The sequence below is a fragment of the Nicotiana sylvestris genome, chromosome 6 (genome assembly GCF_000393655.2).
Source record: "Nicotiana sylvestris chromosome 6, ASM39365v2, whole genome shotgun sequence".
Classification (NCBI taxonomy): domain Eukaryota; kingdom Viridiplantae; phylum Streptophyta; class Magnoliopsida; order Solanales; family Solanaceae; genus Nicotiana; species Nicotiana sylvestris.
Window position 1 is genome coordinate 68,526,474 of NC_091062.1, and position 72,089 is coordinate 68,598,562.

General features: G+C 38.4%; 2 protein-coding genes and 1 long non-coding RNA gene across 5 annotated transcripts; 1 reads left to right on the forward strand and 2 right to left on the reverse strand.

Annotated features, from left to right (window-relative positions):
- Window positions 1-9,000: 9,000 nt before the first annotated feature.
- LOC104240168 (low affinity inorganic phosphate transporter 4) lies at window positions 9,001-11,138 on the forward strand. The gene has a single exon (XM_009794946.2). It carries the CDS (start codon window positions 9,366-9,368, stop codon window positions 10,953-10,955), a length of 1,590 nt encoding a protein of 529 aa, XP_009793248.1. The 5' UTR covers window positions 9,001-9,365; the 3' UTR covers window positions 10,956-11,138.
- Window positions 11,139-20,463: 9,325 nt separating this feature from the next.
- LOC104240153 (potassium transporter 26-like) lies at window positions 20,464-23,896 on the reverse strand. 2 transcript variants are annotated; one of them, XM_070149988.1, is made up of 7 exons: window positions 23,648-23,896; window positions 22,732-23,209; window positions 22,576-22,626; window positions 22,232-22,492; window positions 22,088-22,134; window positions 21,631-22,000; window positions 20,464-21,475 (listed from the first exon to the last, which is right to left on the reverse strand). In XM_070149988.1, exons 1-7 carry the CDS (start codon window positions 23,843-23,845, stop codon window positions 20,667-20,669), a joined length of 2,214 nt encoding a protein of 737 aa, XP_070006089.1. In that variant the 5' UTR covers window positions 23,846-23,896; the 3' UTR covers window positions 20,464-20,666. The 2 variants fall into 2 exon arrangements, with proteins under 2 accessions (XP_070006089.1, XP_009793235.1); XM_009794933.2 differs by having other exon boundaries at window positions 22,088-22,140.
- A 15,148-nt stretch (window positions 23,897-39,044) lies between these two features.
- On the reverse strand, window positions 39,045-40,488 carry LOC104240143 (uncharacterized). 2 transcript variants are annotated; one of them, XR_714341.2, is made up of 4 exons: window positions 40,262-40,446; window positions 40,056-40,166; window positions 39,699-39,879; window positions 39,045-39,584 (listed from the first exon to the last, which is right to left on the reverse strand). It is a non-coding gene; the product is annotated as an uncharacterized lncRNA (long non-coding RNA). The 2 variants fall into 2 exon arrangements; XR_714339.2 differs by lacking the exon at window positions 40,056-40,166 and having other exon boundaries at window positions 40,262-40,488.
- Window positions 40,489-72,089: the final 31,601 nt, after the last annotated feature.

Genomic DNA, 72,089 nt, shown 5'->3' on the forward strand with positions numbered 1-72,089 from the left:
CATGATAGGGATCCCACCGGAAATAACAATACAACGGCTAAGCATCGATCCCAAGTTCAAACCGGTGAAACAAAAGAAAAGGCCCCAGTCCGAGGTAAAGCATGCATTCATAAAGGATGAGGTAACTAAACTTCTTAAAATAGGATCCATTCAGGAGGTAAAATGCCCCGAATGGTTAGCAAATGTAGTCGCAGTCCCTAAAAAAGGGAACAAACTTAGGATGTGCGTATATTAAAAGGATTTAAATAAGGCATGCCCTAAAGACTCTTTTCCACTGCCTAACATCGATCGCATGATCGATACCATGACCGGCCACGAGATCCTTACCTTTCTCGATGCCTACTCTAGGTACAATCATATTCAGATGAACCCGGGGGACTAGGAAAAGACCTCATTTATCACAAAGTTTGGAACTTATTATTACAATGTAATGCCCTTCGGGCTAAAAATGCAGGAGCTACATACCAATGCCTAGTTAACTAAATGTTCGAGAAACATATAGGTAAATCAATGGAGGTTTATATTGACGATATGTTGGTTAAGTCCCTGCGCACAGAGGACCATCTGCAGAAACATTCAAAATCTTAAGGAAGTACAACATGAAGCTTAACCTAGAAAAATGTGACTTCAGAGTTAGCTCGGGCAAGTTCCTCTACTTCATGGTATCTAATCAGGGAATCGAGATCAACCCCAATAAGATCAAGGCCATCAAAGATATCATAATCGTGGATAGTGTGAAAGTCGTGCAAAGGCTAACAGGACGAATAGCTACCTTGGGTTGATTCATTTCGAGGTCATCAGATCGAAGTCATATGTTCTTTTACTTGCTCAAAAAGAAAAATGATTTTGCATAGACCCCATCTAGAAAGTTAAAGCCATATTTTCAATGCTATCCCATATGTGTATTAACCACTTATCCTCTCCGAATGTTTTTCATAAGCTCGAATTATCAGGCCGAATGGGTAAATGGGCAGTCGGACTTGGCGGGTACGATATCGAATATCAACTCTGAACGACTATCAAGTCTCAAATCTTAGCTGACTTCGTGGCCGATTTTACGCCGACCCTCGTACCTGAAGTGGAAAAAGAACTTACGCTAAAATTTGGTACATCATCGAGGGTATGGAGCCTTTTCACGGACGGTGCCTCGAATATGAAAGGGTCCAGGCTCGGCATTATTTTGAAGCCACCAACAGGTAGTACTATTAGACAATCTATTAAAACTTCTAGGTTGACTAATAATGAGGCCGAGTATGAGGCCATGATTACAGCCGAGTATGAGGCCATGATTACAGGTCTCGAGCTATCTAAAAGCCTGGGGGCAGAAGTCATCGAAGCCAAGTGCGATTCCTTGTTGGTCGTAAATCAAGTAAACAAAAGCTTTGAAGTTTGAGAGGATAGGATGTAAAGATATTTGGACAAATTACAAGTAACATTGCATCACTTCAAGGAGTGGACTCTCGACCATGTGCCTCGAGAACAAAACAGTGAGGCCGATGCACTCGCCAACTTGGGGTCATCAATTGAAGATGATGATAATGTCTCGGGGACCGTCATTCAGTTATCGATATCTGTTGTCGAAGAGGGTCATACTGAGATAAATTCTACAAGTTTGACTTGGGATTGGAGGAATAAGTATATCGTGTATTTAAAAAATGGAAAACTCCCATAGGACCACAAAGAATCAAGGGCCCTACGAACTAAGGCTGCTAGGTTCCCATTAAATGAAGATGGAACATTGTACAGGAGGACGTTTGATGGACCACTAGCGGTATGTTTAGGGCTAGGGGACACCGATTATGTTCTATGAGAAATGCACAAAGTACTTGTAGGAATCACTCCGGCGCTGAGTCTTTGATTCGCAAAATAATCAAAGCAGGATACTACTAGGATAGCATGGAAAAAGATACTAAGGAGTTTGTTAAAAAATGTGATAAGTGCCAATGGTTTGCACCGATGATTCACCAGCTCGGAGAGCAACTCCACTCAGTCCTATCCCCATGACCTTTCATGAAATGGGAAATAGATATCGTCGGCCCTGTACCAACAACCTCTGGTAAAGCTAAGTTCATTTTTTTATGACTGACTACTTTTGTAAATGGGTGGAAGCACATGCCTTCGAGAAGGTCAGACAAAAGGAAGTTATTGACTTCATTTGGGACCATATCGTGTGTCGATTTGGGATACCCGCCGAAATCGTATGCGACAATGGCAAGCAATTCATCGGCAGCAAGGTAACAGAGTTCCTCAAAGCACACAAAATAAAGAGGATCTTATCAACACTATACCACCCAACCGGGAACGGACAGGCCGAGTAGACAAACAAAACTATCATTAAAAACCTAAAGAAAAGGTTGGACGATGCAAAAGGAAAATGGAGAGAAGTTCTACCCGAGGTCCTTTGGGCATATCGAACGACATTGAAGTCCATCACGGGGGCTACTCCATTCTCTTTAGTATATGGCTCCGAGGCCTTCATCCCGATCGAAGTCGGAGAACCCAACGTCAGGTTTTGACATGCATCAGAGGAGTCAAATCACGAGGCTATGAATACTAGCCTCGAGCTATTAGATGAAAAACGAGAAGCAGCACTTGTTCGGATGGAGGCACAGAAAAAGAATTGAGAGATATTATAATAGGACTAACCTTTGACACTTCGAAATCGGGGACTTAGTTCTACAGAAGGTCACCCTCAATACTCGAGACGTGAATGAAGGGAAACTGGCCCAAATTGGGTGGGACCATACCGAGTCATCGGAGTTGTTGGCAAAGGATATTACAAACTTGGAACGATGGGAGGCGAACAACTGCCAAACAATTGGAATGTATCATTACTCAAATGATACTATTGCTAAGGTATGATTTTCTCCTTTTGTCCATTTAAATTTAAAACTAACTCATTGCGGGTGTTCGATGACCATAGGTTTTAAAGCACGTGTTGCACTCTTTCTCCCTTAGTCCGGATTTTATCCCAAATGGGTTTTACCGGTGAGGTTTTTAACGAGACAACAACTATGTGCTACCTAAGGAGAACTCAACAGTATCCAAGGCTTCTTTTCAATCAACCTCGAATACTGGGGGCATCACCTTCGAAGATTATATTTTTGAGGAAAATACTTCACGTCAAAGAGGGTATCGATAGGAAAACTTTGTAATGGACCAAACGATCAGATGAACCGTGTCCATATAGGATAGTTGAGCCCCAACGGCAAAACATGTACGCATGTACCAATTATTCAAAAAAGCATTCTTTCTATTTCAAAACACTATGTGTCTCAAATAAATTTGCTACTATATGAACATCATACTTGTGATTTTGCAAGAAATGGCTCAAGGGACAAAATACGAATGCACCTCGAATACTCGGGGACTGTCATCCATAGTCAACGCATTCGAGTCATCTAAACTCGAATTCATAAGACCTCAAAGAGGCATCCCCTCGACATCAAGGCCAAGGCCATCATACTCAGGGACTAACCTTTTGAACAAGTTCAAAGGGTTATCGGGAAACAAGTCCAAGAGACACACCCGAAGGCTACGGCCATATTAAAGGCTACGGCCACATTAAAGACTACGGTCATATAAAAAAGGCTACGGACGAAATAATGCAGCTCGGAGATGTCCGACTTCCACCATAAGTTAAAGGCCTTCAAATACTTTAAAAACCGGTTAAACTAGGCTACCCTTGGAAAAAGCAAATAAGAAAGGGCTTCGATAAAATCAGCCCCTCGAATAATTTAAATGTTTCGATAGTATCAGCCTTCGAAAAAGCCTCAAGAGGTGTTAAATTATCGTAAAACAAACAGACTACAAATGGGGTTCCGATCGATCGAACCCTCGAAAAACCCAATGGGTACAAAAATACAATAGGTACAAAAATACATGCTAAGGCATAAAGAAATTTTCATTAAGTCTTTTAGCCGAAAAAAGGGAAATATTATAGCCACCTTAGAGGCCGAATTGGCCCAACCTAAAGAGCCTAAGGGCCGACCTAAAAGATCCTAAGGGCCAAAACATGTAGAGTTCGAGACCGTACTCTCACTCAAATCGGACTCAAGAGTCCCATCATCCCGAGCTCGCATCAAATCGACTTATGCTTAGCTCGGGGGTTAACAAAAACTTTAAGAGGTATTCTGTTATAAGTTCAAAGATTTCCCATTGATAATTAAAAAACCTAAGCATTTGTTCTATTCAGAATCCAAGCCAATGAAGTTATCAAAAAATTTCAAAAAACGAGGACAAAGCAGAATTCAATACACATCGAAAATAAATCAAGAAGAAAGGGAATTCCTTATATTCACATAGAGTATTTACAACCCCTACAAAGAGCCTTACACAAAACCAAAATAAAGGAACCTAATCTGCTTTGGGGCCACATCCCCGGGAACCACATCCTCGGGAGCTGCATCATCGGGAGCCTCATCTTCAAGAATCTCCTCCTCGGGGACTTCGTCCTCATCTCCTCCGCTCTCGGAACCACTAACAGAATCCTAGTCATCGGAGAGCAAAGCAGCAGCCTCTTCCTCTAAAGTCTTTGCTTTCTCAATATCAACTGAGAGGTCAAAGCCATGAGCGTGCACCTCCTCGAGAGTTTCTCTCCGGGACTATCGCATGGCATGGTCGAGAGCACATGATAACTTCAGCCGCAATGGAGATCTCCTGTGCCCAGGTGTTAGCAGCTTCAGCATCATCCCGGTACAAGGACACAAATGCCTCTGCCTCAGATTTGGCCTTCGCAAGCTCAGCGGTTGATTTAGCTTCGAGCTCCTCGATCTTGCAGCTTCGGGCCAAGCTTTCCTCCTTTTCATTTTAAAGTTGTCATTCGATTGAAGCCAGTTGTTCCCGAAGTGTATCTTTCTTTGAGGTGAGACGGTCCATGTGTTGCTTCCGCCCTAGGGTCTCGGCCTCTTTCATCTTGAGCTCTTCTCAAAGCTGCTCCACCATCTTGCCCTTCTGCTGGGCCGCAAAGTTGAAGTGTTAGTTGCCAAATCAAATAAATGCACAACAGACCCTCAAAGGTTGTATCACCTTTTCAATAAGCTCGGTCTGTTCTTGACGAGCCTTCGCCAACTCGACTCGAAGATCCCTGACCTCCTCCTCTTTTTGTACATAAAGGTGCTTAAGGCCATCCCTCTCTTCCGCCAGCTTCTTGAGTTCGGCTTCACATCGGGCAAGCTCGGCCGGAGATTTGGAAAATTCTTGTTGGTGAAGTGACACGGCCTTCACGCAAAGAAAAAGAGTCAAAAAGATGAGAATTAAACTCGAGCGTAATTATGAAGACAAAAACTTACTTGTTTGAGAAGCCTTTTGGCCTCATAAAAAATAAACGAGGCGTTAGGATCTGGACCATCTTCGATCGCTGCAAGACACTCCCAAAAAATGTCATTCCCTTCATGGGTCATTCCCAAATCAGGAGTCCTCATGGCCCGGGCATCTCGGAATTGCCCTTCGGAGAACACTGGACCCGGTGATGAGTCATTTGTATTGATTATCCCAATTGATTCACTTAGGATATTAGACTCTATTTGAAGGGCCTCGGAATTAGGCTCTTCGAGCTCCCCCACCAAATGTCCCCCGGGACGAGACACATTTTTTCCACCTGATGGCTCGGGGACTTTGCTCGAGATCCCCTCCGAAATTTCTTCGGTTCGAGATTTAACCACATCTGCCACCATTGGTTCAGTGGCCTTTGAAGAGTCAGTGCTTCCTCTTTTCCGAGCTACCAACAGACAGTCGTCGTCTTCTCCCTCCTCTTCCTCATCCTGAAGGTGTTGGGCCGCTTCTGAAGATAGTGCCGCAGAATCGGCCTTAGGCTTTCGAGCCTTGCTTTTCTTTGGCTTCGAGGAATTTGTAGGCAACCCCCTTTTCCTCTTTATTTCCATGGTGGGCTTTGGGATTTCTTCTTCACCTAGCGGGGGCGACCGCATAGCAACGGCGTCTCCGTGGCATGCATAATGATAAAGTAAGTATTTCACTAAGAGACATAAATATGTGAACAAGAGAACTCATCATGGTTTTTAGCTTCCCATCAACCCTTTTCCAAGTCACTCCAACTGCGTTCCACGTATGAAGAAGTGGAGGCCAGTTGCCGGACCAAACCTGTGAGGTTCGGGGCCGCACCAGGAAACCAAGAAACAGTTGTATCATCAGAAAGGGATTAGATCGACAAAAGAATGAGATCAAGAAAGAGTAGGGAAAACAGAATATGAAGTCACCATCGATAAATCCGTATTTACGTTTCATGTTCCACTCATCGGAGAATGGTATCCTCTCAGCAGGAATCAGATCGGAGGTCCTGATTCGAACAAACCTGCTCATCCATCCTTGGTCCTTGTCCTTATCAATGCTGGAGAAAAGAGATTTTAAGGATCGGCGCTGCACCTTTATCTGACCAGCTCGATAAAGGAAGGGGTTGTATAGCCTGATCAGGTGGTCTAGGGTAAAAGGCATCCCCTCGACCAGGCCCGAGAAATATCTGATCATATTGACGATGTGCCAGAATGAAGGGTAGATCTGGCGAAGCGTCACCTCGTATGGTTGGTAAAAATCAAGAATCACTGGGTCTATGGAACCCAAAGCTGGATCTATGGGATCCAACGTGAATGAGTAGGTATACACGCTTAAGTACCCTGCCTTATGGGTAGTGATGTCCTCTTCAGGGGAAGGGATCACAACATCTTTGTTCTCCCAGTTGCAATCTTTTTTCACCCACTCAAGCCCATCTTCAGTTATCAAGAAGATGTATCGAGACATGGGCTCACATCGGCCTGGTGTCAAAACAGGTTTATCGATTTTAAAACCGGCAGTTAGTTCGCACGGCCCGGGAATACACTCCTCGATACGAGGTGGCACCACTATTCTACCTCTGGCCGGTCGCGGTGATGAAGAAGCTTTTTCTTTATGAGGCACAGCTTTAGATGTTTTACCAATTGTGGTTTAGAAATTCAAGAGAAGAGAAGGAGTGGATGCTATAGTAAGAGAAAATTTAGAAAAGGTGAACTCAGAGAAGTTGAAGGAGCTAAAGAGATTTTGAGGAAAGAGATTTTGAAAAGTAAAGTTTGCAGACATTTTGAAATTGGCCTATTTATAGAGGCTGCTTAAACGGGTTGGGAAAGCCAAATAGTCGATCATCAGCCGCCTCCCATTAATGACCTTGGGAACTATGCGGAAGCGACTTTTCAATCTCTTCAGCCGCTGGCATCACGAGATTGACATCATGATCGAGGCGTCGTAGCATCGAAGATCAAATCGTTTCTTATCATCTTACTCTAAGAAACGCGGGGACTATCTGTATACGGTCGAAATCAGGCATGCCCGATTTTTCGGGCTCGAGGGGTTACTTTAAGCCCGAGTTCAGGATGGATCGAGTTCGATCTCAATGGACCAGGCTCGAGCTCAACGACAGAGTACAAGGCTCGAAGAATCAAGTGCTCGAGGAATGTCGAAGCCTTATATGACCAGCCTCGAGATAATGCCGTTATGGATTTGTAACAGAATGAGCAAGATTCCTGCCACGTCCCCAAAATCGTGGCGTAAATCTCAGAATAGATTTGTGCGAATCTGTACTAGGCGGTTAGACAACTGTACTAATAAGATTCTTTACTGTAAATAGAAATATACCATATTTAGGGTTCCCCTATTATATTAAGAGGACCCCAATCATTTGTAAACATCATCAATCATTAGCAAAGAATATACTCTCTTACTTTCTGGTTCATATTTCATCATAATCGTCCTTTTACTTTATTGTTCTTCTTTTACTGTTCTTAATCAACCTCGAGGTCACCTAGCTCGAGGTCAAAACTACCTTACACACTGGTTTGATTTACTTATTTCTTTCATTTATACGTTATACTTCTTGGTTATTAATTAGTATTGAGCTAAATCACATATCTTTAAAACCATAAATCAAGTTTAATTCGTATTTTCGAGGTAAACAGGGACTTTATCAAGTTATAAGGTGGTGACAGATTAGAACATTGCACCAGTCCCTGGACTCCGACTGGATTAAATATAATGGGCCATTTAAGGTAGTTGGAATTATGCTAAAATTCAGCTAACTTTTGATAACTGTCTAAAATGTACCGAAACAATACAAGCCACGAAACCAGCAGGACCATAATTAACTAAGCAACAGAATAAGCTTATGTGACAAGATAAATTATTTACTATAGTAAAACAATTAAGGCCAGAAAGGACAAATAAACGAGCAAGACCAAGTACAGTATTTATTCATAATGACCTGCAAGAACAAAGTTGGTATTTGTATGCTCAAAATTGGAATTTACTATTCTTCCCCGTTTTGTTTGGATCAAAGCCTTGTAGGCAAGTTTCTTCCTTTAATGTTAACCATTAATGGATTGATACCGACGCCGATAAGCATATATATGAGTGGTTAATACTAGTGTTCTATGTTTCTTTCTCAATTAAGTTCACAATCGCCAGTTAAAACAAAACAACTCTAAGTCTTCTGGAATACTAGCAACAAGGAGCATTGGAGAAAATGATAAACCAAACGGCATAATGTTAATTAAAAGGTATAAAACGATATATCTTAAACAACCAGATATATAGGCAAAAAAAACGTGAAAGCTAAACATTCAAGTTCCGTGCATTAATGGTTCAAGTTTTCTATATCATTAAGTTTAAGTTGACGTACAAGTCAGTGGCGGAGGTAGAATCTCCACAAAGGGGGTTCAAAAAAGTTTTTTTTTTTAGCTAGTGGGAATTGAACCTATGATCTTATGTAGATTTTGAACCCCCTTGACCACTAAACTACACTTTTGGATTGTGTTAAGAGGGTTCAAAACTTAATATATAGAGGTAAAAAACAGATTTTGCCTTATATATACAGTGTAATTTTTCGGCGAAGGGGATTCGGGTGAACCTCCTTGCGCCCCCCTAAATCAGCCCCTGCATACAACAATAGATAACTCTCTAGCAAGCCTGATATAATAACTTGAAAAATAGAGTAAACCTCCTATCTGTTATAGCATAAAAGTTAGCTATTGTATATAAGTTTGAAGCTCGTGTATATAGCGGTCGTTAATCAAGATGATCAATAAGCATGTTTAGCGCGTCCTGACTGTCTCAAAGTGATTGCCGAAAGAAGATTAATCTATAATGTAAAGCATAAGAATCGTTGCCACCTTGTTGTTTCAATTTCTTGTGGTGGCGTTGAGTTGGAGGCATATTTATTGATTTCAGCAAAGAAGAAGGATATTCTCCAATAGTGATCAACCAATTTCTTGTTCTAGCTACAGAACCTAGGTGTAAACGACAATTAATTAATCGCATAACTGTATATATATGTATAGCAAGTTAGAGACACAAACCAATCTCATCAAACAAGAGAAAAAATCAGCATGGCCTCTGACAATCTTGTAGTGCTCAATGCTCTTGACACAGCACGTACCCAATGGTACCATGTCACTGCCGTTATCATTGCTGGAATGGGATTTTTCACCGATGCGTACGATCTCTTCTGTATCTCCACTGTCTCTAAACTCTTAGGCCGCCTCTATTACTATGATCCTGCCACGAAAGCCCCTGGCAAATTGCCTCACATGGCTAACAATTGGGTGATTGGAGTTGCTTTAGTTGGTACTCTATCTGGCCAACTCGTATTCGGCTGGTTAGGAGACAAACTTGGTAGGAAAAAAGTCTATGGACTCACTTTAATTCTCATGGTGGTTTGTGCACTTTGTTCTGGCTTGTCCTTTGGGTACAGTGCAAAATCTGTAATAGGGACGCTCTGTTTCTTCAGATTCTGGCTTGGATTTGGTATTGGAGGAGATTATCCTCTTTCTGCTACAATCATGTCTGAATATGCTAACAAGTCAACTCGTGGGGCGTTTATTGCTGCGGTGTTTGCTATGCAAGGAGTTGGGATCATCTTCGCGGGGCTCGTTTCAATGATTATCTCCAATGTGTTTTTAATCATGTACGGAGGTAAACCATTTGATCAGGATGAAATTTTGTCCACGGAGCCTGAGGCCGATTATGTTTGGCGGATCGTGTTGATGGTGGGGGCTCTTCCTGCACTTGTTACCTATTATTGGAGAATGAAGATGCCTGAAACAGGGCGTTACACTGCTATTATTGAGGGAAATGCTAAACAAGCAGCGATTAACATGGGGAAGGTACTTGATATAGAAATCCAAGCAGAAGGTGACAAATTGGCCCAATTCAAGGCAGCTAATGAATATCCTTTGCTCTCCAGTGAGTTCTTCCAGCGCCACGGGCTTCACTTAATAGGTACAATGACAACTTGGTTCTTGTTGGACATAGCTTTCTATAGCCAAAACCTCACTCAAAAGGACATATTTCCAGTCATGGGACTCGCTAGCAAAGCCCAACACATTTCCGCTTTGAGGGAGATGTTTGAGACATCGCGTGCCATGTTCGTGATTGCCTTGCTTGGTACTTTCCCTGGTTACTGGTTCACAGTGTTCTTCATCGAAAAAATTGGCAGGTTTAGGATACAATTGATGGGGTTCTTCATGATGACAGTTTTCATGGCGATCATTGGAGTCAAATATGATTACCTAAAGACTAAGGAGCACAAATGGGCATTCGCAACTCTTTATGGCTTAACTTTCTTCTTTGCCAACTTTGGACCCAATTCGACAACATTTGTGCTCCCCGCGGAGCTCTTCCCGACAAGAGTGAGATCCACTTGCCACGCACTGAGCGCCGCATCTGGAAAGGCTGGGGCGATGATTAGTGCATTTGGGATACAACAATACACGCAAGATGGAAATGTTCATAAAATCAAGAAAGCCATGATGCTGTTGGCTGTCACAAATATGCTTGGATTCGCTTTCACTTTCTTGGTGACTGAGACAAAAGGCAGGTCACTGGAAGAAATTTCAGGGGAGGATGGCAGGCAGCATGAGACACAAATGAAGACTAGTAAGCCTGTTTCTGGCCACCAGGATGATGGATGGGAATGATCATATATGGTTTATCACTTTGAGCATTGCATCTATAGGAAAAATGGATCAATAAACGGGCAAAGAACCGATTAATTGGTTTGTTGCTCAATGCCGCGTTGAGCTTGGTAGCTTTTCAATCACTTCTATGAATAATAAGAGCTTTAACATGATAAATCACCTATTACCGCAAGTAAAATGACACTGCTAGCATACATTTTTTTACTCTGTCAATATATATATTATTTAAACTCAGCTTTAATAAGATGGCCATTGGCGAGTAATTGGCCAGGAGCTTTTGCATTTTCTTTCTCCTTTCTGACCCTTCCCCGGGGGTTTAGTTTCCTTATTGTTAGGATAAGTGATAAATGTGTTTATTATATATTCAATCTTTTTCTGAGGACATGGATGCTTTTTATTGTATCTTCTCACTTTGCATAAAAAAATCAAATGTGTCTCACTACTATAGGTTTTAGTTCATGCACTTGGTAATGGAAAGGAATTAGTATACCATTTACCAATAACTTCTCCAGAACCATGAATCCTTCTGTTAGATTAATCCATTAGAAAGTTGGAATTCTTGGAACTTCAAAATTAACTTGAATAGGAGTAGAACACGACTACAACTATAGGATATTGTAGTCAATTCAAATACCTTCTTAAAACCCTTTTGGTGATGATCATACTACAAAAGTCCAAACATTAAAGATTTTGTCCACCTTATCAGCGCCTTATTTTTTTCTCCTCATCCACTTCCCTTCTAACCCGCACCGAGTGTTTACGCCCAATCAATAAATAAGTGGCACATCTCAATTTATTTAGCTATAATTTTTAGTAATTAACCATAGTTAACGATATGTATTTTTGTACTTGATCTTAAATGATAATATAAAAGATAGTTAATAAAACCTTGCCATATTCCGTTGTGTTCCTAAGTTAATGTCAATAGATCACCGAAGAATCACAAGAAGGTACAGAAAACCCAGAAAGCAATTGGGAAAAACTCTAGCCTTTCAGCTACCTGTAGGCATTATTATTCATGTCAAAAAAAAAAAAAAAAACTTCCACAGATTATACAACAAAACAAAAATGCAGTTTAATAGGAATTATCGATAAAGAAAAAAAGAAGGAAACAAAAATAGAAGAGACAGACTACTTTTCTTTCCTAATACTTTCGTTTCATATACTCAATAAAAAACATAAAGAAAATTCTACATTTATAGTAGGTATATTTGCAATTTATTTTTGCTTACTCCTTAATAGCAAGTAAATCCTATGCTTGCTGCAAAACTTGTCTCCCACAGTATGCCGTCGATCGAGTGTTTAGCATTACACTAACTTTCGAGTTGCATTTTTGCAAAAGTAAACCCGCAACGAAAACAAAATGTTAAAAGAAGAACTGCGAGAAACAAAAGGACAAATTGAGGGCACCCCTAAAGCTTTCTAACTTAGTTACTACGACTTTACTCCCTTTTAATTTTTTATTTATTAGAACTAGGGCTCCTAATAGATCTTAATTTTCTATGGTTAACTAAATTGGATGTGAACACCCCCTTCTAACCTTATTTCTTCTATAATTATGTAATTTTTATTTTATCCGTCCTAAAATGAACTCGTTACGATTTTGCAAAAAGAAAATGAATAGATGAAGTGGTATATTGTAAATAAAAGAATAATTGAGGAGCAAATTAAGTATGCAAATACAAAGAGTTCAATTATTGTATGGGGCAAAGCTGGTTGACAGCAGGTGGTCGAATGGTAAAATGACATGTGGAACTGAAGATAGGCAAATGACGAGTCGGGAAACAACTAACACCGGATGCAACGTGTGTGACGAATTCTGGATGAATTCTGAAGGGAACGTAATCGACGATAGAAGTTTAAAGGTATTCCATCGGATAACATTCAATGAGTGAATTTAAATGAGCAGCTGTTACAAAGAATATTTACATTCAAAGCCTGTTATTATAAATTCATCAATGACACTTTTATTCTCATTAAGAGGAGCTTGATCCTAGGATCTTGTTTCCATAGGTAGAGTTATAAATAGCGGGGTAAACATCCATTGTAAGGGCATGAAACATTCTGCACACAAAAGCTATACTTTACTATTTTGCTCTGAATGACCAATATCTTTGTTTACCCTAAAAAACGGATGGATAAAAATTAAATTGTAAGTGGTTTTAAGGATACGCGAATTAATTCGATATAAAGGGTAAACTGCGTTAGTATAAACAAAGATATAATAAATTCAAACGATGTGAGGAGGATGATTCCAGACTTAATGAATTATCTACCCTTGATCCGGGCTCACGATGGCCAGTACTAATGAACAAGAAGATGAGCTTTCAATAACACTGAAAAATAGTAGTATATTGCTTTGGAATGCGTGTTACAATGTCCTCAGTGAATTATCAGACCCCTCTTTATATAGTAGGGGAATCATATTCTAGGTATAAATTTGAAAAAGGTAAAAAAAAAATCTTTTATTTAACTGATATTCGGTTCTTCATTGATACGTGTCGAGTTCTACACCGTGATATCCGGCCGATCACGGCTATTTCGGCCTTCTGTTGGTCGTGTTTGATTGCCTGACAATGTTCTTTAGAGTCTTTCGGGGTTTGGACCGATCCCGGATCATGACCTCGATGTTCTCGAGGGAAAGTGTCATGCTCCCGGATTCTGACTCGATGAGACCCTTATCAGAGACCGGGGTGTACCATGAGCCCGGTTTTACCTGTATACAGATAGTCCCCTCATTTCCCGTAGAGTAAGTTGACGAGAAACGACATGAGCTCCTCGATTCCTTCCTCAATACGCCGTGACAAAAACGATAATAAATCTGAAACGTCTCGTCAGTCATGTTATTATGAGCTTAAATGCGTGCTAGCTGCCAGTTTGCTGTCCCTGGACGTGAAACATCGCGGAACCCCTATAAATATCCCCTCCTTTGTTCATTTATCACTTTACATCCAAACTTCTACCTTCGATCTTTTAAAAGATTATAGTCTTCTTTCATCCCCCAATATTCTTAAGTCAGTGTGCTTGGTTTCATTAGCAAGTTCTCATCCTTCATCCCGTCATTCTCCTTCATAGTTAAAAAAACCCTTTTAAAATAATAGCAAAGACTTCCAAGATCGTTTCCCAAAAAGAAGCTCCTTTTTCCTCGCAGCCGACCACTAAGGTGGAGGAGGCCGCCTCCGATGTGGTTGTCCTCGAAAGGTCTGCTGCTGACATGGCTACCGGCGAACCGGCCATCAAACCCCCTTGAAGATGTTCATTCTTAGGGGTTGTTTGGTCCACAACGACTTCAAGGTCGAGAAACCTTCTTCGGTACAGGGTTGGCGCGGGGAAGCCTCGATATATATTTGCTCGATTACCGAAGATGACCTCCCCAGGGTCCGCAAGGACTGCAACTGGCCAACAAGGACATAGTGGTCTGCGACTCTGATGAGGCCATTACTAGCCATGCTAAGGGATACCTAAGTGTCTCCACTTATCCCTTCACATTGGACCGGTGGACCCGGTCATTATAGATTTCTGTAAGAGATACAAGGTATGCCTTGGTCAGATCCACCCTTTGTTGTGCAGGATCGTGATCCTCCTTCAATTTTTTATGAACAAGATCTGGTTCTGCCGGTTTACAACAGATCATCTAGTCCATCTGTACAGTCCCCGAATTTTCCAAAGGAGACTGATAAAGCTCGTGCGCCTGTCCAGTAAAGCCCCATTCTCAAGTATCGATAAGGACCAGTATCGAGGCTAGTAGGGTAGCTTTGTCCGAGTGAGGACCTCAGACTTGATTTCGGCCGAATGTAGGCTATTTCCTGAGAAGTGGAATGCATTACGTAAGTAAAACTTTCCTTTGAATATTGATTTCATGTTCATCTATCTTTTCCGCATTTATATTCGTAGTGGTGCAGCTGTCGCTCGAGTCCCAAATGATATCCCTCGGCTCAAGGAGTGGGTCAAAGGTAATGTCTCATAATGCCCTACTTTGGTCGTTGGGAGGCCCGTTCCCGTGGTAAGATTTCTTTCCTGAGTAAGTTGCGTTAGGCTTCTTCTTTTAGCACCACGTTCTTATTTCTTTTACTTCTTCTTTGCAGGTTTGCCTAAGACCGTGGAGCTTAGGACCCCGGTCAGGAACGAGGATTTTGCTATTGAGTCTCCTGCTCCGTGGCAGGCCAGATAGAAAAAAAGGAGAAGGGCCCCGAGTTCTCCGAGCTCAAAAAGGAAGAAACCAAGGCGAAGGTTGGCTCATAAGCCAAAGGAAAACTCCAGCTCCCGAGCACCAGATGAGGACTTGCTCTACCAGCTTAGGGAGGGGTCTGAGGAAAAAGATCTTTTTGTGCATGTGAACTATCGCCCCCCGAAGAGAAAGGGGCCGTTGAACAAGAGATCCATGAGGTCAATCTTCCTTAGTTTAGGGAGATTGATAAGGAGGCCGGGGCTGAAACTTCTCGGAATGTCGGTAGTGCCCCAAAAGATGCCCTCGGTGTGATATATTTTACTGGGTCTCCCTCCTTTATGGAGTCCATGATCAATGAGGCCTGAACAGTGAAAGAGCAGCCCAACTAAGGGGATAATGGAGTGGACAATCCCCTCTAGAAGACATCACCAGGTTGGGCGCTTTAGAGGTACCGAGGAAAAGTTCATCTACGGAGGCAGGTTTGCCTAACTCAAGCTCGAGGTTAATTAATCGGTTCCCCACTCCGAGTATGGATCCTGGTCAGAAGCGATCAATTATTATCTCCATTTCGAAGGATGCTCGAGTTCTCTTCGCCCCTGTCGGGATAGCTAGTTACCTCTGGTGCCTTGTAACCGAAGAAGACCAGGCAAAAATGAACGAGGTGGATGTGCCATGCTTGTTCAATGAAGCGCAACAGGCTCTGAACGGGGTAAGGTGTTGTCATCCTCTATTATCTTCAGAATCAGTTTTTAAGGATTCTAATGCTTATTCCTTTCTTCATTTTGTAGGCCTCGGTGCTTCACCACGAGACCTTTCTCCGGTACCGGGATGAGCTTAGCCAAATCGAGGCTGAAGTCAAAGAGCTTGTTCAGAAGATGGATACTTATAAGCTTCTCAGCAAGCAACCCGAAGGAGAGGTCAAGAAGCTTCGAGCCGAGTTGGATGCGGCTTAAAAGGAAGATGTCAACCTGGTAGAACAGGTAAAAGTCTTTGAAGTTAGTGATGACGATCTAGACATGGCGACTAACGGTCAAAACCTGCAAGTCCAATAGAAGCTTGATCGAATCGACCAACTCCGAGCCGATATGGATGCGATCAAAACCGATGCTGAAAAGTGGAAAGGCAAGATGGATCGTTTGGCTTTGGAAAAGGAGACTACCCGAGAGCTGCTGGCCACAGCGGAGACCCAACTTGGAGCGGCGAGGGAGAAAGATGAGGCTCGATCCCAAAGAATTGAAGCCATCCAGTCCCAGCTGAGCTCGGCTGTTTCCAAACGGGATACCTTTGCAAAAGAGCTCAAAGCAGCCAAGTCAGTGGAAGAAATAACTAGGGTCGATGCTGCGGAGATGGTGGCCTAGTAAGAAGCTGATGCTGAGGTAGCCCAGGATTGCTTGAAAGACATCGTCGAACATGTGAAGTGACAGTCCCCCAGGGACGCTCTCGAGGAAGTTCATGCCCAGGGTTTCGACCTATCGGTTGAGATTGAAAATGCTAAGAGGCTCAAGGCCGAGGCCAAGAAGTTGGCATACCCCGAGGATGAGGAACGCTTTGAGGGTTTCGGCTGATCTGAGGGCGCAGAAGACCCCGATGGTCTTGGTGATGAGGCAGGCTCCGGTGAAGACCAGGCTGCTTAGGTGCCTTGTAGGTTTTTTATTTTTTTTGTATTTTTGTAAGGCCGTTTGGCCTTTGTAAAGAACATTATATATATATATATATATATATATATATATATATATATATATATGCACACACACACATACATTTACATATATACAAGGCTCTTCTTCCCTTCGGCAATTTTCAAGCTTGTTTCTTTTAGCTTTTTTCTTTACAATTGCAAATATTTTGAATGCCTTAGCACGTAATAATTAGGTCTTGTTCGGAGGTTCAAACAATGCTTGTTCTCGGTATAATTTTTCTTAAGACTCAGGGGCTTGGTGTGACCGAAAGCTTTCCCCGAAGTTCTTAGAATTTTTTAGATTACAATTTTTCCGAGGGTAGTCTTTGAACCGGTTTAGAAATTATGAAGGCCTTATATTTTGGTTATGGGTCTAGACGTCTCCGAGCCGTTCTAGGACGGTCGTAGCCTTTTACGTTCGGGTGCTGCCGAATGGGATTATTATCATAGGCTTCGATACCCGAGCCATTCGAGCTTGCCCAGGACAGCAGTCCTCGAGCAGGGATGGTCGTAGCCTTTAAAGTTCAGGAATACCTAATAGGTTTTGTGCCCCCAGAATTCGATAGCCCGAGCCGTCCAAGCTTGCCTTGGACAACAGTCCCCGCGTGAGGGTGTTCTCTTGGATCCGGATAGGGGTGGCCCTTGGGCTCAATGTCTTTATGGAACAAAATGTAGTAGTTTTTAAACCAGGATACGAATTGAGTTCTTTGGGTGAAGGCTTGAACGGCCCAATTGCCCGCGACCGGAGGCAAGTCCATTCTTTCCATTTGAAACCAGGACAAGAATTCGCTGAGCATCTCATTATCTCTCTATTTCACTTTGAAAAGGTATGATATCCTAGTCTTGACCTTGATATCCCCGATGTGTTCTTTCACGAATGAGTCTGCAAGTATATCAAATGAGTCAATACAATTAGAGGGTAGGTTGTGATACCATATCATAACTCCCTTCGACAAAGTTTCCCCAAACTTTTTCAGCAGGACGGACTCGATCTCATCATCCTCCAAGCCATTCCCTTTGATGGCACATGTGTAGAAGGTTACATGCTCATTTAGGTCAGTTGTTCCGTTGTACTTAGGAATCTCAAGTATGCGGAACTTCTTCGGGATCGGCTTCGGAGTTGCGCTCGGAGGAAAAAGGTTTTTGAAAAAATATCTTGGAATCCTAGCCCTTCAATATCGGTGGTGCTCCTGGGATTTGGTCGATCCTAGAATTATAGGTTTCCACCTTTTCTTCATTGGCTTCAATTTTCTTTTCTCCCGACTCTACCCGTTTTGTATGCTCCTCGAGCATTTTTATGATCTCGGGGTTAATCCCAAGTTCAGCATCATTTGGCCTTTCCGTGACCGGTTCATTTCTACAGGTGACTTCCTGGGACGGCTCGATCTTAATTCTGCTGGGGGCGCATCTTTGGTTATGCAGCTAGGCTATCAGTGCCTATTGATCCTATAGCATTTCAAAGATCACTCGCAAGTTGATCCCATCACCTTCATCGTTGAACATATTTTGGGTAGTCGATTGGACTCCTCCGTGGACAGTGTTCTCAAAATTGATACGCAAATTCGCATTGATGGACACATGTGAGCTAGCATCGATCGGTTCCGTGGATGGAACTCCGTTAGGATCGATAGGGGGCACCTCGTTTCTAGGGTGCTATATTGTTGCTCTCGCCATGGTGACTGGACTCAGCACCCACATTTAAAGAGCATATTGGGAGTTTGACATTTTAGATTTTGACCTGAAATTAAAGACACTTCAAACAACAAGTGTAAAATAGGGTGTGTTATGGAAGCTTGTATCGAATGCCCACTATTATCCCAAAGTTTACCCTAAAAAATGAATAACAATTAAATTTGCAAGTGATTTTAAGGATACACGAATTAATTCGATACAAAGGATAAACTGCATTAGAATAAATAAATAAAGATATAATAAATTCAAACCATGTGAGGAGGATGAATCCTGACCTAATGAATTATCTACCCTCGATCCTGGCTCATGATGGCCAGTACTGATGAAAAAGAAAATAAGCTTTCAATAACACTGAAAAATAGTAGTATATTGCTTTGGAATACGTGTTACAATATCTTTAATGAATTATCAGACCCCTCTTTATATAGTAGATGAATCCTATTCTAGATACAATTCTGAAAAAGGTAAAAATATCTTCTGTTTAACTGATAGCCGGTTCTTCATTGCTACGTGCCGAGATCCATGCTGTGATATATGGCCGATCGTGGATATTTTTGGCCTTTTATTGGTCGTGTTTGATTGCCTGACAATGTTCTTCGAAGGCTTTCGGGGTTCGGACCCATCCCATATCAGAACCTCGATATTCTCGAGGGCGGGCGTCATGCTCCCGAATTCTGACTCGATGAGACCCTTGCGTCGATTCCGATCCCTCGTCTTCATGTCTCAAGCTCGGTTTATCCTATCGGAGACCGGGGTGTACCATGAGCCCGATTTTACCCGTATACAATCTCTGAATGACTTAAGTTGAAAAATATGGAAAACACAAGGAAAAATAACGGGCACAAAAATACTGACATCCCCGGCGATAGTGTATTTGCTGATGAGATGGATGGAACATTTTCTTAGCAATTAATAACAGTTATAAATCAAGCAATGATTTGATTTTTGATTCGGGTTGCTCTTATCATATGTGTCCCAAGGATTTACTTACCACATATGAATATGCTGAAGGTGGAGTTGTCTTGATGGTTAATAATGTTGCCTACAAAGTCATTGGTAAAAATACATTCTGAACCAGAATGCATGATGGTGTGGTGGGAACTCTCGTCGATATTAGATATGTTTCCAACTTGAAGAAAAATCTCATTTCTTTAAAGGTGTGGTGAGAACTCTCGTCGATATTAGATATGTTTCCAACTTGAAGAAAAATCTCATTTCTTTGAACATTATAGAATCTCTTGGGTGCAAATGCATATGTAAAGGTGGAGTTCTGAATATTTCTAGAGGTGCTCATGTGATCATGAAAGTACGCAAATCTAGTACGTTGTACACTTTATGAAATCCACCATTACAAGTGTTGCTGCTGTTTCAACAATAAATAAGTCTGATTAACATCAACAAGCTCTTTTTCTGGCAGCTAAATAGATTTTTTTCAGAATTAGGATCTACTTGAACAGGTAAGGTTACGGAGATAGGTCTAGAAACCATAAACAAATGCTCTTCTACAGGGATGGTCTAGGATTGAAACTTTATGTGTTCAATCATTAACGTTTTAGAATTGAACTTACTGTATTTTGTAAATTACGGGTTCGGATCTAGTATTTCTTGAAATTTAGTTGGTTTTCACACACATACATACATACATACATACATATATATACACACACTGCCTCGAAAATAGTAGGTTCGGGTGAACCGTGGCCTAAGAGCTGCATTGGCAACTGTACTTCTGTTTTGCAGGCTGTTAGATCCTGGAGTTGATAGATCCCATATCCGAAATCATTAACATTGGACCATGGTTTGCAGAATCAAAGATGTAGAAACCTTTGAAATTGTATATGACTACAGTACATTGGAGGATTACATATACAGCCCTTAAAGTGAAGTTTACTTACACATCACTGTGCTGATAATAAGAATTTTTCCTGAAATTACACATGCTAGGCTTTCATGCTACAGGAGCCACAACCTATTGAACTGTATTTATTTCATTAGTACATTACATGTTTTTTCTGTTATCTTGAAAAAGATTGAGTAGCCATAATAAGTTGCAGAAAAAACACTCTTTTGGCTTTTGGGATGCGCTACAGGAATACTACAGAGGAAAGGGTGTGAATTACCATCTGAATTATATATGTAATATATTGTGTTTCCCACCCAGATGATTCATTTTTTAAATTTCATAAAGCATACCAACTTGAATTGTTTTATCGGGTGGAATTTGAAGCATCGAAATGGCTGGCCTGCTATTATTCTGAAGAAACCTGTACAAGTAGTCTATTGTAAAGCGGGCAAACCAACCTTTATTTGATTTGAGAATGGTTCTTCCTAACACAAAAACTGTTCCTCTGTCAGCAGCTGTATCTATCTTTTGTTTTTCGGTAGTAGACTCAGCTTGCTCTTGGAGTTTTGTGATCATCAAAGTAACAAAGTCATCTCCTTCCATGCTCTGAGAATCTTTATATCCGAACTGAATCAAACACCTATAGACCCCTTCAACTGATCCCAGCTTCCCCACGTTGAAACGTTCCTGTAGCAAGACAGTTTTAATGGGAAGAGTTGTAACAGTGACAATTACCATGATATCTCGAACAGAATTTGTGTGTTGAATATAATGCCGGATAATGGGTGGAATGCCATTGACGAGATCGGTGAAAAAGAAGCAGATTCCTGGTGCTCTATAGCTTGATAACATTTGGTTCAGCTCAGGTAAACTCATCTTTCTATCTGCTTCGTACTCATTTTTCTTACTCCTTCCATATGTCCAAGATAACATGATGGTCAAGAAGAAAGCAGAAATAGCAAATGGTACCCATCCTCCTTGTGGTATTTTATTGAGTAACGATGTCATGAAACAACCTTCAATTATTGTATAGGGAAAGAAAAATCCCAATATGAGAATCATATTTGCTTTCCATATGAGTAGCATCACCAATGTTGTCAAGAATGTAGTTATGATCATGACCCAAATTACCACCACCCCTGTATTTGAAGTAGGAAAAGTTAGTAGCATATTATTCGGACTTGCAGCTTTGAATTAACTTATATACACTGATAGCATAAAAGATTTTTATACTAATAATCTAGTTTTAACATGATGATAGTATTGAAAATTCTAGCAGACAATGCATGCTTACCATAGGCATTTGCTAGTTCGACACCGCCTTTAAATCCAAGAACGAGAGTAACACAAAGAATCATGAGGATGTAGTTTATTTCTGGGGAATAGATTTGTCCTTCATGCTTGGATGAAGTATGTATAATGTTTACTCGAGGGAAGCATCCGAGAGCAACTGATTGCTTTACAATGGAAAAGCTTGCTGATATCATGGACTGGCTAGCAACTATGGCAGCTAGGGTCGAGATAACAAACATCGGCCAGTATACAGATTTTGGTAGGGAACTGTAATAGGCGTTGTTGATGTTTTCCGGATACCTCACCAGATAAGCTGTTTCACCAGCATAGCTGAGAACTAGGGATGGATAAACCACAAAAGAAAACGCCAACTGCAAGACTCGATCATTGCCATCAATCAGATTAACATTTCTAATGATAAGATTTTAGAGTTCTTAATTAATTCGTTCCTTAATTACCTGAATTGCTCTTTTATTGAAATGACCTAAATCAGCAAACATGGCTTCTGCTCCTGCATAACAGTTTAAACAATGAACTTCTCCTTTCTTTTATTTCAAATGCTTTTATTTTTGTTTTTCCTCAAAGGAGTTACAAAGTTAAACCTGTAATGCTTAGAAATACTGCACCGAGAAGATTCCAAGCTGTCTTTCCATTTCTTGAAACAAATTTCACAATGTAGTGTGGAGAAAGAGCTTTAAGAACGGACGGATAGTACTTGGAAATATTGTAGATACCGACAGAAACATTGGTAGCAAACCACAATAACATTATTGGAGTGAAGCAGAAGCTAACTTTGCTTGTTCCACAGCGTTGAAAAGTGAAAAGGGCAATTAGCATAATCAGCGACATGAAAACCACATGATCTGCAGCCAATAGAACCTTGTGATTAGGTGAGTAAATGGAAGGAAATATTATGAACTTGCGATAGAACTGTCTTTGATTTTACCTTGTGTTATCTTGGGAGAGAGAGATTGAATTCCTTGGAGGGCTGAGAGAACTGATATATACAGAAGTAGAAAGGAACATTGATATAGCAAGTGTATGCACATGAGGCAGAGAAAGGAAATATAACTTGGAGACAGAAAGAAAGGCAGAATGTTACCACAAGTAGCAGGAGTGAGAGCTCCATCACCAATGACCATACAAGTTCCAAGTAAAACAACAAAGGTCAGAAAATTTTGAGCTGCACAACTTCTCTCCAGGAACTTCTTAGTTTTTGAACGCAGAGGACTTCCACTCTCGGCCTGGCTGTAATAAGCCATACCCTCAACAGACTCCATCCGAACATTGTGGATAGTAAGTTTGCTTCGAAAATTGATATGGCGACAAAGATATGAATAGAGAGCAAAAGTACCGCCTTCTCCATGATCATTAGCATGGAGGACGATGAAGACATATTTGACTAACACGAGCAACGTTAAAGTCCAAAAGATTAGGCTGAATGTTCCAAGTAGATCATCTTCAGTTAGATTTGCCAAGCGAGTAGAGGAAAAGACGTTGACCGGAGAAGTTCCTAGGTCTCCGTATACAACCCCAAGAGATTGGTAAGCCAACAACAATGTCTGCACAGCTGGATATTTCTGAGAAAAATAATCAAAATCTCAGTTTGCTCATGAATGAGTTACAAGTCTTCAGTAGATTTCTGCCTAACTTTGCATAACATATATATATAGAGAATAGTCGTGTCTGGGGCAGCTTGTGCACTCGTTGATTATTCCACTAGATACCAGCTGGTACCTCCTACCAACATTAGCTATGTTGCGCGGACTCTTCAAATGTTATCTCACCCGTGTCGGATCCTCCAAAGATACACTACTTTTGGAGGATCCGACATGCACCGAGAGAAATTTTCGGAGAGTCCAAGCAAACATAGAACATAGGTATTGTACAATGCATCCTAGCGTTTATTATCTTTACTAGGATTGCAGCCTTAGTAACACATGGTTTTTACTTACTTCATTGACCAGATTCTTTGGTGTGATTTGTTGGAATATTGAAGATGAAACATTAAAGATTACCTTAGCTTTGGTTAAGGGAAGCTGGTAAGTCTGTATAATATTCATGTTTGTTTCCATGGAAGGTGCTACTACTGGTTCTGGTACAATTCTCCTGCTGCTGCTGTTACAAATTTCAACACGATTGCTATCTCCAATAATGCTTCCATTTTCAACATCATACTTCTTTCCGCTGGAATTGTTGCTTTTTGCATCCTCCATGATTTAAATGCAGATAGTATAGTTAATTATGAAGTTGCTTCATTCTTATATATTAAAAACCTCAAGCACTGTCCTGTTTGGTTGATCCTCAAAATAAAATAAAGAGCTTATCTACTGCTGCTAAATTTAAAACCACAAGTTGCAGGAGATGGAGCAGGTAAATAAAGACATCATCATATATATATGCTTTAGCAGTAGCTCCACTTAGTTGCATACAAATTCATTTCGTCATCCCCCTTATAATTTGCAAACTGGGATATGAACCGTAATTTTTGCTACATTATCTTGTTGACATAATCCATTTCATTTTCCTCTATATAAATTAAAGGAATGACTGTTGATACACACTTACATATAACCAGAAACTTCTACAGATCCTATCTCTGTTGTTGCTTTGCTGGGATGAACCTTAGCTTATCTAATTAAGTAAATCAAGCTTAATTTTTTTTTAATGATGGTGGTGTCAAGTCCAACGATTGCATGCACCTTGACTAATTCCACTAGTACCAGCTACCTTCTATGAGCATTGATGCCGGTAACTTTGTCCACCAAGGCTTAGACATATGAGAAGAAATCACCTACTGTTTTTTGTCTCCCATAAGATTTGAACATGAGACCTCATGGCTCTCGACTTCATTGCCGATCACACCCTTGGGTATAACTCAAGCTAAAATTTTTAGAGAGTTAAAGTATGAGCATGGATAAAATATATAACTCAAATTTTTAGCCAAAATATATGAAACTATATTACCCTCAATGTTTAAAGTTTGATATAATTACATTTAGTATACCTAATTACAAATTATATACCATTAGTGGTTTTTAAGGGTATTAATTACACTCCTAATTTAATGGTACCGTATATTTCTTCTAATACCACCCCCCCCCCCACGTTTCTCTCTCCAATTCCTACACCTTCACCCAAGTTTCCCTCCCACACCCACGATTTCTATATCAAAATCCCATTATTTCTTCCATAGCCAAGGCTTTGAATTCGAATTTGGGTTTTCAAAAGACATTGTTTGTTTGGATTGGATGTTGTTGCAAAGAATTGAGAATTCTCTCTACGTCTCTCTCTATCTCGCAATCCCAAATTTCAGTAATATAAGAGGAAAGGAAAAGAGAGCAGCAATTCCACCATTGACAGCCATTAAAAAGCTTTGAAGCTTTGAATTCTCATTTAGGTTTTCAAAAATCATTATTTGTTTGGATTGGGTGTTGTTATAAATAATTGGGAATATGGTTTGGAGTTTATATCTCAATTTTGAGGGGTTTTGGTGAAGATTAGACTAGGTTTTGGCTAAATTTCACATTGAAACTCGAAAAAGAAGAAGAAGAAGACATGCATACATTATATTGCAGAAATTGTAGATAAATTATAGAAAAATTGTAGACTGTTGTTTATTTATTTTTGAGCTTTGTGTTTTTGTGTTAAAAAGTTTTGATGGGAGCTTGTTATTCCACTTCGTCTGTTTTGGAGCTAACTTGTGCAGAAGAGAAGATGTTTTTTAAGTTATATATATATTGCTATACCTTTAAATTCAAGAAAGTATGGTTGTATTATATTTAAAGAGGCGTGAATTTGTAGAATAGGTTGAATGTGAGGAATGAGTCAAATAAGACTTACAATGGCTTGTTTTCTGTATTTAATCTACAACAAAACTACATATCATTTGAAAAATTAATATGAAAATACAGAATTTCATTGTTTCTACAAATTATCTACAAAATTTCTTAGGAAGATCTATCCCTTCATCATGTTTTTTTGGATTCCATATTTAGCATAACAGTTTCTTAAGGAGTAACAAGAGCATATAGGAGAATCACAGAATTGTAGCATAATCGGGATTTTTGACATAATTGGGTTTTTTGCAGAAGATTTGTAGAAGTTTTAGTCGTTTTTGATTTGTGAAAACAGAAAACAAAGCATCTACAATCAGAATACAAATAATCTACAATTTATCGATAAAATATCTACAAACTGGGTACATTGAATTTTAGTATCCCAATTCCCATTCAATTGTAGCATAATTGGGATTTTCGACATAATTGCATTTTTTGCAGAAGATTTGTAGAAGTTTTAGTCGTTTTTGATTTGTGAAAACAGAAAACAAAGTATCTACAATCAGAATACAAATAATCTACAATTTATCTATAAAATATCTATAAACTGGGTACATTGAATTTTAATATCCCAATTCCCTTTCAATTGTAGCATAATTGGGATTTTTGACATAATTGCGTTTTTTCAAAAGATTTGTAGAAGTTTTAGTCGTTTTTTATTTGTGAAAACAGAAAATAAAGCATCTACAATCAAAATACAAATAATCTACAATTTATCTACAAAATATCTACAAACTGTGTACATATTTGGACTCGACATGCTTCCCCTGAAATGTATGTTTCACATTTTTGATACATATTTTTGTCCAAAACAGTACTAAATCATCCACTTAAATACAATATTTATACAATGTTGTTCAACTTTCATACAATAGATAAATGAATAAAAGAAAAATAAATAAACAACAGTCTACAATTTTTCTACAATTTCTGCAATATAATGTATGCCATGTCTTCTTCTTCTTCTTCTTCTTCTTCTTCTTCTTCTTCTTCTTCTTCTTCTTCGAGTTTCAATCTAAAATTCAGCCAAAACCAAGTCTAATCTTTACCAAAATCCCTTAAAATTGAGATATAAACTCCAAACTATATTCTCAATTATTTACAACAACACCCAATCCAAACAAATAATGATTTTTGAAAACCCAAATTTGAATTCAAAGCTTTCAAGCTTTTTAATGGCTGTCAATGGTAGAATTGCTGCTCTCTTTTCCTTTGCTTTGTATTACTGAAATTTGAGATTGAGAGATAGAGAGAGATGTAGAGAGAATTCTGGAAACGGAGTGTATCGCAAAAACAGAGTATGAAAAATCTTGATCTGCGTTGTGGAAGATCAGAGTGAAACCGACGATAATTATGGAATGTGCGTAATCTGCGTTGTGGAAGATCTTGAAGAATATTTAATTCCCCAATTTTAGCGCGCCTAATTAAGGAATCCTACAGCTACAATGATTCCTTATTTAATGCATTGTTTATATTTTGTAGGAATACTTTAGCATGAAGGGTAATATGCAAATTATGAACATATTTAGTAATATAGTTTCCTATATGGTATAGGAACGAAAATTATACGGCTTTTTGTGTTGCTTATTCCGAACCGTCGTAGTTGCATAACAACTTGTAATTGACTACTTTAAGCCCTAATATGTTATAATTGCAGTATTGCAATTTCATAATGATCAAAAGCATGGATGTCACCTTCAAAATACATGCTACGAAAGAGCACACCAAAAAAGTGAGAAATATCACCATATAATTCAACATTTTCCTAAGTCAAACTAACATGTCAAACACCACTAAAATCTTCTGCTTGCACGACGCCGCATAACATCCAATAATGAAGATTTCTCTCAAATTAAAGCCTGGAATTTTTATTTTATAACTATTTTAAATGCTTAAAAAGGAATAAACTAATTAGATTCAATTTCTAACAGCATGTTAAAAATTAAAATCAGGAGGAACCACTTTATGTCAAAAAAGAACCATAAGAAAAGCAAAATAACTAAAATTTTAATGCGGCAAGAGAACTTATACCTGTGGAGGAATGGAAAACGAATGAGCAAACTCCACAGAGATATTCCCTATGTTCCTTTCATATAAGCTAAGTAGTGCATTTAATTTTGATTTCATATTTGTCATCTCTTGCTGCCACTCTGGAGTTGGAGCGATAGTGTTAGATGAACTGATAACGTCCAACTATGCATTTTAAAGGACAAAGTGGTCGCTGTAAATATAATCCGGTTTTTAAGTCCGGAATCGAATCCTCAGGGAACTAACCTATCTATTACCCTCTTCGGTAATGTTATTATCAACTCAATCAATCTCTAGATGCAAGATTTTTGATCAATAACAATTGGATTTTTGTTTAACTACTTCGACTACAATTAATAACAATGGTAAGCTAAAACAAAGATAATTCAATGGTAAAAAGGTCTAGGGCAGTGATTTCTCCAATTGCTAGTTTAGGTCCTGACTCTTCCGCTATAATCTCGCCATAATACTCTATGAGGATTAAGAGTTATAGGTTATCGTAATTATCTCTGGATCAACTACAATAATTTACTAGAGCATTCTCTCGAACTACTCTAGCTGACAATAGTTATGCAACTCTAAAGTATCCCACCAAAGTTTTGTTATCTTTAAACCCACTTTTAAGTTCAAGTAATGAATCTCTTCAATTACCCTAAAGTGGTGTTGTTCAACCGCTGTCTAACCTAATACTCTTTTTCAAGCAATATAAGATAATTAGACACGATTAATCAAAGGTCCATTCAATTAATCACCATACAAAACGTAGTTGAACAATCATATCATAAATCCGGCTTGATTATAACAACTTGAGTCAAAACTTCAACCAACAATTGGTTGCATCAACCCTAGATAAGTATTTAGCTACTCATAACAAAATAAGAGAAAACTACTAAATTGTTTATAATGTAAAATTGTAAGAATTAAAAGGAGATAGAAAAACTCTAATGTTTTGTTGATCTTCTCACACTTGTTCTTCCTCCAAAAGTAGTCTAAAATTAGTTTACCCTTTCAATTGGGCGAGTTTCTAAAGCTTATAAGGGTTTTATAAAAGTTTCCCCGAAATTATACTTTGGTCCTCAAACTTCAAGGTGCGTGAACAGTGCACCGCGGTTACGGCCAACCGCGGTCGACCGCGGTGAAAGCTGACCTTTATGCCTCACATCAGTAACCTGTCACGGTTCACCGCGGTGCCACCGCGGTCGTATGCTTCTTTGTGTTCGGGTACTTCTCGAGTGAGTGTTTTTCTTCACATTATCGCCTCCAAAACACTCCATATTGCTTCCTCTCATATAATATTCCCTGCTAAACAAAAGAACACTATTTAGAGCATTTTGTTGGCAATTTATCTATAAAACAACAACAAAGTATGATCATATTAAGGTGTAAATATCAACTATATCGCCTACTATCAACACCCCACACTTAAATCATTGATATTCCTCGAGCAATCCACCACACTCCATCAAAATTTCTTCCCTAAGCTTTTCCTTTAATGACTAACACCATGAACATTTTACAAAAATTTGCACCTAGTAGTGAACAACCTTTACCTCAAGAGTCAAACTTTTTGTACCATGCAACATTTGTACTTACTCAAACTACTCTATACAAGAGTCAAGGCTTACCTTTCCTTTGTGGATCACATGCCCTCACATCACACAAGAGAGTAGTTCCACATATAACGATAATTAGAACAAGTAGGAACTAATATAGACAAAATTCGCTCACTCTCAGAAAGAACGTTCACATGCCACAAAGATGCACCATAGGCTTGCCCGTAGTGTAATACTTTACTAATTGAGCCCATTAAGTCTAAGATCAATAGGACTTTACTTGGTTGTAATGTAAGCTAAGGGACGGGTAGGATATATTTAGATATAGTGACTAACCTCCCTAAGCACTTTTAATACAATTACATTAAACTTAAAGATCATAGTTGTGACAACCAAACACTCCACCTCATTTATTTTAAACATCCCCATCCATTAGGTGTAATTTGTACAAGCCACCACTTATCAACCATTATAATTGTTTATGACCCATATTTTTTTTTCTTTTTGTGGTGCTTTTTCTTTTATGCTTCAAATTCCACATCTTTTCACTATCTCAATGGTTCCACTCAAAAACCAAACCACCACCCCACACTTTTACTTTTGCATATTTCCATTACCGTTCAAGTACTTATTGGGAGGTAAAAGGGTTCAAACGGCATGCTATTCAAACAATTGGGTAATGTTCGCAATGTGGTTGCCAAAGAAATGGGGTTATAGGCTCAATAGGGTTAACTACGATGTATTGCATTCAGGTGGGTTTACTTTATATATCTGGCTCAACAAAGAAATGCCTATATCACTTCTAAAACTGAAAGAAACTACTATTTCGCTTTGCAAACACACAGGGCAAGTTCTAGGCATCAAATATGAAACATGAAAACAGTAAAACTCTCACATACATGGCATGTGACTCACTCCAGATTGGTTTATCAAGACATTCTCTTTTGAGTGTTCAAGTTAGATACAAACGTACAATTTTAAGGCACTCTAACAGGATTTAACCAATGAAGCTAGGCGTTAGACTCTAGTGTCTATTGTGTTCAGGTGTAAAAAATCGATTTTCGGTCGTAGCCCATTAATCCTAACCTAAAACTAAAAAGAACAAAAACAAAAATTACCTATACCCGGTTCAAGCTAAACCCTTGGAAAAGAACTGTGACCCAAAGAAAAACCAAGGGGGAGTTACTACACTACCTAAAAATAAAATAAAAAATCTTTTTGGTCTTTTCTCTAGACTACTTCCCTCAAGAAAATTGTCTAAAGGATCCGTTATCAGGAAGAGTCTCCATATTCCAATTTTTTTTTCTCGACTTAGTCCCTCAAGAACCCCGCCGAAAGAGATCTGTCGTCGGGACAAGTCACTTACTATTTTAGCTTTCCTAATGAACTATTACTCTACATCAAAACAATCAAGGCAAGACAAAACAAGCAAAATTAAACAGTCAATTATTACAATTACAAACATACAATGAAGTATCCCCACCCCACACTTAAAATGAAGGCATATCCCCATGGCTTAAAATTTAAAGAACAGTGAGGTTAAGGATCTTCCCTGAAGGCTCACTCCTGATCGGAGACCGTGTCTGGGTTCACGTTGCACGCACGTCCCAGTGCTCTCAACCAACCCAAGAATTTCTTCTCTGATTTCACTTGCCTCTCAGCCACCGCATCAACACGGACACCCAAATCAGTGACTAGGGTACGCAACCCAGCCATATCTTGCTCCAAAGCTGTCATACGGGTGCTCTGGCGTGGCTGTGATGGGCCTGCCACATCAGCTCTCGGAGGAGGGGGAACCTCAGCTACCTCAGCATCATCATCATCATTATCAGCTGAATCATCATCAGAGTCATCAACATTCACCACCAGCTCTTGTCCAATTCCAATTTTTCTCGCCCGTAACGGGGCTTTTAGTGGCAATCTCCCATCAACCCGAGGGTCTTCAGGGACTCGAGCAATACGGCACAACCGGGTGATCAGCGAAGGGAAGTAGTGGCCCTTGGTTAGCTCAGGTGATCTAATGAACATCTCTTCATGGATGAGTCGGGCCACATCAAAATCACTGTGGGACATGAAATATTGGATTGCGGATGCCCGTGGTAGATTAACATCTGTCGTGTTGCTGGATGGCAACAATCGACTATTGACAATGGTGAGCCAACACTTAGCCTCCCAATTCAGACAGTGGGAGTTGAGAGTAATCTTGTGCTTGATCCATAGGTGTTCTCCGTCCAGCACACAGATAGTATCAAGAAGAGTGCCCTACAAGTCCCGTGTTCCGCTAAAAGTAAGATAAAGATCAAATTCACCCCGAAACACAGGCAGCCTGTATACCCTGTAGATGGTGTCAAGGGATGCATTTATCGGGGTATTGCGCACCATCACAACCCCATTCTCATCTTCTGGCAAGTTCACATAGAACTCCCTTACTAGTTGAACATTAGCCTCCTCCGGTACCTCGAAGAAGATGTCCAGCTGATACCGCCTTAGCTCTTTAAACATATTGGGGCATTCCACCTCCAAAGTCGTGTGATCAATGTGCACCTCAGGTTATACCTTCTTAGCTGCTTTCTGGTTGTACCTATCCTACGCTGCTCTGGATACAAACCGAGTGCTATCGAACTGAGGTGCACTGGCTTGGCTCCTAGCTCGTGAGGAGCCTCCCGGTCCACTAATGGAGGGTCCAGTGTTTCATCGCTTCCTGGAAGAACTCATTGTACCTATCATACAACGAAACCCCTATTAGTGAGTGCGCAAAATATGTGACTATGGATGGTTACTCAGACTTCACCATAACCATGTCACAATAGCTCCTTATATCTCCATTGGGCAATTTCCCAAACACCTTGTGAGCAGGGCACTATCCAGACACATATAGCCCTCATGGGCACATCAAAGCTCTTCCCCAATCAAGTATACTACCATACCAACACACCCCACACTGACTTCATTCAATCACCCACCAATAACACCGTTCAAACATGCAATGCATAACCCCTTCACCAATCAAACTCAAAAATGAAATTTAAAAGCAAAAACAAGAAGAAAAAAAGTATACCAACAATTACATCCCAACACAATATAAAATTGCATAAACTACAACACAATACAACACAATACTAAAGAAAAGAGAAAGAAGAGGTGAGGAACATACAATAGTTGAAGAATGGGGAGAGGAATGGAGGTGGGGGATGTTAGTATGAGGGAAGAAGAAGAAGAAGAGAGTATTTAAGGGGTTAGGGTTTAGAGAGAGAGAGAGAAATTGGAAATATGAGGGAGGGAAACGGGTGTGTTGGGTTTAAGAGGGGGGAGTTTGGGTTGTAAAATTAAAAGAGGAGGAAAAGAAATAAGAAAAATGGAACAAATAAAAAATTAAAATTACCTGGGACCCACCGCGGTCCACCGCGACCGCGGTGGGTTTAAAAATTCGATGCAGAAAGTTCACGCAACCGCGATCCACCGCGGTCGCGGTGAGGTGAAAAATCTGAGGCAGAATGTTAGCCTTCCACCGTAGTTTACCGCGGTCGCGGTGCTAGTGCTGTTTTTCTATTTTTTTATATATATGAAGTTACATGAACACACTAACAACACACTCGTGGGTTGCCTCCCACGCAGCGCCTAATTTAACGTCGCGGTACGACACAAGCATTTGATCATCATTCCTCATCCGCGTACTGGGCTCTTCCAAAGTGATTACCACTCTATCCTTTTTTTCTTCAGCCATTCCCAAGTAATGTTTCAACCTTTGCCCATTTACTGTGAACTTGTTTATCCCATCTTCTGATTCAATCTCTACATCTCCATTTAAGAACAATTGCACCACTCTGAAGGGTCCTGACCATCGGGACTTTAACTTACCTGGGAACAATCTCAATCTCGAGTTGTATAACAATACTAGATCTCCAGGTTTGAAGTTTCGATCCAAGATGTGTTTATCATGCATTAATTTCATCCTTTCTTTGTATAATCTAGCACTCTCAAAGGCCTGGAACATGAATTCCTCTAGCTCATGTAACCCAGTGATTCTGTTAGTACCTGCTGTCTCCATGTCTAAGTTTAACTGCCGCAATGCCCAAAGTGCTTTATGCTCTAGCTCAACTAGGAGGTGGCATGCCTTGACAAACACCAACTTGTACGGTAACATACCAATTGGGGTTTTGAAGGCTGTGTGGTACGCCCACAAAGCATCATCCAATTTCTTTGCCTAGTCAGTCCTTGTTGCATTCACTATTTTTGTGAGGACACTTTTAATCTCCCTGTTGGACACTTCAACTTGCCTGCTCGATTGTGGATGGTACGGGGTGGTTACTTTATGACGAACTCCATATTTTTTCAACAGCCGTGTGAATGCTCTATTGCAGAAATGGGTTCCGCCATCACTGAGTATAGCTCTTGGGGTACCAAAACGTGTGAAAATGTTGTTCTTCAGAAAACCTAGTACCCCTTTAGCGTCATTGGTCGGGAGAGCCACCGCCTCGACCCACTTGGAGACATAGTCAACTGCTACCAATATGTATTTGTTACCATACGAGCTAACGAATGGCCCCATGAAGTCAATCCCCCACTTGTCAAAAATCTCCACCTCTTGAATTGTGGTCATTGGCATCTCGTGTCTACGAGATATGTTGCCAGTCCTTTGGCAATCATCGCAGCTTTTAACCCAAACATGGGCATCCTTGAATAGAGTAGGCCAGTACAAGCCTGACTCCAACACCTTAGCTGCTGTCCGAATTCCTCCAAAGTGTCCACCATATGGTGAAGCATGGCAAGCCTGCAAAACAGAATGTTGATCTTTCTCGAGGATACACCGCCGGATCATGTTATCTACACATATTTTAAACAATAGAGGTTCATCCCAATAATAATATCGACAATCACGAAAGAACTTTTTCTTTTGAATTGAGGAGAGTTCATAAGGTACAATACCACTTGCTAAATAATTAGCAATATCAGCATACCATGGTGCCTCCTCCATTGTCATTGCCAGTAACTGTTCATCTGGGAATGTCTCTGTTATACCCTCAACCTCTACCTTCTTTTCAGCTCCTTCCAACCTTGAGAGGTGGTCAGCTACTTGGTTCTCTGTCCCTTTTCGGTCACGTATTTCCAGATTGAATTCTTGTGACAGAAGAACCCAGCGAGTCAAGCGTGGCTTTGACTCCTTCTTTTCTAGCAGGTACCTAATTGCTGCATGGTTAGTGTAAACAATAACTTTCGAGCCAATCAAGTATGACCTAAATTTGTCGAATGCAAAAACAACAGCCAACATCTCTTTTTCTGTCACAGTGTAATTGAGTTGTGCACGCTTAACGTTCTGCTTGTATAATAAATCGGGTGCATCAGTTTACCCTTTCGCTGCCCCAAGACTGCTCCTATGGCATAGTCACTTGCGTCGCACATGAGCTCAAATGGTTACTCCCAGTTGGGTGCAACAATGATGGGTGCAGTCATCAATCTCTTCTTCAGCTCCTCAAATGCCAACCTGCAATCATTAGAAAACACAAAGGGTGATCTTTTTCAAGGAGTTTTCATAATGGGTTAGCAATTTTGGAGAAATCTTTTATGAATCGCATGTAGAACCCGGCGTGCCCAAGGAAACTTCTCACCGCCTTGACTGAAGTGGGCGGTGGTAGTTTTTCAATCATGTCAACCTTAGCATGGTCGGCCTTAATTCCTTTACTGGACACTCGATGTCCCAGGACTATCCCTTCCTGTACCATAAAATGGCACTTCTCCCAGTTCAACACTAAATTTGTCTCCACACATCTTTTGAGCACTCTTCTTAAGTTGTGAATACAGTCCTCGAATGAATCTCCCACCACGGATAAATCATCCATAAAGACCTCCATAATATCCTCCACCATGTTTGTGAAAATGGCTAACATGCACCGTTGAAATGTCGCCGGTGCATTGCAAAGCCCAAACACCATTCTCCGAAAGGCGAAGATGTCATAAGGACAAGTGAAGGATGTTTTCTCTCTATCTTCGGGGGCTATTGATATCTGATTGTACCCCGAATATCCATCTAAGAAACAGAAGTGTGATCGCGCGACCAGCCTGTCCAACATTTGGTCAATAAAAGGCAAGGGGAAGTGGTCCTTCCAGGTGGCTGTATTCAATTTTCGGTAATCCATGCAAATCCGCCATCCCGTGACTGTGCGAGTTGAGATCAACTCATTGTTCTCATTTTGCACAACAGTCATTCCCCCCTTTTTCGGCACACATTGGACAGGGCTGACCCAATTGCTATCAAAGATGGGAAGATGATTCCCGCATCTAACCATTTGATCACTTCCTTCTTTACTACCTCTTTCATGTTCGGGTTTAGCTTTCATTGATGTTCTTTGGAAGGTTTGTGCCCTTCTTCCAAGAGAATCTTGTGCATACAGAAGGCTGGGCTGATACCCTTTATGTCTTCCATGGTCTAGCCAATGGTAGTCTTACTTTCCTACAGTACCTGTAAAAGCTGTTCTACTTGCACATCTAGCAAACCAGATGATATAATAACAGGAAAAGTAGAATCAGGGCCTAAGAAAATGTACCTGAGGTGAGCTGGGAGCGGCTTCAGCTCCAGCTTAGGTGGTTCCTCTACTGATGGCTTTGCTGGAGGTGTAGCCCTTTTTTCTAACTCAAGGGACTCAAACTGAGGGTTTCTTTTCCAGAATCCTTGGCCTTTAAGTTCCATGACCCACTCAGCTAACCCTTCACCATCCATCTCTTCTAAATTTGTCAGACATGCCTCTAATGGATCTTTAGCAGCCAGGGTCACATCATCTTCTTGCAAAATTACATCCACTGCCTCCACTAGAGAGCAATTAGCATATTCACTGGGTCTCCTCATAGATTGCTGAACATTGAATATGACTTATTTATCGTTCAATCTCATTTTTAATTCCTCAGTCTCACAATCGATCAGTACTCTCCCAGTGGCCAAATATGGCCTACCTAAAATGATAGGTATCTCTTCATCTACCTGACAATCAAGAATAACAAAGTTTGTAGGGAACACGAACTTCCCCACTTGCACCAATACATCATCAAGAATCCCAGTAGGCCTTTTTACCGTGCGGTCAGCCAGCTGCAGCAGCATCGAAGTCAGTCTGGCTCTGCCAATGCCTAGTTTGGTGTATACAGCCAGAGGCATCAAATTTATGCTGGCTCCCAAATCACATAATGCCTTTGCAAAGGCATAACTCCCAATCGTGCATGGAATAGTGAAACTACCTGGGTCTGGCATCTTTTGAGCCATCGGTTTGGTCACTATTGCGCTGCAGGTCTGCGTCAGAGTCACTGTGGATAGGTCCTGAAAATCAAACTTCCGTGAGATTAGGTCTTTCATCATCTTTGCATAACCTGGCATCTCCCTCAAGGCATCCATCAAAGGAATATTCAACTGAATTTGACGCAGCATCTCCATAAATTTCTTGTATTGATCTTCCTTCTTTTGTTTTACCAGTCTCTGAGGGAATGGTGCCGGTATCACCCTTTGTGCACTGTTTGCTGGCTTCTCTTTGTTGGGGTTCTGTGGTACAAGAGGCACCACCTACTCTGTAGCTTGTTCATTTACCTTAGCCTTACCTTTTTCCTCTTGACCCTGTTCAACCACCACTTTAGTCAGATTTGATGGTTCATCTACCTCTAGTGGAATTGGAGTGGCTGGCGTAGTCTCTTTGCTGGCTTGTGCAAACTCTTGCTCTTTGTCTAAATCTCTCCCATTCCGGAGACTTACTGCCATCAGCTGATTCGGGTTTGGCTCCTTGGGGTTAATATTTGTGTTTGCTGGCAATGTTCCCTGGGGGTGGTTGTTTAAAGCCATAGACAACTGCCCCAACTGAGTTTCAATGTTCTTTATTGCTGAATCATGTACTGCCAACTTTTATTGCATCTTACCATTTGTCCCAATGAGTTGCTGGAGCATCCCCCTGATCTCTACCATGTTGTTATCTTGCTACTGAGGAGGTTGCTGATATGTCAACTGTTGTTGGTTCTACTATGGGTAGCCCTGTTGTCTCTGGTGGTATGGCACCATTTGGCCTTGAACTTGCATGCCCCCAGGTTGAGGCATGTTAGGTTTGTATTGCTGATTTGGTGTCGGTCTCCACTGTTGTCCTCCTTGTCTCTGACCCCCAAAGTTGTTAACATAATTCATATATTCCCTTGCCCCTTGATTTTCACCTTCTCCGCTCCATGAGCGCACATAAGACTGATTAACACAGGGCGTACACAGTCTTCCATTTGTCGTGTCAACAATGTGCATCTGTTTGGTACCCATCTCATCTATCTTCTTTGTCAAAATACTCATCTGAGTGTGGCCATGTTCTCTGCATGCGAATTATTTAGGCCAAGAGGAACTGAATGCACTATGGGTGCCAGTATTGTACCTCTAGTCATCCACCCCGAATTCTGGGACATCTTGTCAAGAAGGACTTTGCACTCGGTGAATGTCTTACTCAAAAATGCACCTCCAACTGAAGCATCCACATTGGCCTTTAGATTGTCAGCTAACCCCATGTAGAATCTCTGGCCAAACATCTGGTCTGGAATGTCATGGTGAGAACACTTCACCAACATCCCTTTAAATCTTTCCCAAGTTTTTTGCATGGTCTCAGTCGGCTGCTGCTTGTACTGCAATATTTCATCAATTTGCCTTGCAGTCTTGTTGGGCGGGTAGAACTTATTCAGGAACTGCTTTACTAATTCCTTCTAGGTGACAATGGAATTGATTGGGAGTGAATTCAGCCAAGTCTGAGCTTCCCCAGTCATAGAGAATGGGAACAATAATAGCTTGATAGCTTCTGGGGTCATATTTGGCTGCCTTTGAGTCACACAAATTGACAGAAAATTTTTCAAATGCTGCTGAGGGTCTTCAATGTGTGACCCGGAGAACAATCCCTTATTCTGCAGTAGATGCAACATGTTGTTAGCGATCTGGAATGTCTCCGCTTGAATTGTGGGCACAGCTATGGCAGTTTCCAGGTTGTTAGATATGGGTTGAGACCAATCATAAAGTGCAGCTTCTGGCACAAGAGGTTCCACCACTCTGACGTTTGGGTCAGCTGGCTCATCCCTGATGTTTCCGTTGACGTTCTCTACGACACCCATGTCAACTTCAAGCTGGTGTGGTTGTTGTGTTTGTTGGATTCTCCTGTTGGCACGGTTCAATGCCCTGAATGTTTTCTCGGGGTCTGAAAGTCCTTCAAGCAGTTCTCCAGTCCTCGAAGAATTTCTAGGCATACACCTAAATTCCACAAGAGTTCAAACGTTAGAATTTCAATGAAAATTGTTTAACACCTTTGAAATTTGATTTAAACTAATAAATTTTAACACTACTTTTAAGTAGTAATAAATAACACCGTTAGTTTCCCCGACAACGGCACCAAAATTTGATAACGCCCAACTATGCCTTTTAAAGGACAAAGCGGTCGCTACAAATATAATTCGATTTTTAAGTCCGGAATTGAATTCTCAGGGAACTAACCTATCTATTACCCTCTTCAGCAATGTTATTATCAACTCAATCAATCTCTAGATGCAAGATTTTTGATCAATAATGATTGGGTTTTTGTTTAACTACTTCAACTACTATTAAAAACAATGGTAAGCTAAAACAAAGATAATTCAACGGTAAAAAAGTCTAGGGCAGTGATTTCCCCAATTGCTAGTTTAGGTCCTGACTCTTTCGCTATAATCTCGCCATAATACTCTATGAGGATTAAGAGATATGGGTTATCGTAATTATCTCTCGATCAACTACAATAATTTACTACAGCATTCTCTTGAACTACTCTAGCTGATAATAGTTATGCAACTCTAAAGTATCCCACCAAAGTTTTGTTATCTCTAAACCCACTTTTAAGTTCAAGTAATGAATCTCTTTAATTATCCAAAAGTGGTGTTGTTCAACCGCTGTCTAACCTAATACTCTTTCTCAAGCAATATAAGGTAATTAGACACGATTAATCAAGGGCCCATTCAATTAATCACCATACAAAACGTAGTTAAACAATCATATCATAAATCCAGCTCGATTATAACAACTTGAGTCAAAACTTTAACCAACAATTGGTTCCATCAACCCTAGATAAGTATTTAGCTACTCATAACAAAACAAGAGAAAACTACTAAATTGTTCATAATGTAAAATTGCAAGAATTAAAAGGAGATAAAAAAACTCTAATGTTTTGTTGATCTTCTCACACTTGTTCTTCCTCCAAAAGTAGTCTAAAATTAGCTTCCCCTTTCAATTGGGCGAGTTTTTAAAGCTTATAAGGGTTTTACAAAAAATTTCCCAAAATTACACTTTGGTCCTCAAACTTCCAGCTGCGTGAACAGTGCACCGCGCTCGCGGTCGACCACGGTGAAAGCTGACCTTTCTGCCTCACTTCAGTAACCTGTCGCGGTTCACCGTGGTCGCGGTAGCCTTCTTGCCTATGTCATTTATGCTTCTTTGTGTTCTGGTACTTCTCGAGTGAGTGTTTTTCTTCACATTATCGCCTCCAAAATACTCCATGTTGCTTCCTCTCATATAATATTCCCTGCTAAACAAAAGAACGCTATTTAGAGCATTTTGTTGGCAATTTATCTATAAAACAACAAAGTATGGTCATATTAAGGTGTAAATATCAACTATATCGCCTACTATCACGAACCCACATAACCACGACGGAATGTCATAGATGTCTGTTTGAATGCTATAGTTGGAACTACATCCAAGCCTAAACCTCGATCACGGCCGGGGTGCTCGGGACCAAATACTATGCCAAGTGCATCATTAGGTGAAGGTTCGTCAAGACTTTCTGATCTTTGATTTCGGATTTCTTCAACTCTTTCCTACAAAAATTGAAGAAGCATAAACTAAGCAATAGATCAAATGACTGGTACATTTGAAAAACAGGTACTGAAAACATGTTATGGTCTTAGCTTCTCAAGTTTCATAACATTCATGCAGTAAACTTGTGGCTTGATAATTTCATCAATTCAAAGAAGTCAAATTAGCAATTACTTACTAAATGCATTAATAAAATCACCATTTGGAGAGTTTATCTTTTCAATTACAGATCCATCTTGTCAACATTATCGCTGCTATTCCATACATAATAGTAACTAAATTATTGGAACTGCAGAGGTAACAACAAACCATCAAAGAAGATTTGGAGCATAATCCCTGCTTGAATGGAAGGAAAGAAATGCGAAATGCTTTAAAGGGAAGCACCTTAAATACAAATGTATATGGCATTCGGCTTTTTGGCGTAATCTACTGGATGAAGACAGTATTATGTAGATTTCATAGAATCTTTACAAGAATAAGACCTTTTTGCAGGTATCCTTCTTTTTTGTTTTGTAGGGAAGGAATACTGAGGATAAAATTTTAAGAGTAGCCTAAAAAATGTCCATTTTTGCAAACGCCCAAATACTAGCTCTCACCAGTACGTATCGACCAAAACTTAGCTACTTAACTTAATGCTAATAAGTACTTTTTAGGTGAAGGTATTAGGTGGCTAATAAGTGTCTTTAAATATCAGTATTATGAGTGGCTAGTAAGTGCCTTTAATCCTTGCTTTCAAACAAGAAAGAAAAATGGACTTTGGTGCCATAACATGCATGTACGAAGAGTTGTCAGATTTTAAAAATGACCATACTATTTTGAAAGCGAAATTAAGGAATATCCACCAACTCTTGCCACCACTGTTATGTTGGGGTGTGTTTATGCATAACCATATAATTGATGCGCTATGCAATCAATTATTATGACCGCAAATACTGAGTATAACGTATATATTATATGCGCTATAGCTTAACGGGGTAATTGGACGTTAAGGTATAACGCATTTTTTAGATGCGTTATATATAATATGATCCTCAATATATTTTTCACCTGTTTTGATCTCTTAAGTCAAAATTTACTATGTTTTAATTCTGGACTCACAAGTTTCTACCCTACTTTAAATTCAACAACGTATCAAAACATTACAAGAAATATGCCTGAAATAAAGGTTCAAGTCAATTCTCTACCATATCAGTCATATTTGCTTCTTAATCAATAAAGAGACCTATCATTACTCATTACATTAATACTTTTTAAACTAATTCAGCAGTTTAGATTAACTCAAAAAAGCAGCCCATATTGTTAGTGAATAATGAAAATAAAGGTCCAAGTCAAATCTCTACCATTTCAGTCATATTTGCATCTTGATCAATAAAGAGACCTATTACTTACTCATTAATCTTTTCACATCAGTATTCACCTATTCAAGAAGCTACCAATTTTGCTACTCATTCTACAAAGTAGGAGTCTATTTGATTTTTCAAATTCATTTGCATTATATTCATTGCAGATCTCATGTAAGCTTTGAGAATATACATGGGATTAAGGGGGATAAGTTAATCTTTAGTTCCTAGTATCTGTTTCCCATTTATTCTTGTTTTCTAAATTTGAGATCAATGGGTTCACTACAGTATAGAACAAGATAACCAATATGAACATTAAGCCAATAACCTTTCCCCAAGTCAAGCTAGGTATTAATACCTAACACATTTGACAATGTTATTTCAACAGCAGATAAAGAGCAGTATTAATCATAATTCCGTTGGATCTTGGGGTTGTAAAGTATCTTCTTCTATGAAATGGGCGCTATGACAAGTCTTTTGCATGGTCACATTTGATTTTTTACCATGCCAATATACTAAAATTTATATTTTTTGGGAAAAGGGTTTAAGAATCAGGTGCTCTTCTACATCTCGTCTTTGTCACTTGTTAAAATCACATTTTGGACACGGGCACTTTATTACGCGCCCATCAACTGACCCGTGCTCAAAAGCAAAATCCAAAAATTGGCTTAGACCATTTGCATATTCAAGTGTGTTTTATGATTTGCTAATCCAAGATTTATCAATTGACATGCTAGAAAGGAAGACATAAGATCACATTACAGTTGCTTAACAAAAAAGATAGTTCAAAGCTTATATGTGGAAAACATAACCTATGAAATAACAACATTTCATAAGATAATAAAAATTAGTGTTTTTCTAAAGACTTCCACTATAATATTTTCCTCAGTTTTCTTTACCCCTTTTTTTTTTCTTCGGGTAATAACCCAACCTCCAAAATTGAGTGAAGAGAGCATAAACTTACTTTAAAAGAGTAAAATGTGAACAGTTTTACTTTTATCGATATCTTTAATAAAATTGCATTTCTTATACTAAAAACTGAAGGGAGAATAAGCAAATTCTACCCAAAATTAGCATGTGATTTCATAATAGCTTCATTAATAAAGGCTGTTGGAAAACTAATTCAAAGTTGTAATAGAAATTTAAAATTGTTTAGAATTTGGTATTTGCTAGTTTATTTAATTCATGTCTAAATAGGATTAGATTTAATATAAGAATATGCTTTGTTATTTCTAATTGAAATAGGTTTTGTATTATTATAAATATGGGTATTACTAGCTTATTTTAATGTGTGGAGATTTATGAGAATTGTAGAGAGCTTTCAGAGATTAATAATAAAATATTTTCCTTCAAATTGGTATCAGAGCTTCTACGATCTTGGGAGAGAATCAAGTAGTTTCCGCTACCGTCGGGCGGCGCTAGGCAACGTGTGCCGCCCGACTGGCCAAAAATATGTTGGTAAAGTTATAGATAGTTGTCAACAGAATTAGACTATTCGATCAAAAGTTTCAAGACAAATTCAAGAAAAAAAAAGGGCAAGTTTAAAGAGGTGCAAACAAATATGGCACAGGATGAAGAAACTCTTCTCTAAAAGTTGGAGAGAGGTTTAAAAAGTTGGAAGTTTATTATGTGTTTGTAATGACCCGACCGGTCGTTTTGAGAGTTGTAGCTCTATTCCCCCATTTTCTGCTTCTTTTGTGTTCTACAGTTGTATTATGACGTACCGGGTTAGTTCGTTCGGGTCCGGAGTGATTTCGGAGTGAATTGAGATACTTAGTCTCTTAATTGGGAGCTTAAGTTGGAAAAGTCGACCGAATGTCGACTTATGCGTAAACGAACTCGGATTTGAATTTTAATGATTTTGTTAGCTCTGTTTAGGTGATTTTGGACTTAGGAGCGCCTCCGAATCGTGATTTGGAGGTCCGTGGTAGAATTAGGCTTGAATTGGCGAAAGTTAAAATTTTGAAAAGTTTGACCGGGAAGGGACTTTTTGATATCGGGGTCAGATTGAATTTTCAAAAATTGAAGTCACTTGGTAGTATCATTTATGACGTGTGTGCAAAATTTGAGGTCAATCAAACGTGGTTTGATAGATTTCGATGTCGTTTGTAGAATTTGGAAATTTAAAAGTTCATTAGGCTTGAATTCGGGTATAATTCGTGCTTTTGATGTTGTTTGAGGTGATTTGAGGATTCGACTAAATTCGTATGATATTTTGGGACTTGTTGGTATATTTGGTTGAGTTCCCGAGGGACTGGGGTGAGTTTCGAGTGGTTAACAAATCATTTTTTACCTTTAAGAGATAGTTGATGCGTGTTGCTGCATTTTTTCTGGTTTCCTTATACGCAATCGCATGAGTGGGTCCGCGATTGCGTAGGTCTAATTAGGGAAGCTGGGAAATTTGTTCTATGTGATTGCCAGTTGAGGCCCGCGATCGCGAAGGATGGTGAGTCTAGCTATCGCGGACGCGAGGTGAGGTCCGCGTACGCGTAAAGGAAGTGAAGCAACTGTAGGGCGCACACTTTGCTCTTTGCGCTCGCGTAAGGTAGAACACGATTGCGTAGGTTAGAAATAGAAAAGGTACGCATTCGCCTGGGAGCAACCACGTTCGCGTAAGTCAAACTTGAGGGGTAGGTTGGCTTGTGCTATGCGAACGTGGGAGGATGGCCGCGTTCGCGATGAAGGATAACTAGGCAGCAGATTTAAATGTTCAAGACGAGGGTTTGAGTTCATAACATAAAAATTGATTTGGGAGCTTTGTGGGAGATATTTTTGAAGAGAATTTCACGTGGGTGTTTGGGATAAGTGATTCTTACTTGGTTTTGACTAAATTCTGTGATTTTATCCTTAATTTCATCATCTAATTTGTGATTTGGGGTAAAAAATTGGGAAAAATGAGGAAGAACTCTTGAGTTAGATTTTTGAATGGGATTTTTTATCGGATTTGAGTAAATTTAGTATGCTTAGACTCGTGAGTGAATGGGCTTTTGGATTTTGTGATTTTTTCGGATTTTGAGACGTGGGCCCGAGGGCCAAGTTCGGGCCAATTTCGGAATTTTTCTATAATTTAGTACTTTTCTTGTGGAATTGATCCCTTTAGCCTATATTGATTGTATTGTTCTACTTGTGGCTAGATTCGGAACGTTTGGAGACCGATTTGAGAGGCAAAGGCATTTCGAAGTAGAGATTTGCTCGGATTGGGGTAAGTAACAGTTATAAATCTGGTCCTAAGGGTATGAAACCTCCGATTTTGTATCGTGTGATCATTTTGGAGGTGACGGACATGCTGGTGACAGGCGTGTGGGCGTGCACCGAATGAATTGTGACTTGGTCCGTTCCGTGAGATTGTAATATGGAATAACTTAATGTAAACTACGTGTTTCCACTGTTTTATGGAGACTTGATTGAAATTCATGTTAGAAATCATGCTTAGACCATATGATATCACTATTGGGACCTGTTGGGGTCGTGTACTTGTTGAATTAGCTATTATTTGTTGTCTTGTACTTAGTCATGATTTTTACTTGCGTACTGTACCTTCATCTCTTCTTATTCCTTGTTGATATATATTATTATCTCTATTTGGGTTGATTTATATGATTTCTGAGAGCCCAAGAGACTAGGAAGGTTGATGACTGAGTGAGGCCTCGGTCCTAATGGTGAGATATTAATACCATTGTCGCGCCCCTTTTTCTAGCGAAATCGGGCTTCGACACGTGACATCTCTTTTAAGAAAGGTGTTAAAAGAGAGAGTCGCCACCTAACGAGTTTGAGGTGCGTTAGGGCACCTATTTGCAAATAACTCAGCTTTAACCAGTTTGCGCCACCAAAGGTCGGGTAAGGGATCAAAGTTACCTCGAAGAGAAGGTGTTAGACACTCTTCGAGGTCCACAACTGTGGGTCCCGGCCGAACTCGAACTATATGAATTAGTCTATATGATCAAATAAACGAAGAGAGAGCATTAAATTTAAGAAGTTTATTATAAACATGTTTTAAACAGAAGGTACAACTATTTTTTATTCTAGTAGGAAAAGAAAGAAAGCGGGGGGCGGGGGGGAGGTCCAAAGTTTTTTAGCCTGAAGGATCACCCCGTGCAACATAAATAATACTTCGTAACTCCCTCCAGATAGGGTGTTACTTGTATTATTCAGCGGGCACAGACTATCATCTCCTGCTACCCGATTACTATCTTTAAGTCGTTACTTGAAGCGTACTAGTTCAATTATAACGCGTATCCTATGTGTGCACTACCTGTCCCATGCCTACGGTCCAGGAGGCTTTGGACCTCTATTTGGGTAGTTCTAGACTTTACTTAGGATGCTCAAAAATGATAAAACTAGGCGACATACAAAAAAATAAATTGGACTTCATGTAAAGGCAATTAAAGGGCTCAAGTTAGCTTCCACACATAAATAAACAAGTGCACGCAGGCAGGTTAAGCAATACATAGTTTTAAAATTTGAGACTTAAAGTCACATATGCATGGATTCTAGGTGATGATGAATTCAATATCGTATACGTGGATCGTATATGTGGTGTTGTTGTCCCAAGGTAACTGATTTGTAGATTATGGGGGAGGTTATGAAACCTATAGACATGATCTCTAGGTGATTTACGCGGTAGGGACAATAAAACTTATTGAAAATGTTTATGCTTCCTAATAACAGCGTTTGGAGAGCGAGTAGTGATGTCCTATAGGCATGATTTCTAGAGACTAGCGATTGGGACTGATTCTTATATATTTAGCTCCTATAGGCATGCTTTCTAGATGGATAGTATAATGCAATAGCGAATTTGAGTAATTAAAATCCTATAGGCATGATATCATGATTTTCATGTGCGAGAAAGTTCCTCTTATGAAGGACTTCCACGAAGGCTCTAAATTAGATAAATAGAAAGTGTTCGACATATCTAACTGTGCTTTAGATACTAGAGTAGAGATTCTAACTCTTGGGATCATTTTAGTTGATAATAACCTTCCAGAAGGGCTACTGGATACTTTTATTAGGCTTGGTGTTTCACACTAGGCACACTTAATAGTTCATGAAACAGAAAGAACCTTTTATACATATGTATATATGTTACCTATATATTCTTAGGGTGTTCCCATGAGGAATATGATCTTATTGATCCTGAATTTATGTATTCATATGTTTATGTTGACTCATTTAAGTTATATTGGTAATTGATTATTTATTTGCAATTTGGTGCATGATGGTACAAGGCCACCTAATATCCTATTCGTATGTGATTGATGGTACGGAGTCTCCTAGGACTCCTTGGTATATGATGGATTATATATTATGCTATTAGACATTGTTATTAGTTAATTTGAGACACCTATAAATTGGCATTAGTTTTAGTTACAAACGAGATGATGCTGAACTTTAGGAGATTTAAGAGACTTTTCAAGATGAGCACGGTCTTCATATGGGATAACGTCACGACCTAAATTCCCAACCATAACGGCCCGACCGATTGTTTCGAGCATTTGTACTTTGCTCCGTAGTTTGAGGTCATGAGTAACTTCGTATAATGTATTATGACATGTGTGTATCATCAGTATCAATTTTCGGGTGATTCAGAATTAGTTTGGAAGAATGAATTTCATGTTTGAAGCTTTAAGTTGGAAGAGGTGACCAAGTTTGACTCTTGTGTATTTGACTCTGAAATGGAATTTTGATGGTCTCGTTAGGTCTGGATGGTGATTTTTGGACTTGGGCATATGCCTGGATTTGCATTTGGGTATTTCTAGAAGGTTTCAGCGCTATTTGGCAAAAGTTGGAAATTTAATGGTTTGGAATGTTCATAAATTTGATCGAGAGTTGACTTCGAGATGTTATCAGGTTTGAGTTGTTATTCCGGGAGTTGGAATAGGTTCGATATGTTATTCGGAACTTGTATTCAAAATTTGGATTCTTTTCGAATTGGTTAGGCTTGAATCAGACGCTGGGTTCTAAGTTTGAAGCTTATGAACTTAAGAGATTGATCTTGATTGACGATTTGTAATTTTGATGTTATTATGTGTGATTTGAGGCCTCGGATAGGTCCGTAATATGTTTGGGACTTGTTGGTATATTTGGACAGGTTCCCGAGGGGCTCGGGTGAGTTTCGGAATGGTTTTGGACCATTTATAGGCCAATTTTAGTTCCTGATTTTTGGCCAAAGGGGTGTGCATCACGATCGCGGACTTTGGGTCGCGTTCACGAAGAGTAAATTGTTGTTTTGGGCATTGTGAATCGCAATCGCGGAAGCCTTTTCGCGATCGTGTTGAAGAACATCCTGTTGTCACTGACCCGACTTTGGAAGCTTATATATTGCAATCTATAAGGAATTTGGAGATGATCCCGAAATGAAAGTTGTAGCCCTTTTGTATCTAGTTTTCAGAAAATTGAACCATTTGTCATTTGGAGTTTTTACAAAGCATTATGGCTAATAAAGTACAGGTTATTTGAGAAGAGTTTGAAAAGGGTAATGGAAATTTTTTCATCGCAATCGCGGGAAAATAGCCGCGATCACCAAGGGTAAAATGTATGCTGGAATTTTTTTAATTGCAATCGCAAGGTTGGTGACCGCAATTGCGAAGGGCACCTCTAAAGCAGTGTTTAAAGTACTCTATTTCAAGGGTCTTGGTCATTTTATCATATTTTGAGCAAGGGAACTCGAATTTGGGCAATTTTGGAGGCGATTTTCAGCAAATGGATTGGGATAAGAATTTTATACTCGGTTTTGATTATATTTCATGAATCTATCTTTAATTTTGGCATTTGGATTATGAATTTTAAAGAGAAATTGTGCGCTTTGTCTAAACTTTTCTAAAGTGAATTTTCGAGTTTTGAACATCGATTCGGAGTCGGAATTGAGTAAAATTTGTATAGTTGGACTCGTAATTAAATGGGTTGTCAGATTTTGTATGTTTTATCAGGTTTCGAGGTGCGAGTCCAGGTTTGAATTTTTGGTTAACTTTGAGTAAACGAATAAAGATTCGACCTTTATCATTTTGGATTATTTCCTTGGGCATTATTTGATGTTTTTGAATTGTTTTTGGCTAGTTTTGAGTCGTTCGAAGGTTGATACATGCGGGGTAGCATTTCTAGAGTGTCATTTGGCTTGCTCGGTATTTGTCTTGGCTTGTTTGAGGTAAGTATCTTATCTAAACTTGGTTGAGACACAGGCTGCCTGAATTATTTGTTATAGCTACACACTATGGATGTGCATATGTGTGGGGTTGAGCCCATATGAGAGCACCGGAGTATTTATTCATGCTCGGGGTAGTGCTTAGGCTCTGATATGCCTAGAGTTGACTGTTAAGCTTTAAGCTATAATGTTTCTAATATTTGTATCACTGTTGTGAACTATTTGAGCCATATTTGAGATTATGAAGAGGCTAATTCCCTGAATAAACTTGATAATTGTTATTTCTGTGATAAAATTTTTGATTTGAGCTATGATAGCACACTTTGCACATGCCTATACTTTAGCATGTTATTTTACCTATCCAGAAGCATGAAATATGATAATTAATCATCATATACATGTGTTCTTGTATACTTGCTTCTGTGTGATATGATTTGGACTGTATTCCTGTGACCATGCCAGGCGGATTGTGTTGTTATGCCTGTGACCACGCTGGAAGAATTGTGTTGTTATGCCTGTGACCATGCCGGGCAGATTGTGTTGTTATGCTTGTGACCACGCCAGGTGGATTGTGTTGTTATTTATGTGACCACATTAGGAAGATTGTGTTGTTATGCCTGTGACCATGCCAGGCGAATTGTGATATAGCATTTGACCATGCTGGGCAGATCTATCACATTGGGCATGTGACCATGCGAGGAGGATTATGATATTGATCCAGTGACCATTAGGTTGGTAGCATGTTGAAGTAGTCGTGCTTTCCTCTGGATAAAGATCCATCCCTTTAGGGTCACCCTCTCATCTTTCTCTCTTGATGGTGTGCACATGGATTGTGAGAAACCGACGGGTTTCTGGTTCATATGAGCTTTAGGAGAGCTGGTTACTGTTATTAGATCAGGTTGTGCACCGCAACAGACTGTTATTTGGTTATTATATTTCACCGTTATTGCAATTTCCTTAACTGTTGCATGTTGTACTTGCATATCTTCTTTATATGCAGGATTGTAGACTGAGTAAAACACTTTAAAACAAAGAATTTTGAGTATCAAAGCGGTTATACCTAAGATTTTCTTGATTTGACCATATAGTTGTTCTATACTTGTTGAAATTATGAACTGTACAGGCGTTGTGAGTATCATTTATAGTTTTTGCTTCTTTTACCTCGTCGAGGTTAGTTAGGATACTTATTGAGTACATGGGGTCGGTTGTACTCATACTGCACTTCTGCACTTTGCGTGCAGATCTTGGTATTGATTCTATTGTATATGGTGAGGGCCGGTATTGAAGATGTACCTGCGTTCTAGTTATGGCTATCACTTGTCTTTGTTAGCTTTAGATTCTAGTTTTGTTCATGTACGTTTCAAACATATGTTGTATTTATTTCATTTCACTTTTGTAAATCTAAATCTTAGTGGCTCATGACTTGTATTATCTATCTCTGAGAGTTATATAAAAAATTTGTTATTTCATTTTTGACGCTTATCATTATCTTTATATTGTGTTTTATTGTTATTTGGCTTATCTAGCTGGTTGGATTTGGTGCCATCACGACAAGTTGGATTTTGGATCATGACACCAACCAAGGGATTGTGATGGTGCATAACATTGCTTGCTAGACAAGCCAACACATAATGAAAATGAAGGAACAAACCTAGAAATAAAACAATATGATATCATAATTAAGGATAAATCTCCATAATTCATAACGAATCAAACCAATCATTCATCAAATAACTTTCCAAAATTGGTGTCACCGAGCAAATGAGCTTCTAGGGATTGACAAAATACAATGTCTGAAATATTAATTAACATTGTTTGATACAAATAAAAATTAGAATACTAATAGAAAGGTGACTTCAAGGTATACAAACGAGAGTGCAACACTACCTTGAGTTTCCTCAAATCATTAGCTAGTCAGTCCTTTGAGCACCACTAGGTGCGATGACAGAATCTGCATAAGAAAAATGTAGTATGAGTACAACTGACCCAATGCACTCAGTATGTGTTGAGCCTAATTTAGACAAGGTAGTGACGAGGTTAAGACAAGACACCTATTATACAAACCTGTGTAGTGAAATAATGAGTGATATAGAAATTAAGATAACGAGAGAAAATAACAAGTAAGATAGCAAGATAGATAACAAGTGAGATAACAGGAGTAATAGCAAGTAGAAATAGTACGAGGAATAATGAAAGAAAAAAAATAAGGAAAATAATGACTATACATTCACAAATAACACCAAACAAGCCTTTCACAACAACACAAGTCCAAGAAAAAGATAAGGCAACCATGAAATGTAACGACCTAGGCGGCCGTTTTGTGTATTTGAACCCCATTCCCTTATTTGATGCTTATGGTTAGTTGGGTTCCGAGAAGATTTTGGAGTGAATTAGAACACATAGTTCCATGGTCGAAATCTTAAATTATAATAATTGACCAAGGTTTGGATTTTGTGTAAATAAACTCGATTCCGGGTTTGGATTTGGAGGTTCCTAGGTTTATTTTGCTCTAATTGGCGAAAGTTAAAAATTTGAAGGTTTGGAAGATTCATAGCCTTGAAGGGGAGTTGACTTTGAGGCTATCGGGATTGGATTTTTATTCCAAAACTTAGAATAGGTTCGTTATATTACTTGGGACTTGTGCAAAAAGTTTGAGTTCATTTTGGATTGTTTAGGCTTAAATCAGATGCTTGGTTTGAAGTTGGAAGTTTATGAACTTAAGAGATTGATCTTGAGTGACGATTCGTGATTTTAATGTTAATTTTAGTTTTTGGATCCTTTGGTTAGGTTTGGGCAGGGTATTAGGATTTGTTGGTGTAATTGGATGATCTAAGGAACCTCGAGTGTATTTCAGAACATTTTGAAGTTGGAAGGCAGTCTGGTTCTGGTGTCTTTGCACCTGCGAGGTTTGAACTGTAGGTGTGAGTCTGCAGAAGAGGGCCAGAGGTCGCAAAAGCATGATTGGTGTTAGATCCTTTATTTTAATGATGAAAAATAACATTATCTTTATTATAGGCAACCAAAATTAAAGGATTCAACATAGGAGAGCAAGGGTGGAAAGGAAGAAAATGAAAGTAACAATCATATGAAGAAGGAAAAGAAAAGCAACAATCGCGTGAAGGGAGATGAATATCATGCACATTTTACGGGATAAGAGGATCTTCAATCAATAGTAAATTAGCAAGTTCATCTCCAGAAAAAAGGAAACAAGAATCTATTAGGGAGTCAATCAACCAAAAGATCCGCGCGCGCGCGCGCACACACACACATAAATAAATATATTACTTTCTTGATTGGAAAGTAATTAATCTTCAGGCATGATTAAAGAAACTGTTGGTATCAAGCTCCATCCTTATTCTTGGAAGGAATCATTCAAGATTCACTCCAAGGATCAATTCCTTTTGGTTGCCAGTCTCTCATCATTCAAGTCCATAAATTGAGTTACACTACCTCTATATAAAGTCGAAGATCCAGAAGAAGAAGACATACTTTCGTCTGACTCTATCTTTTTGTTCTACTCTAAACAAATATTGTAATTTCCGTTCGATTTACTGTGTAACTAGTGGAGAGAAGAAAGATATAAAAATATTGGTGAGGCATTGTATCAAAAGATTTGAAAGTTTACTTAGTTTAAGAAAAGCAGTTGGTGTGTTTTCAACGTATCATTGCAAGTGTAAGAAGAATTTCAAGGAGCTTTAAAGAGAGAACCCTCTTGCAACCCAGGGGACTGGACCGAGATTCACATTAAATCCAAACCACTATAAAAATATTGGGTGTCATTTAGCTTTCTGCATTTTATATTCTTCTCCTACTATTTACTTTTGTTAGAATTTTAGCCAACTAAGTGATAAACTAGTCGACTATCTTACTGTAAAAAAAAGGACAACAAGTCACCCCCCTCTTGTACTTCCAATTGGTATCAGAGTAGCTCTCACATTTTCATCTTGTAAACAACCCGTGAGAAAATATCATGTCAACTCAAGTAATTGTTGGAGCTCTATTCAAAGAAGAGACATCACAGGCAAGGACTCCATATTTCAATGGACAACACTTTTCATATTGGAAAGTTCGCCATGAAAATTTAGGCAAAATTCTATGTTGTCAAAGTATGGCACGTAATCAAGAAAGAAGATTACTCATTCCCAGCAGCAAAGTTTGTCAAGAAAATAGATGGATAGACATCTACTGATTTTGTAGATATAAATTATTATTCTGATGAGCAAATGACAGTAATACAGGTAAATATCAAGGCAAGAAATATTTTATACAATGCTATAAGCGGAGAAGAATATGAAATGATTTCCAGCTGTGATACGACCAAAAAAAAAATGGGATAAGCTAGAAATCACTTATGAAGGAACAAGCAAAGTCAAAGAAACTAGAATAAATATGTTGTTCCATGAATATGAACCCTTTCAAATGAAAGAAGGTGAATCCATTAAAGAAATGCTTGCTCGGTTCAACAAAATTATTAGAGATCTGGAAACTTTTGAAAGACACTATTCAAGTGGCGAACAAGTTCAAAAAATTCTAAGGAGATTGCCCACTGCATAGATCCTCGGTGGTCGAACATGCCATGTCCGTCTCCGTCGAGGCTTTTCGATCCAATTTCGCCACAAGTTTGGTAACCTCTTACCTATTTCTCTTTCATTCTTTCTTTCTTTTTGTTATTTAGGTCTAGTTAGTTCTTAGTTCTTATGTTTGAGAATTAATTGTATGCATGACTTTCTAATTAAGCATATTTTGTTATTTAGATTATATTAACTGTTAATTTTTTGTTAGTAATTAGTCATTTTATTTAAGTTGTTGATTGTTTAGTTTAAGTGTTGTAACTTTTGGGTTATAATGAACGGAAAAAGGTTCAAAATGCCTCTAAACTATTGGAAAATGTTTTAAAATACCCTTCATTCACCTACTGGGCTAAAAATACCTCTCCATCTACCTTTTTGGTTTACTTTGTGAGAAACTCCCTTGGAATCTAGAAAAGTTCAAAACAAAATGAAAGAAGCCAGTTGTTTATTTTACTAATTTTGGCCTGTTTTTTATGGGATTTTTGGTGTCAAACTTCTGATTCTCCTTGGATTTGAAGTTATGGGCTAATTCTATTGTTGTTTAAGAGTTGTATTTGAGCTCCATAAAGAAAGTAGGCATGTTTTCTTGCATGCTTTGATAGATTTTTGTTTGTTATTTGTGGTTTTATTTATATGCAAATGCTTGGATCCACATACATATGTTTATGTAGTACTATTTCGTGAATAAACTAGTGTTAAGAATGAAATAATTTTGGGTTGAATATGCTACTGGCGAGAAGAAAGTACAGAAAATATATTATTTGTTGGTGTTGACTTTAGTATCTGATCACTATTTGATCAGATCTGGTAGTTTAGGAATTCAAAATTGGTCATTTTTGTAATAATTTGATTCTTGAACAAATATGGTTAGTTCTATAAATCTTGCTTTAAGTTAAAGTGTTAGTTCTACAATTCATTGGTATGACAAATTGTGTCTTTAATTTTAAGTATTAGCTCTTATAACTGTATCTTCCTTGGGTAAAAATAGCACTAGGGCCAGTTATTTACTTAAAATCAAAATATTTTTTATTGAAATACAAACTCCATGAAAGGAAAAAATTTTGTAAGCAATTTGGCTAATATTCTTGCGGCTTTGATTGTAAATCTATTAAGAGAAAACTTCATTTATAGCCCATCGGGCAAATAAATAGCATTCGGTAGCCCAAAATTTCAATATGCATTTTATAGCCCAAAAATAATTCTAGTGGCTAGCCACCTAACTATATATCTGCACCACATGCCTTCAAAGCTCTTCATCAATGACCCTAGGTTTGTCCCTAGCCTACAACTCCAATGGGAAACCTTTTTCTCCAACAAATTCCAGCTCCAGTTTGTCAGCTTATAGGAAGCAACAATCAAATCTTTTCTTTCCTTTGAGAAAACTAGCTTCCTTTTCACAACTCCAATTCTTACTTTCTCAATTTTCAATTAATCATAATGTAGATTTTCCTCTCTTTTCTTGTAGAAATGTAGGCGGCAGAGTCGGACCCTATTTATCGTTAGTGGGTTGGATTCCGGCAAAAGTAATATTCAAGGTATCCCATAATCTCCAGCATAACAAGTTCATAGTAACAACTATACACAAACAAACACAGGTTCACTGGAGAAATATATTTTCGGCCCGAAATGGTTTAGCCGGAAAACTTCACGGTCGTTGGAAAAGCTATATACTGGCCTGATCTGCCGAAATTCAAATTAGTAAGCAAACCATCTTTCAGATCTATATTTTTATAATATCAAAATCCCCAAAATAGTAACTAAAACGAGAAGAAAGAGTCGCCAGATTTAATGGAGGGTCACCGGTGTTTGAGTTTCTGTCCAAATCTAAAGCCAACGAGATCGAGCACAATGGGTTAGACTGACTGGGTTATGATTTCAATTTCACGATAAAGTTCGGTTCTTCCATCCAAGTAAATCATCCTTTTTTATGTTTTTACAAAGGTGGAAGTCGTTAGGTTTCTACTTGGTTCAATCTGATGGCTTTCCTTCTCTCCTTCTTCCTATTTATTTACCTTTTTATGTTTTTGAATCCACTAATAGAAAAGCATTCTCAATTGTGTTATTTTGTCCAATATAGAGATAGACCATGTATTACATTCTTAGACTGTATTAGACTAGAGAGCAAATTTTTTTTTTGAATATTGAAAAGAAAATCTGTCACTATACAAAATACATACAAAATTTGTCACTATACAAAATTCATACAAAATCTGTCACTATACAAAATACAAAAAATATACAAATAGACTGTCACTATACAAAAAAATATACAAAATAGACTGTCACTATACAAATAAACTGTCACTATACAAAAAATATACAAAATAAACTGTCACTATACAAAAAATATACAAATAGACTGTCACTATAGAAAAAATATATAAAATAAACTGTCACTATACAAAAATTATACAAAATAAATGTAACTATACAAAATATATACAAAATAGATGAAACTATACAAAATATATACAAAAAAGACTGTCACTATACAAAAATACATGATACACTCCAAATACACAGTGTGCACACATTACACATACAAAATTGTATATAATTTATATACACTATGTTTACATATTAGAAAATACACATTATATACAATTTTGAATCATTGTTCAGACAGATTATACATTGACGACACAAAATACATTTGGGGTACACAAATATATACACTTTAGATACAAGCACACTTGAGATAGGCTCAATATACACCAAGGATACACTGTCGTACTAGGATACAATATTTATACATTGCAAAAAAATATTTATATATTGCGCCAGGCAGGGGTCGAACCTACGACCTTCAGCTTAGGAAACATGCGCTCTATCCACTAAGCTACGGGTGCTTATGTTGTCATATATTCATTCCTTTCGGCTACTATATGCAATACTTTTGGGCCGAAGGACCATTTTTTATAAGTAGGACAAAACATGGGCTATTAAAATTTTGAGGGGCTATAGAGGGTAGTTTTCCCATCTATTAAAGCATTGACTAAATGGTAAAAGGGCCAGAACGGCAGCCCCGCCAGAAGAAGTCATGTGTGTAGGTCTGAAGCTTATTGCCAATTGGGCTTTGAAACTTGGGCCCTAATTTTAGCTAACTGGCTCCAAAAATCCACCAACAGGGTTGGTTAAAATAGTATGGTCTAACCAGTTTTTGGACTGGTTATTTAAAAATAGTCAGTGTTTGCCAAGTCATTAAAAAATATTCATTATTTTGTTGCAATAGAGACCGGTCCAACATAATATACTGGAGTTCGGTGTACCTGTGTATGAACTTCCAGCATATTATGCTGGACCGGTATACTTTGCTGGCTCCAGTATAATATACTGGAGACTGGAGCACCAGTGCTCCAAACTCCAGTATATTATGTTGGATTAGTATATTATACTGGAACTCCAGTATATTACACTTATACTGGAACTCCAGTATATTATGCTAGAGTATTTTTTCGGATTTTGAATAGTGTTTTTGTTCAGATTTATCTTTACATGAAAAGTGGCTAAATTTCGATTACTTTTGAAATTGTGGCTATTTTTAAATGACCACTTGTAAATATGACTATTTTTGAATTTCTCCCACGGGGTTGTTATTTCTATTCTAGAAGTTTAGCCCACTATAATGCAGTGTTCAAATAGGGAAATTTATGCGATATATGTATGAGAATCAAACTAATTACCCGTATTGTCCCCATTTGAAAATTATTTCAATTTCTACCCATTTTGTTCAAAATAATTATCCGGCCTACACTCGCTAAGTCGCTATAAACGACAGCTATAGACGTTTTTTCATCAATTCGAATGACTTTTCCTTCCTAATTTTAAATTTTAAACACCCCAATCCTAATGTGCTTCTTTTTGGACTCCCACCTAGTAATCAGGTGCACACGTTTTCGACAACCATACTTATATGAATTCTTTCTTTGGAGGTCCTTGATGTCACCAGCCTTGCTCTTTTCACGTTTGATATACGAAAGACTAATTGTTATATTAGTGATAAATAATGAAAAAAAGCATATTTTTGAGTATGTTTGCATATTATTTTTTATGTGAATTGCGGAAAGTTACATAGTTTTTGAAGTGAAATATGCTCACTACGACAATATCTTGAAATACTTTCTTATATTAATATGTGGTACACTATTTTTTAATTTTTCTCTTTATGCATGTATATTATGTAATAGTAATATAGTCATATATAGTTGCCTGAAATTATTTAGTAGAACTGTATACCCTATTGGTATAATTATATGCCATATTGATATCATATGGTAGTTAAAATACTTTTTGGTTAATTTAGCTACATTTTTTAGTGAATTCTATAATGAAATTACTTATATGATCATGTTTTGCTGTGTTGAATTTTTTTGTACCTATGGATATAGATTTTGTATATTATGTAATAGTTTTTATAGTTATATGCAGTTGTTGGAACGAACCCGTACAACTATATACCCTATTAGTATAGTTATATACTATATTGGTATCATATGCTAGTTGAATCATTTTTTGGTTGTATTAGCTGTATTTAATTGGTACACTATTTAATTTTCTTTTAATAATAGTATATAATACAATATCTTGAAAACTTTATTATATTAATATGTGGTACATTTTTTTTTATTTTTCTCTTTATGCATGTGTATTATGTAATAGTAGTGTAGTCATATAGTTGCCGAAAATTAACCAGTAAAGTTGTACACCATGTTGGTATAGTTATATGCCATATTTATATCATATGGTAGTTTAAACATTTTTTTGGTTGTTTTAGCTGCATTTTTAAGTGATTACTATTCTGAAATTATTTATATGAACATGATTTGTAGTGTTGGATTTTTTTTTGTGCCGATGGATATAGATTATGTGTATTATGTAATAGTTTCTATAGTTATAGGCAATTGTTGGAACGACCTCATACAACTATATACACTGTTAGTATACAGAATGAGCAAGTTGCTTTGTGAATATTTAGCTTGCAATGCCAGCATGTAATTTTCTCATACTTTTATTGCATCCTTTAATGTTTTGGTATAGTAGTATAGTCGCAGATAATTCTAGCAATATTCTATAGCAATCATATACTCTGTTGGTATACATGTATACCATATTAGTATCATATGGTACTAGAAGTCTTTTTTGCTACTTATACTTTTATTGCATTTTTCAATATTTTATTATCATTTTTACTGATATTAAGTGAATTAGATCAAGTGACATCTTATATTATTTCAGTTTAATAATTGAATAACTAAAAAAGAAAAAAAAGACAAAAGGTATATTATACTAGTTATATTTAAAAAAAAAGGTGAACAAATATTTACTATATTAGTTATTTTTTCTTATTATATAAAAAATAAAAAATAGTGAAAACAATAAATGAAATTAGATTATGAAGAGAAAAAGAATATACAAAAAGAAATTAAATGAAATTAGAGAAGGAAAAAGAAAAAAAAAAAAGGAAAGAAGAAAACGAGAAAAAAGAAAAGGAGAAAAGAAAGAAAAAGGGGAAAAAAAAAGAAAAGAAGCATAGAATAAAAAAGAATTGAAGAAAAAAGAGAAAATTCCCCACAAAAACTACTATGGGTAGGAAATGTAATTAGTTTGATGGGTAGAAAAACAAATGGGTAGACAAGGATAAATTGTTTTGTTTTTGTGGGTAACTGTGTCATTCTCCCGTCCAAATAATCGGACTACTTCCCTCAAGCCCAATAACTAAAAAAGTCAACTATTTATGTTGACTAGCCTACCCTCTTCTATAATCAGTTTTTATTAGAATCAATCTTTTTTATCTTAATTAATCATTTCAAATTAAGAATGAAGGAAGCACCTAAGTACACTAGTAATGCTTTAGGCGCGATTTAAGTTAATGCATTTGTGGTTTCGTTTACGCAGCATGATTTGCAACACTAATCCAACAACTCCAATATTTTCGAGGTTTTTCTTTTAAAAACTCCTCAACAATTCATTAGTAATCAACTCACATAACTTTTTTTTATAATCCTTGCTTTAATTCCTAGACTCAAGTTAATTAGAATAATAAGAAAGATTGAAATATTAATAAGCTTCAGAAATAACTTTTGAGTTACAATTTTGGCAACAATTCAACCGGTCGTTTTGCTTTTTACTTGTTCCCCTAATTAAGACTTCCGTATTTGCTTTTACTATTTTATGACTTGCAGGGATGGTTGATTTGGTTTTGAAAAGGTTCGAGCTGAAATCGGAACACTTAGTTCCTTAATAGTGGCCTAATATGGCCAAGTTTGACTTGAGTCAACATTAATTAACGACCTTGAAATCGGTATTTGATGGTTCTAATAGGTTTGTGTGATGATTTTTGACTTAAGCACGTGTTTGGATCGAGTTTTGGGTGATCTAGGAGCAATTTGGCGCTTAATATTGAAAGTTGGCGCATTGAAAGTTTTCAAGCTCTTTCAGTTTGGTTTGAAGTATACTTTAGTGTTACCGATGTCCGATTGGGATTTCGAGACTGAAAATAGGTCAGTATGGTGATTTATAACTTGTACGCAAAATTTTACGCCATTGCGAATTGTCTAGGTATGATTTGATGCGTTCAGAGATAATTAAAAATTTTGAAGTTCATAAGATGATTAATTAGGTTTTGGGGTGCGATTCTTAGTTTCGGTGTTGTTTTATGTGTTCCGAGGTTTCGAGTAGTTCCATATTATATTTATGAACTTGTTGATACATTTGGATGGGGTTCGGTTCCACGACCCAAAAACACACCGCAGACATCGTGATGGCAGCTAGTCTCTAATACTAGGTAAGCCGATTACTAACTACGATTAGACAAATTTTTAAAAATGATAATTTAAAATAGAGTCTAATATGAATACCGAAACAAAAGATTAATAAGCCTACACAACAATAATCATAACAACCTCCCAAGATTTGGTAATACAGAGTCACGAACTCTAGCTAAGTACATGGAAAGATCTCAAAGATCGAAATACAATAATGTTCAAATAACAAGCTGACAGTACAATTAAAGGAAAGAACTCCAATGGACTGCGACGACCAAACATCTCTACCTTGAATACTCGTGACCAATATGCTAACTTTTTCCGAGTCTGATATCTCCAATACCTGGCTCTGCACAAAAATATATAAAAGTGTAGTATGAGTACACCACGGTCGGTACCTAGTAAGTATTAAGACTAACCTCGATGGTGTAGTGAAGAGGTACAAGTCAAGATATTCACTAGACAAAATAACATGTGCAGTGTACAAGTATAACGCTAATAATGAAAGCAAAAATCAAATGGCAACAAGAATCAACAAGTAATATAAATAGTAAAGCACTAAGAACACTGTGAAGTGTCGTTAAAACCAAATAAGGAACACAAAGGACAACCAATTAATCAAGCCATTCTAACATAAGTTTCACAATGAAATCACTCCGTAATACCTCATCTCACAATCATAAGTCACGGGTCTCAACCCACCATCCTATGCTCACGACACCTCGTGCCCACATTTCAAATCACAACCGCCAGACAATACACGTGCCAATATCTCAATCCGCCCAGCATGATCACAGGCTTACATTCACAATCCGCATGGCGTGGTCACAAGCATAGAATTACAATCCGTCCAGCGTGGTCACAGGCTCACAATCACAATCCTTCCGGCATGGTCACATGCTCATAATCAAAATCTTCCTGGCGTAGTCACATGCTCAATATCAACATGAAAACCGATAATACAAGAACATATGCGCATGATTAATAAATGTCAAGTTTCATACTTCTGAGCTAGTATAAGTGACATGCTACGGTGTATGCTTGTGCGAGTGTGCTATTGTAGCCCAAGTCAACAAGTAATATCAAATACATCGAGTAGCTCATCGAAGCAACACAACAAATCACGTAAAGTGTATGACATACACAAGGAAAAGTACACCATCACGCGGAAATCACCAACACAATGTTCCCAAGCCATCACACATCATCCTGGATATTGCCACCCTTATCTCTCTGATAGTCACCCGTATCACTCCGCCCTGACAATATCATTAGCCACTAGTATCACTCCGATAGCCACCCATATCACTCTATATAATAGCCACCCTTATCGCTCCGTCCGGATAATAACACAATAGCCACTCGTATCACTCCGTATATTCAACAATAGTGAGATGCTACCCTTATGCCCCGCATAACAACAACGGTGAAATGCCACTCTTATACTCCGTATAACAACAACCCACCACACAATAATTCATATGTGCTAACATCATAACAACACGACATATCAACTCGTATCACAAGTGTCCATAGGTCACAACCTTTCCAAAGATCCAACAATATCAATATTTCCACAATAAATAGCCCATCGCTCAACACAATGTGTATAGAATCTCAATAACAATAAAATGAATGGGAAAGTAACTCAACAAGGAACAACACCTCCTTTAAACACAACTTCAATTAAAATAGATTAATGACTTTTGATAACCTCAATCCCAATTAATTATTTAAGGATAAACTCAATAGTGAAAATATTTCTATGAAATGACAAATTTCAGATTCTAGTGTATGAATAGGCTAACAATGGAAGAGATGTCACGAACTAGCACTACGTCTAAATGCATGAGAATAACCCGATAATAAAAAGATATCATGTAACAACAATTTCAACTAAGAGTAACTCCACAATAAAATAAATCACATAGTGATAAAAGAGATAACAACTTCTAATAGAGCATATAACAATAGACTTGACAAGTAAAGAATGTGACATTTAACGACAAATTCAAATGAAGCATGTGATAGTATACATGACGAATAAAAAATATAACATGTTCTAACAATTACAAATAAGTATATTAAAGAAGCCCAAGAGTCTAAGCCGTTCAATTTTTCACATACAAGTCCGAGTACGTACTCGTCACCTTGCGTACACGGCTTTCACATGACACAAATAGCACGAACTACTAAAATCCTAAGGGGTAGTTCCCCCAGACAAAGTTAGAAAAGATACTTACCTCAAAGACGCTAAATCGATACTCTAAAATGACATTCTCCTGTGAAACAACCTCCGGACGGCTCAAATCTAGCCAAAATAACTTAATATCATAAATAAAAATCATAGAAAATAATTCTGGATAATAAAGCTTAGATCTTTAGTGAAAACTAAAAAGTCAACCCAAAATGTCAACCCCGAACCCGCACCTAGAAATCTGAATTTTTTTATAAATTCCGAACACCCATTCCGATACGAGTCCAACCAAACCAAAATTATCCAATTCCGATATCAAATCCTCATTTTACATTTTTGAAAGTTTATATAAAAATTCTCTTTTTCTCCCATTCAAATCACTAATTTAATGTTAAAAACAAATATAGAATCACAAAATATAATTAAATCCGGATAAAGAACACTTAATCCAATCCAAAGTCTGAAAATCCCCTTCAGAATCGCCCAAATCTGAGCTCTATAGCTCAAAATATGATAAAATGACCAAGACCTTCAAAATAGAGTAGTTTAAATACTGCTCCAGAGCTACCCTTAGTGATCGTGTTCACCAACCTCGCGATTGCAATTAAAAAATTTTCCAGCACAAATTTTACCCTTCGCGATCATGGCCATGCGGTTGAGGAGGCAGGACCTAGCCTCATGCAAGAAGAGGAGACAATGTCACACCCTTTTTTCCACCTCGCTTAACCCTCTTAAAATATTTAAAAGTGATTTTTGAAGCTCAAAAAGGGTTTCAATTATGGAAAGTGAACAAATTGTGTTCAAAAGGGTTTTTCAGAGTCGCCACCTGACATTTGTTTCGGTGTGCCAGGTCACTATTTTTAAAATGACTTTTCTTTTAAAACACTTTGGACTCTAAAACTATGTCTACACCAGAGATTTGGGTAAGGGGGTTCATTTGACTCGGGGAGAAGGTATTAGGCATTCTCCGAGTTCCATAACTAGTACGATTGTATACATGATCAAGTTGGCTTTTAAAATATTCAAATCGAGGTAAAAATAAACACAGAAAAAAAAATAAACGCACAAGAGGCTTAAGGTCATCCCTACCTATTAAAAGCAAGATGAAAAATAAAAATAAATATAGTAAGAGTTCTACTTTCGGCCTCCAAATACAAATACTTCGGGGCATACCCCGGATAAAATATATACAAATCTAGTGGGGCATTCCCCGGGTGAATTCAACTAAGGGGGCGACCTCTCACCTTGAAAGAAACTAAAAGCACGGATGACCTACAGGTTTGCCTACCCAAATGTGGTCAGCTTAAGCATGCTCCTAGCGGACAATATAATAAAAGCAAAACAAATAAAACCAAGGAATAAAAATTAATTTCACGCTCATTCCCTTTTTAACTTTTTATTTTATTAGACCGAGCCTGATACCTAAAGAATGGAAACAAATCAATTGCTAATGGGCTTCGACCTCTCCCCACTCCCCACGGCCCAACAATCACTTGAAACAGTTCAGTCAAATCATTTACACACAGAAGAAAACTGGACAAGACAAAAGAGCAATAAAAGGTGGATCATGGTATAATAAGAGCCATGGCTTCCACTAATTATCCTTGTCACATATATGTTTACACATTTCAATTCCAAGCACGTCAATCCATGCTGTTTATATGAGCACAATTCATTGACAATAATCACTAAGAGAGTGTATAGCCAAATTTACTTTTTCCTTTATCACTCAAGCACATGGAATACAACACAAATAGATATGTCTAATGGAGATTTTATAATCATAATCACTTAAGGTTAATTAAAAGCTCGATTCATAAATTTCAGTTTATTGCATACAAAGTTTGTCAGTTGACGCAACCGAAACGAGCCTATCATTTCCGTTGAACATCATGTTTGAAAACCAAAGGGAATAAGAAAGGGAAAATCCTAAATGAAGTTATTAGGTCAAAACAACAGAGTCTATATTTCAATTAATCTATTTTCAGCACCAACTCACAAACTTAGACTGCTAGTAATAGAATTCAAAGGGATCTAAACTTGAAACAATTAAATGATTTTAAAGAGACCTGAATTTTCACTTCGAACATGTGCGAGTCGAACGGGAGACTTACACATCCTAGACGAAAGAAAGAATCAAGGCTTTAATAGGACTCGACGCAATTGAGGCTTAGCAGTGATTCAAAATATGTTTCCTGAACATTAAACGCGGCCAACAAAGGCGACGAGAAATAGAGGACATCATTAGCAAATAGTTTTCAACAAAGCGACCTGAATATACATTTCGTTTCACACTCAATTTCAACCAAACATATAAAACATTGGTACAAACTGCCAGGGAAGTGCATCGTTAATTCACAAGCAACTTCAAACTCAGATACGATCCCAAATTATTCAAAAGGTTCATGCAGTTCTTAAACATTTTTAAAATCTAATTAAACCACGGCTCTTATCATACTTTGATCCAAACCAAAACAGAAATAAAGGGAAGGAGAATGAACCTTAAATTACAAGATCGCTTTCAATATATTTCGTGGAGGAATAAAAATACAAGCTGATTCTGCAACTGAGACTTGAAATAAATGGCAGTAAATTGACAGGAACAACGAACCAAAAGCAAAGCTCGAACGGCAAACTCGACCTCGGCAGCAAACTGAATCCACCTTCAAACTTCAAACGAACTCTATCTTTGAAGCAGAAAATCCGAAATGAAAAGAATCTAAAATATTTTTGTATTTTTTTTGGAAATGGAAACATAACTGAATAAAAAACTAAACTCAAACCATATATATATACATACATACATACATACATATGTACATACATACATACATACATATATATATATATATATATATATATATATATATATATATATATATATATATATATATATATATATATATATATATATATTTTTCGGAAAGAAGTAAAAAAACTTTGAATCAAAAATTTAAGAGTCAAGAAATCCCTCAAAACCCTAGCTCCCTTTTTGTCCCTCTGATTTCTCTCTTTTATAGTTCAAAAATCGAACAAATGGAGAGTTTAGATTGACAGTGATCAATCTACGGCCTCCATTTATTCGATTCCAACTTAGAGAGCAAGAAAACACGTCAATAATGACGAGATTCGTTGGGATTTTGCTACGTGGAAGATGAAACGAAGGGATGGGGGGACTATAGGGGACCAGGGCTTACGTGGAAGGCCAGACTTTGCAATTTCCGGTGGGTTTAGGGTGGCTTAGCGGCTGAAGCGTGTGACATGGGGGGGGGGGCGTTTTGGTGTATAGATTAGGGTTAGGTTTTGGTTAATGTAGGTTTATATATTAAGTGGGGAAGAAATAAAGGTTGTTGTATTAGATGGAATGAATGGTTAGCATTTGATAAGAGAGTGCGGCGACTCAGGGTAGATCCGGCGGTTAATAGGTTGGGGCTGCCGATTTGGGCCTGGTAGATGGGGATATTGGGCTCGAAATTGCTTATAAATTGGCATAAAAGACACTAATTTTTCCTTCTAATATAATATAAATATAAAATACTTTTATGAAAATGCAAAACTACTCTTAATTAACTAGGTAAACTACTAAAATAAAATTAACTATCAAAAGTGAAATATTTTTATGTTTTTTAATTTTTAAAATACTAAAACAACAAAATAAAATTATATATATATATATATATATTAAAATCCTAAAAAATTAATATTAAATCAAATAGATATGTATAAAATACTGGATTAGCTTGAACAATAGACGGGTCAAAAATTACGTGCTTACAGACAGGGATTAGTCTTATGCAACGAAAGGCATGCTTAGCCTTATGCAGTTGAGGAGGTAGGGCTTAGCCTTATGCAAGAAGAGGAGACACGACTTAGTCTCATGCAATTAGGGAGGCAGGGCTTAGCGTCATGCAAATAGGGAGGCAATGCTTAGCTTTATGCAGTTGAGGAGGCAAGGCTTAGGCAAATGCAAAATGGAGACAATTCTTAGTCTCGATGCAAGGAAAGACAGTGCTTAGCCTTATGTAGTTGAGAAGGCAGGGCTTAGCCTAACGCAAGAAGAGGAGACAAGGCTTAGTCTCATCCAATGTAAGGCAATGCTTAACCTTATGCAGTTGAGGAGGCAAGGCTTAACCTCATGCAAAATGGAGACAATGCTTAGTCTCTTGCAGGTGAAGGCAGTGCTTAGCCTTATTCAATTAAGGAGGCAGGGCTTAGCCTCATGCAAAATGGAGACAATGCTTAGTCTCATGCAGGGGAAGGCAGTGCTTAGCCTTATGTAATTAAGGAGCCAGGGCTTAGCCTCATACAAAATGGAGACAATGCTTAGTCTCATGCAGGGGAATGCAGTGCTTAGCCTTATGAAATTACTGAGGTAGGGTTTAGTCTCATGCAAATAGGAGACAAGTGGAAAAGTAAAATATTTCTTAGTTGAAGATGTTTGTGCTAGATAGTTTGTTGTCTTGAGGACAGTGTTTTAATGCATCTACGAGTATCGTTGTCCTATTATATCTGCATTCAAAGAAAGAATTGTAAGTTATACGGGGGGAGGTCGGTTCATGCTTTTTTCTTTTGCTTTTCCTGTGCTCCTATCTTGAGATCATGTTCGAGTGACCCTGGGTAACATCTGGCTGACATAGAAATAATGTTTTCGAAAAATAATCATGTATTTGATAGATATAGTTGTTTTAAACCATAGTAGTATGCAATATCAAATAAATCAGATGAACCAATAACTGTGACACTTTAGAGACATTGCGACTTCCTTGTAATAGAATTTTGAGGGTTCTCCTCAAAATTCTGCCCCATTTTAATAAGCGATTCTTCGACTGTTCTACATATGATGAAATTGGTTGGGCTTGCTCTAGAATTTTGAGGTTCCTCCTCAATATTCTGCCCCAGTTTCTGATCACGGGGAAAATGAAGATTTTATGATGATGTGACCGAACCCACAGGGCTATCTTTGTATCCCTCCTTAAACGAGAATCAGTTCAAGCGTAGTTCAGTTACATCAGATGAAGTCATGTAAACAATCTAAACATAGTATCTCTTGACTGCGTCTGAATTGATAGGCTTTGGCCAAATTTCTCCGTCCATTTCGGCAAGTATGAGTGCTCCTCTTGTTAGTACCCTGTGATCCATGTACGACCCTTGCCAATTGGGTAAAAACATCTCTTTGGCAGCATCTTGATGCGGGAAGATCCGGTTCAGCATCAGCTGCCCCGATGCGAACTGTCTAGGTTTACCCTTTTGTTCAAAGCCCTGGACATTCTGTTTTGATAAAGCTGACAGTGGCAGACTGCATTAATTCTTTTCCCGTCAATGAGAGCTAATTGTTCATAATGGCTTTGTATCCATTATGCATCACTGAGTTCTGCTTTACAGGTGGACACATCAGATTGGTAGGTAGTTTATGGGCCACTATAGCGTGCTCAAACCGGTTATATCATCATAAGACCATGCAAAGATGTTTTCATGCTCTTTCTGAAAATGGGTACATTCTTGTTTCTCTAATGGTGATAGATGGATGCTTATGCAAGTTTCTTTGACTATTTCAGAATCTCCCAAGTTGACTATCTCGGTTTCGTCCGAATTTGACTTAGGCTTATTCTCAAAAAATTTCACCTCTTTGACAATTTCCTCAAGGATTATATCTTCTTCTATTTCCTCTAAATCACTATCCTTATGTTGCGTTGTCTTATTACATGCCACAATTGTCGATTTATTAGGATAAGTAGTAATAATGCTGTAGAGAGAAAAATGTAAAGGATAATAATAAATACTAAAATAGCAATACATTAGATAAATCTAGAAATGTTTAAACAAGTACGACTCGATGATTCGAGCAATTATTTAAAAACAAAATGGATCTAAACAAAATACTGAAAATGTCTTAAATGATTAAAATTGCTATATTTTTAAAATAGATCATGCTAATTGCTAGGCTAACCAGGAACTCGACGGGCCCGGGATAGTGCAGCAGTCCAGTTCTTGAGAACAACTCCCTCTCCCACGGTCTGAATTGTAAAGTCTTCCTCCTCCTCCTCCTCCTCCTCAACTATTGCATTGCAGTCCATGTCTTCATCATCCAGAAACAAACTCCTTAGGCCAGCTAAAGCATCATCTTCTTCGGATCCCCATATCACGTCAGCTTATTGAAATATCTGGTGCAAATGCGGTATTGGTTATTCAAGAGGTTAATAGGGGACCATGCCACAGCGGCGACCAATCATCGTACTCCTGCCAGGTATACTGATATCCAAGTACAAAGGTTGTACCTTGATGTTTTAGTTATATTGACTTAGTGATACCCTGGATTTTCTTACCGAGACCTTTACCGGGTTCATACCCTGTCCATAACAATATACTTTCAATATTATTACTCCACCGCTTGTCTTTCTCGATTGCATTGATGCACTCGATGCGATGGTACGTTTCTCCACCCAACTTACTTTTATTCTCGACAACCAGAACGGTTTGATTGGTGTAAATAGAATATCTTCCATCTTCATGAATGATCACTTCCTGATTATTCCAATCGAATTTCACATCCTGTAGTAGTGTGGAAGCTATGGCTCTAGCAATATGTATCCAAGTTTGTCCCAACAGTAGATTGTATGTGGCGGATATGTCCAATAATTGAAACTCAACATCAAACCAAGTTGGATCCATCTGCAGACACAGGTTTAGTTCCTGCTTGTATCTCATGCAAGCCTTTACCCAACCTCTTCTAAGTAGTGAACGGACAAATGTTGAGGCTTGAACCCCCATCTATTAGGACTCTAGCTATGAATTTATCCTCAAATTATACTGTGATGTGTAATGCCCTGTTATGACTCAGTCTTTCTGGTGGCAGCTCGTCTTCGTGAAAAGTGATCTTGTGGCTTTCCAGCACTTGTCCCACCATATTAGCCATCTCTCCACTAGTGAAATTATTAGGCACATGGGATTCGTTCAACCCTTTCATCAATGTGTTCCTATGCGTCTCATAATTCTGTAGTAGTGATAGAATGGATATCTGATCACCGGTTTTGTTCAGATGATCAACCACAAAATATTCTCTTGCTCGCACCTTTCTCTAAAGATCATCCGGTCCTATTTCAATGATAGGCTGCTTAGGAGCAGCCTTTTTACTTGTTCCTCCTAAATGCTCATGTGTGTAAACCCTACCGATCCTAGTCATGCCTTGTTCTGCACTTGTTTCTTCCATTTTCCCTTTTCCTTTCCTTCTCTCCTCTGCAACATAGTCCCATGGTATAGAATTGGAATTAAAGGACGGTGTGGGTGCTACTGTCACAGTGAAGGGTGCGGTTACTTCCACCTCAAACAGAGCTGGTGCGGATGAGGGCATTGTTGCTTTAACCTCAAATGGAGTTGGCGTGGATATTTCAACCTCAATTGGTGACTGAATCTACATTATGATAGGTGTGAGAGTGACTAGAGGTACTTTGGGTTCATCCTCTTCATGAATGAGTCCAATTGATCCTTCCGGATCCCATTCTTCATCAGTTTAGATCACATTTACCCCCTCGCCCATATGATCCAGGAGGGGGTTATTGCGGATATTTTGTGCAGCCTCTTTTGCTTGTATAACTTTAGTGTCAATCAATGTCTCGATCTTATCCTTCAAAGTATGACATTCATCAAAAGTATGTCCCTACATGCCCGAGTGATAGGCACATGTCTTGTTCGGATTAACCCACTGGGAAGAGTTTTCCATAGTAACAACGGGAATGGGGGTGACATAACCGGCAACATTTAGTCTTTCATACAATTTATCGATGAGCTCAACAATAGAAGTGTATTGTCAAGGTGGTCTGCGGTTGAAATTTGGTCTAGGTTTCTGGTAATTTTGGCGGGTTGGTGGTGGTGAGTGGTAATATGCAGGTTGTGTGTTATAAGTATGGTAGGTGGCGGCGAGTTGTTGGTATCTAGGAGGTAAAGGCTGATATGTGGGTGGAGGTGTTTGGTGTGTGAGAGGAGATTTTGGTCCTTGGTCTACCATCACGGCCCCTACTTCCTTCTTCTTGGATATGCCTCCCAACTGCAAGGCCTTGTTTATAGCTTGGAGTGCCTCAAAGTTTGTCACCATTCCGCTTTTAATTTCCTCTTATATTCTTTCTCCTAATTTGATGATGTCAGAAAATTTATGTTTTTCAATAATCATCAACCTCTCATAGTATTGTGGATCTTGAGCGCTGACGAAGATCTTATTCATCTGTTCTTCTTCCAGTGCTGGTCTTACCTTTGCAGCTTCTGACCTCCATCAAGTAGCATACTCACGAAAAGTTTCTGTTGGCTTCTTCTTAAGAGTCTGAATATAGAAGACGTCTGGCACATTTTTCGTATTGAACCTATACCGATCCATAAAATCTGATGCCATGCTTACCCAGTTAACCCATTTATTTGGGTTTTGACTGATGTACCAAGACAGGGTGTCTCCAATGAGGTTCCTCATGAACATTTTCATGTGGATTCTTTCGTCTTTACCAACCTTATGTCATGACCCTAAAACCGACCCGGTCGTGATGGAGCCTATCATGAAACTAGGCCAGCCGGCGCAATTCCCAAATCAACCATTTTTTCTATAAAAGTTATTTTAAGCCATTTAATTTAATAAGAAATCCCATAATAATGGTCTAAATACCAATGCGGAAATATAACACAAGCCCGACATCGGAGTGTCACAAGTCACGATGAAGAGTCTGAAAATATACTATAACAAGCTAAGGAAGATAAGAGAGAGAGAGAGAGAGAGAGCAGGGCTGCGAACACCAGACAACTACCTTGCTATCTCCGATGAATCTATCACTGAGTGATCAACACCTGCTACCGGGTTCAGAAATACCTGAATCTGCACACAAGGTGTAAGAGTAATGTAATTACGCCAACTCAGTAAGTAATAAAAGTAAATGAAAGCTGAGTAGTAAGAAAAACACATAATCCACGTCATAACGCTACAACAAATATAGTACATGTCTAAAAAAGTACATAAATCATTTATTTCATAAATCAAACTTAGTTTCAGTAAAAACCCTTCCTTTATAAAACATCTTCTAATAGTTTGAAATGAGTGATAAAACAGTGAGTAAAAATGATAGAAATGTAAACAGCCCCTCTGGCAAAAACATGTACCATAAACCGCCCCTCAAGCATAATATCAACAGAACCAGCCCCTCGGGCTACCTCACAATCACTCGTAATCATCCCCTCGGCCATAACATGAATCAAGAACCGCCCCTCCGGCAAAACATGGATCAACAATAGCCCCTCAGGCATTAATATGAATCAACAACAGCCCCTCAGGCGACATCACATCACTCACACTGGGTACCTGCACTCACTGGGGGTGTTCTGACTCCGGAGGGGCTCCTATAGCCCAAGCGCTATAACAAGCCATCTCGTGGCATAATCAAACTAGCCCTCGGCCTCATTGGCATAACAAATCAGGCCCTAGGCCTCATAATCATGAATTAGTAACACATGCTGCAACGCGCAGCCCGATCTCATAATATCCTCACAACACAGGCCCTCGGCTCACTCAATTAGAAATATCTCAAGCCACTCGGGCAACAGTAAAACATGATGCTCATCCCAAAATGTCATTTAAAATATCAAAACGGAGTAAATACGGCTAAGTTGTGAAAACAGTAAAGTACAATATGATTGAGTACATATATTAAGTCAAAACACCAAGAAATAGTAGTAAAAAGCCCATAATGGTCCAAAACAGTTGGCACACGGCCCAAATATGGCATTCAGCCCAAAACATAGTAATACTTTATTTACCGCGAAAATGGTAATAACAATTAAATTTTATTTAGTGGTTCCAAAAATACTTGATCTATTTTTATGCAAGTTGTTAGGCAGTTGATACTATGTAAAAGACTTAGAAACAAGATAAGAGCTTGAGAGCAAGGTGACAACCAGACCAAATGATTAATAATCGGGGGCTCGAGCTTGCCTCTACGAGGGCCTTGCGGTCTAGTCTGAAGCTCGACTGAGAGCTATCAAGGGAGGTCGATGGAGACTAACAGTTATAAATAAATCAATGACGGCTCTTTATGGCCAATAATAAGCAATAAATGATGAACTTTAAGTAGAACACAACAAATACGAATAATAAATGAAGTAATGAGATCAAGAGAATATGTTAGAGAGTAGAGAGAATGTTCTAGTATATTTTGTATGGAGCAACAAATATT

Bases quoted from the DNA above. Each gene is read 5' to 3' on its own strand.
- LOC104240168 (XM_009794946.2), top strand. From the start codon at position 9,366: ATGGCCTCTGACAATCTTGTAGTGCTCAATGCTCTTGACACAGCACGT.
- LOC104240153 (XM_009794933.2), bottom strand. From the start codon at position 23,845: ATGGAGGATGCAAAAAGCAACAATTCCAGCGGAAAGAAGTATGATGTT. The intron at 23,210-23,647 runs GTAATCTTTAAT...TATTTTTCTCAG, and splicing joins TTCCCTTAACCAAAGCTAAG to AAATATCCAGCTGTGCAGAC. The intron at 22,493-22,575 runs GTAAAATCAAAG...TATTGGCTGCAG, and splicing joins CTCTCCCAAGATAACACAAG to ATCATGTGGTTTTCATGTCG.